The sequence below is a fragment of the Spinacia oleracea genome, chromosome 6, assembly GCF_020520425.1.
Source record: "Spinacia oleracea cultivar Varoflay chromosome 6, BTI_SOV_V1, whole genome shotgun sequence".
Classification (NCBI taxonomy): Eukaryota; Viridiplantae; Streptophyta; class Magnoliopsida; order Caryophyllales; family Amaranthaceae; genus Spinacia; species Spinacia oleracea.
In genome coordinates, this window is record NC_079492.1 from 2,887,207 (window position 1) to 2,959,295 (window position 72,089).

The 72,089-nt window shown below is 36.6% G+C and overlaps 4 protein-coding genes, 1 long non-coding RNA gene and 1 other non-coding gene across 6 annotated transcripts; 2 read left to right on the forward strand and 4 right to left on the reverse strand.

The window, feature by feature from the left end:
* Window positions 1-748: 748 nt before the first annotated feature.
* On the forward strand, window positions 749-4,583 carry LOC130464063 (uncharacterized). Its single transcript, XR_008924357.1, has 5 exons — window positions 749-1,203; window positions 2,005-2,074; window positions 3,027-3,179; window positions 3,674-3,768; window positions 4,232-4,583. It is a non-coding gene; the product is annotated as an uncharacterized lncRNA (long non-coding RNA).
* A 19,834-nt stretch (window positions 4,584-24,417) lies between these two features.
* Window positions 24,418-24,490, forward strand: TRNAF-GAA (transfer RNA phenylalanine (anticodon GAA)). The gene has a single exon. It is a non-coding gene; the product is annotated as a tRNA-Phe (tRNA).
* Window positions 24,491-29,732: 5,242 nt separating this feature from the next.
* On the reverse strand, window positions 29,733-32,894 carry LOC110792532 (WUSCHEL-related homeobox 11-like). Its single transcript, XM_021997353.2, has 3 exons — window positions 32,138-32,894; window positions 31,196-31,371; window positions 29,733-29,933 (listed from the first exon to the last, which is right to left on the reverse strand). The coding sequence occupies exons 1-3, from the start codon at window positions 32,790-32,792 to the stop codon at window positions 29,916-29,918; spliced, it is 849 nt and encodes a 282-aa protein (XP_021853045.1). The 5' UTR covers window positions 32,793-32,894; the 3' UTR covers window positions 29,733-29,915.
* A 2,215-nt stretch (window positions 32,895-35,109) lies between these two features.
* On the reverse strand, window positions 35,110-43,049 carry LOC110792541 (uncharacterized). The gene is made up of 4 exons (XM_021997361.2): window positions 42,383-43,049; window positions 37,845-38,068; window positions 37,647-37,757; window positions 35,110-35,968 (listed from the first exon to the last, which is right to left on the reverse strand). The coding sequence occupies exons 1-4, from the start codon at window positions 42,975-42,977 to the stop codon at window positions 35,381-35,383; spliced, it is 1,518 nt and encodes a 505-aa protein (XP_021853053.1). The 5' UTR covers window positions 42,978-43,049; the 3' UTR covers window positions 35,110-35,380.
* A 5,847-nt stretch (window positions 43,050-48,896) lies between these two features.
* On the reverse strand, window positions 48,897-55,361 carry LOC110792540 (glucan endo-1,3-beta-glucosidase 1). Its single transcript, XM_021997360.2, has 4 exons — window positions 53,214-55,361; window positions 51,341-52,642; window positions 49,562-49,589; window positions 48,897-49,150 (listed from the first exon to the last, which is right to left on the reverse strand). The coding sequence occupies exons 1-4, from the start codon at window positions 53,269-53,271 to the stop codon at window positions 49,003-49,005; spliced, it is 1,536 nt and encodes a 511-aa protein (XP_021853052.1). The 5' UTR covers window positions 53,272-55,361; the 3' UTR covers window positions 48,897-49,002.
* A 3,360-nt stretch (window positions 55,362-58,721) lies between these two features.
* Window positions 58,722-62,710, reverse strand: LOC110792539 (5'-adenylylsulfate reductase 1, chloroplastic). The gene is made up of 5 exons (XM_021997358.2): window positions 62,492-62,710; window positions 62,155-62,328; window positions 61,922-62,066; window positions 59,892-60,690; window positions 58,722-59,325 (listed from the first exon to the last, which is right to left on the reverse strand). The coding sequence occupies exons 1-5, from the start codon at window positions 62,532-62,534 to the stop codon at window positions 59,095-59,097; spliced, it is 1,392 nt and encodes a 463-aa protein (XP_021853050.2). The 5' UTR covers window positions 62,535-62,710; the 3' UTR covers window positions 58,722-59,094.
* Between the last annotated feature and the right edge of the window lie 9,379 nt (window positions 62,711-72,089).

The following is a 72,089-nucleotide window of genomic DNA, read 5'->3' on the forward strand; positions in this document are numbered from 1 at the left end:
TAAACACCACCTCGTATTTAATCACTTTTTAAGAAGGGATGTGTTTTCTTTGTTGTACCTACTTACACTTTGTTCTATTTTTAGTACTTCGTATACATATTTAACCATGTTACTCCTTTTCCCATAATACACATTTCTATCATATATCTTACATTACTCACTATTGTCCATTGTTTTACTAACTCTTTTTATCATTTAAACACGAGACCTCAGTAATTGGGGTACATAAAGAACCTGAAGGGAGTATAAATTTCAAAAGAATTTTTTTTTTTGGGCAGGATTTGTGAGTCAATCAAGACCCTAACACAAAATTCAGAAGGTCTTGCGCGCACAAGGTGTACAATAAATTTATCGTACACCAAAGTAACTTTTACCTAGTTTTTTATAACTTTTACTATGTTTTGGTTAACTTTTATATTATGAAAAAATTGATAAATTAAGTTTTTAAAAGATTAAATGATTAACTTTTATACATTATTAATGATTTTGAAGAAATTTTGTTATTAAAATAAGAAAAATTTAAAAATATAAAATAGATAACTTTTACATATATAAGAGTTACTTTTATGTATTTTGAGTCAACTTTTACTTTAGTGTACAATATTTATTGTACACCCCTTGTAAATAAGAATTTGTGTACAAAATTTACTACTTAAAAGTTCCATAGTAAAACTAACACATTATTATTTCCATTCCATAATAAAACTAACCCAATATTTCCAAAGAGTAAGCACTAAGCACGTGATTTCTATTAAAAAAAGAAAAAAGAAAAGAAAAAAAAAGGGGTAAAACAAGCCAAGTTAATCACATCAACCTCCACGGAAACAAACAGAGCAACCCACCTTCCTCTTGTGGCGCTCATTGCTCAAGCCAGGAAGTAAAAAAAAACCTCCATCATCCCACAAAAATATTTAAAGAGAAAATTCAAAATCTATCAAGAAGAACTTAACATTCAGTTGGAGATCTCCCATATTCTTCTCCACGATTCTGAGATGGAAAACACCAATTTTTTCCCTCCAAAAACCCCGGCATAATTTGTGCATATCAGGTTATGGAAACTGCAATTAGGTTTTATTATTTTCCTTAATTAGTCTGTCTCTCTCGTTCTACGCATCTATTCCCGAAATTATTCAAAGAAAGCACGAACAATCACTCCTAGCAGGCGGCACCGATACGAAGATCAACTCACGCATTGAAATTCAGGTACTATCATCTTTCTTATAATTTTGCTATAGTTATTTGTAAACTGATCAATTGGATGTTAGGATTAATTTCTCTCTGATTTTGACAGTATTCTTGTTGTTATTGTTGGTTGTTATTCGCACTAATTTAATCTGGGTAAGGATATTCATTGATATTATGGGTTTATTCAACTAGGAGAATTAATCAAATTCGGGAGTACAAGGCTTTTTAATTTATTAAGAGGTGGAGTGACCTGACTGGACTCAGTATCACCACCGAGTCAAACTTGTAACTCATCTCTCTCAAAATCGAAGAAATTTGGGAGGATAGAGAAACTGAAGCATTTGGGGTCAAATTTAATTTTCTTAATTTTGGGATGTTTCACGCAGTCTTGTATTTTTGGGAAATTATTTTCAAGAAAAATAAAAATTGGGAGGCAGCTTTGAAATAGGAATGAGATTGCTGGACCTGGTGGTATAGGTCTGGAAATTGATACAGAAAGAATACAACTTTCTTTTATGTCAAAATTTTAAAACTGGACCCAGTGTTTAGTGTTGGATAGTAAATGAATTTTGTTTAATACTTATACATAATGACTATTTACATGAATGATTTCGAAGATGAATTTATTGTTAATAATAATATAATAATTTAGTGTTATTGAATTATTAATTGCGTGTTGAAGAAGCAGGCATCCTTGTTTTTTTTGTTTGAGCTGCTGTCCAACTCTTCTGTTGCATTTTGTAGGTTGAAGTTGATCTAGTGGTAGTGCTCCTGTTTTGTAGTTCTTGTTATGATGTTTTTCAGGTTTATGTTTTGCAGTTGGTGTTATTATGTTCTACAGGTTCTGACATGCTGCACTCCTTTGGTTTGCTAATGGTCGTCAATCCTGGTATGCTTCTATACATCCTTGTTTGTATTTAGTGTGTATCATCCTTGGTTGGTTTTGTGTTGACTCATTAGTTTATTTGATGGTGTTTCACATATATTATTTTGGGCTTGCAAAAGAGGAAAGAAAAAGATGTCAAAGTTAATCGCAATATCTGCGATTTACATGGATGATACGAGGTAACATATGGAAGAGAATTGTGAAAAAAATACCGTTAACGAGATTGATCTTGGTTGCATTACATTACAAGAGATGTCTTAGAAGTCTTTCAATTTGTTTGAGTTCTATACTTAGATGTCTTAGATGAAATTTACGATGGCATCTGAGAAAAACATGTCTGGACTCTCCTGCAGTACAAACAAATCTAGGTTTCGGAGAAGGAGAGTTGTATGCATCTGCAGGCTAATTGAGAACCTGTGGTTTTGCTGAACAGCTATCTTTTTTGCCTGTCACTTATCCCCACTGGATGAATTCAGAATACTTGAATCATTTTATCTTTGTACCTCTTTCTTGGCTGTAAAATAGCTCACTGTGATTTACTGCAGTGCACCATGGTTTGGGAGTATGCTGGGAGCCTAGGTTTCTTTTTTGTGGAAAAGATGTTGGCTATAATTTTATATTTGATGATTTTGGTGTCTAGAATAAAGCTTCACTCTGACGACAGATGCTTAGGCGTTGGATTTATTCGTGTATTCTAAGTTTTAGGTGGAAACTAAATTCATGTCTGCTGAATTCAGGCTGTAGAGACTGATTGTTGTGAATTGTGATTAACCTACACTGTGCTGGAAAGACAACTAAACAGCTCAATGAGTAGTACTCCTATTTTTGTTCTCCGGAGTCTTTGGGTTTGGAGATTTCACTGAGATGTCTCAGATGTCTCAATGCATTTTTACTTTCTTATAACGATTATATTATTGATGCTTTTATTAATTGCTTCGAACATTTTTTGGTACAGAAACGGAGAAAGGGATATTTGATACTATACTGCAAGGACATATTGATTGTGAAAGTAAGCCGTGGCCATCAATCTCAAACGGTGCCAAGGACCTAGTGAAGAAGATGTTGACACCGAATCCTAAAAAAAGAGTAACTGCTGCTCAAGTTCTTGGTATGTAATATTCATAATTAGTGATACGACATGAGTATATGTAATGATCAACGTTTAATGTTCCATGTCCACGGCCAAGTTTGCTGATGAGGAAATTGGGGTCTGTCTTCTCTGCAATAACTATTTCATTTCTGCATCACCCGATACATGAATCCATATTTTCATTGTATATATTTATGAGGAACAAAGAGTTAAATTGGGCTTAGAAATCTTTGAATAGATTATAGTATAAGAGTGGAAGAAAGGAATTTCTAAATGAAATAATTGGGTTTTGCTTTGTACAGTGCCAAGCCAAAATTTCATGCGACTATTCCTGAAATTTTCGCTTGCATTCATCTATGTATTTATAGAGGTGGCAAGCATCCAATGAACTTTTATGTCTTCTCATGGTTCTATAAACTGTTATTGTCTAAAGATTGATGGGCATTAACTGTAGTTTTCTTTTTCTAATACTGTTTTTTACCTGAACTCATAATCGAAATTCAACAATACAGATCATCCATGGCTCAAGGATGGTGAAGCCTCTGACAAGCCAATACAATTTTCCCTGTGAACATGTTGTCTGTTCTTCATTGGCCATAGCCTATAGGTATTTTCTTTCTGCTTGCTTGGCCATTTGTATCTGCTGTACCTGGAATTGAAAGTTATGTTTACTGGGATGCATGTTTTTGTTAGTGTGCTAGTAACTCCATAATATTTGATCAGCCTGTCTGTTTTTGCACTAGTTCATCATTAGTTAGCGAAAACTGCAAAATTTATGAGCCTTTTGCTTGTCAGATAGATTTAGAGCATATTTTCTACTCCGGTGTTTAGATTGTTGTCGCTTTATATAGAGTAAGAGCTAGTAAGTTGCCGGACAAAGGTATAGGCTTAAGACAAAGGTAATGTTGGTTTCCATGGACCATGGTTCTGATATCACTTCAGCTTCAAGCTTAATGTGGTAATACCTTAATAATTATACTGTGTACCCTCATCTATGGTATTTCCTTGGTGGTTATTCATACTCAGGTTACTAGGTTACTAACGAACTACTGTTTTCTGTACTGCTGCAGATGTTGCTACAGTTGTTTGTATCGTACTTTGTTGGTTCTACAGATAGTTGTGTTCTGCTATAAATCTCTACAAGCCTCAAATTCCGTTCTTCTCCGTTTATGCTCAGTTAGCCAGGAGTCAAGATGCAATAGAGATTGTAAGCCAAAGCTGCAGGGAAGTAGGGAATTCGTAGTAGCAGTTGAAGACCTTATCTGTTATAATTGGTTGTTTGAGCTCCTTTTAGGAACTTTTTATCATAATTGACTATGGTTAACTTTTCTAAGGGTTGTCTTACCTTTATGGCTTTCAAAGTGTTGTTTTCCAGGTGTTTGTTTGTTTTAGCTTGTACAAACGCTATTTCCTTTGGGTTACATAAAGTAATATATATTGCAAATAATACCTTAAAATGCTTTGTCACCAATATATTAAGAAAGTGGCTAATTTAAAACAGACTTTTTAGTTGCAACATAGGAAGTAATACATTCAGTACCAACTTAGCGACTAAAATCACTTAGTCACTAAACTACGACGGAATTATCCAGTACCAATTAGTACCAAATTAGCGACTGCTTAAACCTTTGTTGTTAATTTGTCACTATATGATACAGTTACTAAATTGTCACGAGCTGGTTGGTTGTTAACTTGTGTCCACATGATACGGTCACTAAATTGCCACGAAATCGGTGGTCGTTAATTTGTGACCGTGTAATACAGTCACTACATTGTCACGAAATAACCATCACAAATTAGACATTAATACAGTGTCGGTCGCTACATAATAACTAGAAAATCCGGTCACAAAATAGCGATGATTACTAATCAGTCATCAAATAAACACAGATTTAGTGGTTACCATATGGTGATTGATAATATATCGGTCGCAAAACTGAGACAGTTAAAATTTTGCGACCAGGTCTTTAGCGACGGATCAAATCAGTTACAAATCCGTCGCTAAAGACGTTTTGCGACTGAATTTTGATGTTTAGCGACTGATTTTTCCATCACTAAATGCCTCTTTTCTTGTAGTGGATAAAGAAGTTTCGAAGGAAAGAAAACAAGTCAAGCAAATCTTTGAAGCAGCATCAAATGATGTAACAAATCAAGAAGATTCAAGTATGGATGCAAGAACTAAGATTCTATGGAGTCTTAAGAAGTAGTTGATAAATACGCAAGGGTACAAGGCCACGGTCTCAATCATACTGCTAAGTCTGGGAACATTATTTTTACAGAGTCAAGTTATCACCTAAGTTCTTAGGGTCGCAGAATAAACTAAGTTTTAATCCAAATGATTTTCAATATTAAAGAAAGATTTCAATATGTTTAAAATCAGTTAATCATGATTAAAAGATAATCTTTGGAAGAAGTCGAGAAGTAGTTAAAGTCTTTAGGTTTATAAAGATAGAATTCAATCTAGTATTAATACACTCTAGAAGATTAAATCGTTTCTTAGCAGAAACTTATCTTTAGAGAGTCCTAATCTGATTAGAATTTGGGAGTCTAGGTTTACTAGGGTAAATCTCATAATCACTATAAATACACCTAAAGTTCTTCTCGTAAAAACTATCAGACTCATAAGCATTAACCGGAGCTTTCAGGTATCACCTTTAAAGTCTTTATTTTTAAGAGTCTGTTCCTGTTCCCAGTTAGAGCAGTATTGGTTGGTAGGTCTTGTATCTTCGTATTCATCTTAATTTTTATTTATTCTGTATTTCATTAAAGTTGAATTGATGTATGATAAGCCTGAGTCAGGCTTACTAGAGCAAGAGTGAAAGATCTCAAGAGAGATCTGTGAGTTGGAACAATTGAGGGATTGTTTCATGGGGAGAAGGGGACAACGTGGGGTTGTTCCTAGTTATCTGTAATCTGAGGTGATTTACAGATTGTGGCCCGAGTAGATTAGGCTTGTAAAGAAACTGAGTTGTTTTGCCTAATTAGTAGAAGTGTTTAAGTCCCCAAAGGGGCCGTGGTTTTTTCCTCTCTATTGGGCCTAGAGAGTTTTCCACGCTAAATCGTGCTTGCTCTATTTGCTGTTCCTGTTCCTTATCATGAATATTTTATAAAACTGCAAAAAATCAATTCACCCCCCCTCTTGTGGAACTCCACGAAACTAACATTTAGTAAAAGATTTAACTTATTGGAACTAATTTGCATTATCTTTAATAAACTAATGTCTAAAATTATTCTCCGATCATCATCTTTTAATCATAACATTTTGACTTTTATAATTACCAATGCACAACTTCAATCATTAATATATTCAAGCACTCTTATACAGAATACAAAAATTGATAATTTGACAAGTGGAGTAATTAATTGTTAAGACTGATATATGTAGTGGTATTCAACAATTTCGCATCTTTTGTACATATCATTGGAAAATAAATATGCAGAATATTCAAAATAACTTAAAATAAATAGTGTAAGTCAGACGTTTTAACTAAGGGGACGTTCTCTTTGTCGGATGACACCTGAACTTATTTGAACTGAAGTTATTTTAACTTATTGCAACTAATCATACGTGATTGACCTGATAAGACCTGATCAAACCCGATTTAAAATTATTGGACCTAGTCAAACTTGTTTTTAAGAGAGTAAACTTGACTACTTGAGTGAGTCGGCTTATCGGGCCTGATTGGATAAAACGTTATTGGAACTTATTGGATTGATAGGACATAATTGCAATTTATCTGAACTTATTATACCTGAAACTTACTATTTTTTAAGATGGAGAGAGCGCACCCTAAACTGACTTATAAAAGGAATAATTACTTTTAATAATCCAACCTTTAAGCGATTTTCCAAAATTAATCCAACCTTTCGATTATTATTTAATAATCTAACCTTTATATCCCATTAACTTTCGTTACACCCAACCAGTCATCAACCCATACAACAGGTAACATGCACACGTGTTATACAACAATTGGCTATAATTTTATTTTTTAAAAATATGTTTTTTTTCTCTTCCTTCCTTGTTCGTCCTCCTTCATTCCTGCCTTTGTAAATTAGTTCTCTGAACTAATGAAAAACTTAGCCCTCATCCCCACTATCTCTCTCAACCAATACCACTACAAATCACGACCTTCCTCCATCTTTCCACCACCTTCCTTCACCTCACCTACTCACCACCACCGTCGCCCTCATCCCTCCCTAACCCACTATCGCTCTCACTCTCTCTCCTCCAAACCCCTCTTCTCCACCACGAAACCCACCCTTTTACACCTGCCAAATTTTCCTTATAATTTTGGCCTTCATCTTTGAATAAAGATCCAGCCATCAAAAAATTAAAACTATACCCTCTTTAAAAAAAATCTGTTGTTATAATCTTAAACATAATCTCAAATAAATCAATCGATCAAATTTTTGAGCTGAAATCTACTTAGTTCTCCTCCAATCTCACCCGCCAACAGTCTGTAAATCCGTTGTTATAATCTGTAAATTGGGATTGGTGTTAACGGCGGTGGCGGAGTGGTGGGGTGACCCTAAAGTTGGTGGTACTTGAGATTGCCAATTTTAAGCGTATGATTTGTACTCAATTGTCACTAATCTGATCCGCCAAAATGGTCTTCAATGTTTTATGTTTTTGGGAGGAGGCATATGGGGCGGTTTCAGGTGACTCTTCTAAAAAAAAGCAATTAAAATAGAAAGAATACCGGCCTTCATCATCATCATCAATCTCATCACTAAATTAAATTCCCCATTCACATAATATCGTCACTTTTCTAGAAAACCCATTTATCCTAATACTACTTCCATTGAAATTTACTAGAAAAACACAAGCAAATATCCCCAATCCAAACACCCTATTTCTACTACCCCTAATAAGTTTACACTGAGCTGGATGTTCAATGTGCAATATAGTATCAACAATTTCATTCCACCTTGTAGAATGAATTGGGCCGTCAATGAAAATGTTGAAAATTGAATGAAATGAAGAAGACGTAGGTTGTTGAAATTAGTTGGTGAAGGATGACCGTTTAAGGCGGTTCCAAGTCAAAGGGGTGCATCTAAAGTAGATGGGGTATAAATGTTGGATTATTAAATAATAATCGAAAGGTTGGATTAATTTTGGAAAATCGCTTAAAGGTTGGATTATTAAAAGTAATTATTCCCTTATAAAATTATTAGTATAATTTTTTTTTCCCTGTCAAATATGGAAAATTATTGACATGTAATCATGTAAAAAAATCTACAATCTAGAAACATTTGTGGCAATTATTTTGTACCCCCAAATCATATGCTCTTAGATTTCAAGATCCAGATCCATATTTAATGGCCTAAAAAAGAATAAGAAAATGATATTTGGAGAAAATTTTGACCCAAATAAATCACCGTCAAAAGCACATACTCAGAGCTCATACTGTACAGCCTGGCTGGCTATCACATTCACATGTTTAGACTCGGGACAATTTTTTTTTTGTTTCTAATGTATGTTCAATTTAATAATCATTTCCTGTATAAATTTAATTAGAAAGTAAATAACAAAATACAGTATGAGATTTATACAATTACACGCAGATTTTAAAAGGGGAGCGAAACTAAGAACACGCTGAAAATTTCGGCCACACTACTTATACGGAGTGTTAAAGGATGCAACATAGGCCTCCTCATACCCAGCGCAAAATATTCCACTTTGAAAGAAGGGTGGATGAGATTCGAACCCGTGACCTTTGCGTCACGTTGGCTCTGATACCATGTCAAAGGACCAACTCAACCAAAAGATTAAGCTGATGGTTGAAACCCCAATATTAATTTTATACTCTATCACGGAGTAACAAGATTCAGTAGACAATAATCAATGGCGGACCTTCACTATGGCTTCCAAGTACCTCCCCTTCAGGAGGAAAGTTTCATAATGTAATTTTAATCCACCTAAAATTTGAATATAGTTATATAAATCTTATACTACAGACTATCATAATAAATTTTTCTATTGATCCCATCACAAAAAATGTTTAATATCCGTCACTAACAATAGTATACGTAGTACTCCCTCCGTTCTGAAATAATAGGGATGCTTTGACTTTTGACACTGTAGACACCTACTTTTATCCCCATTCCCGAAAGGGAAGGTTCGAGGATGAAAACATAAATCTCCACTTGACAACGCATATCCTATAAAATAACGAATCTCAATCACCCTTCTCATTTCACCCGAAACCTGCTATTTATAGAAACCTACTATTTATGGAAACCTGCTTAAAATGGTAACTGTCGTAAAGGGTAGTTGCTAAAAGTAGTAAGAATAAAAAGATAGAAACCTGTCAGAATTAGGTGTTGCACTCCAACATAAATCCTAAAAGAGATAGAAATTGTAAAAGGAATTCTATTCCTATCGCAGTTCGATAAAAGAGTTAACGTATTAATTAAACTCATAACGAACCTAGAGTTCGTAAAGGGCCCAGACGCATTCCGTCGTAAATTGATACGCACCAAATAACTCGGATTAAGTCTCTTAATGGACTCCGTACTCTAGAGTCCAATCTGACAAAGAATTCTGCCCAGACCCTATTTTCAACGCCCAGCCCTGGGCAACGAAATCTTTGACGCCCAGAGCTGGGCGCCGAAAATACCTGGGACGGATTCTTTTCCTTATCCGTTTCGTATTCAAATTCCTGAAAATCTATCTTTCTACGCCACTCTTTCCTATAAATAGACCCCTAAGTTCGACGTGAAAAGAACAACAACACACAATTATTATTCTGAGTATTGACTCTAAACCCCTGAGCCTAAGCCTCACGCTGCAAAAACTGATCACGCGTTCTGTCGCAATCGATCCATAAATCGAACAGAACGTATCCTGTCGCATAACTTGAGATTCGTTAAATAAAAGGAGAAATAGCAAAGTCAAAGTGGTTAGTTTTCTGAGAACCGTGACGCACCTCTCAAGGGTGCGTCGTAATGTGTCCCTTTTCCATGGTTTAATTGTTTTCCTCGCCCTTTTATGAACTGTTAAACTAATTAAATCTGATTGTTCTATCACGCCTAATAAAGATAATATGTTGGGAAATTGGATTATCATGCTAGGTCCCTTAAAACAATCTAAATCAGATAATCGCGTTCGATCTAATACTATATGTTGCATATTGTTAAAACCAACTCAGATTAGTTTAATAGTTAACGCATGTCCCTTCAATTATTTATGCTGAGCTAGTAAGGATATCCTGCCTCTGGAGTTATCGATGAGCGAGTACTCCTCTCGGTAGTTACAGTCCCCCGAACCCTCAATCTCTACCTTGCGGGTGTATGTTGAGAGATCCCCACATCAGGGATCACAAGGGAACCTACGACCGTCGTGGTCAAACATAATTGCACTCCCTTTATGTCACGATAACCGGGTTTTGTCAGTTTTTCTCATTGTCGTTAAAAACTGAATGACGACTCCTATATTACTAGTCAATTGGGTGTAAACTCACAGGAAATCCAATTACACTTGATTTGACAAAAAGAAACGTCACACCCACGAGGGACAAGGTCACGCATTAGCCTCGTGCTTTTTCGATCCCCTCACAGTGGGGACTCCACTGGGGACAGTGAAGGAAATACTCGTGCTCGTAGGTAATCAAAATAGCCGAAGGGTGAAACAATCCTACCCCGGGTTTATTTCCCCATCAAGTTGGGACGACCTGAAAATCAGCATATTAATGTGAACGGACAGAAGCGCATAACGAATCTTGGCTCCCTTGGTGTTTCATCTCGGGAGTTGGGACTAAGGATACCCATCGCCAACCAGGGGGTGCATACGCTTCGAATGTTGTCCACTCGGCACTTTCGCTAGTAGTACACCCGTCCCAAACCCAATCGCTCGCCCATTAGGTCCCTCTCATTGGTGCATGCCCCCTTGGCTTACATCGTGATTGGCCTCTTGGGCGAAATTCGTCTGTTGAAGGCGCTACCTCGACCGGGGCATGTGTTGGATCTGCAATAGAAGCGGTACCAAGCCGGCGCAAATACTACCCATAGAAGCCTATCATAAACTACATGACATATTATTATTTTGCCTCATGATGTAATGTTAGTTATGTGTAGCGAATTATGTGATTATGTGTGACAAATAATGCTAGAAAACCAACGACCTTAAAAATTGCCCAAACATTCATAAACCAATTGGCCAAAGAGTTAATACCAAAATTCGTGTTCCACAAACCCGAACGGTCGCCACAAAAATAAGCGACGCTCGGGATGGCCTGTAACGAATCCCACAAACGCTGCACAACGCGTAAAGGACGTTATAAGCCAAGCAAACAAAATCGAAGTCGCATAAACAAAAAGTAGACGCAAACGGAAAACGAGAACCAGCCAGGGACGCATTTTCAACGCCCCTGGCTGGGCGCCGAAATTTCTCACGCCCTACGCTGGGCGCTGAAGTTGCTGCCTGGCCTTTTGGTCAGGCACAGCAGCCTCGGTGCCCACTCATGAAGAAAATACGTAGCAAAAAAAAAAACTTTTCGTGAAATTTTTTGCTACGAGGGCGTATGAAAAAGCACTTGATTCCAAAAGCGACTTATATAAAAAAAAAACTCTTTGTGTCGTTGTTAGGCCTCCTACGACGACAATGTCCAGCTCCAAAACCGAGCACGCTAATTGAAATAACCTTGAATGTCACATGGACAAAGTATTCAAAAAATAATGTTCAAATGAAGTTTTCAAGGAAAAATAACGTTCGGATAAAAAATAAATAAATCCGAGTCTAGACTAGGCTATGCCAAAATACAATCTAAATCCTAAGTCTTAGTTGTCTTATCCATAGAATTGGTCCTAATGCTTGGTGTCGTTCTGCAAGTTAAAAGGTTAAACCATATTGAGTCTCCATTCCTAACATTTAAGTCAATAAGCACCCATATGTAATTGTCATCCCTTGATAAGAATCTACGGCCTCAATACTCTCTCTCACCAATAAAAAGAATATATTATAGTATTTGCAAAATGGAAACAGTCACATTCTGAAAATCATTCCCCCATAGTCGCACAACCCCCAAAGTGAACCTAAGGTGTCAATACCATTAGCAAAAAAATTTAATGGCCTCAAGGCTTATGATCACATTGGGTCACGACTATCATAGTCTTCTCGAGTCACTCGCTCCATGAAATACTACTAAGTACGGACTAAAAGATTTTCCATGAATGCAACATGACAAACCATGAAAATACCCAAATCGGCATGCCATAAGGCTACCATTGGGGTAAAGCAATATACACTAAGAGAGAAGCCGCACTAATAATTCTAGTCTTGCAAAAATAAAAATTCGATCTCCCCAAACTAACTACCTTGCCAACATTAAGCAAAATGGCGCATGACAAATGAACACCCAAGGGTTAAAATCTAAAAGTGTCAACCAACGAAAGGTATGGTCCAATTAGCCTAAATCTGAGAGTCGCTTGGTCAAGTGTTATAGGCTTACGCCACGTCATTATTTTGAGTCTAGTCCACCTCCTTGTATTCATACACGGGTTATAATCAGAAAGATTAATGAAAGTTCGAGTCTAAATCACAACTTCCAGAAACTGGAGTCTGAAAAGAAACAAAAAAATTATTTTCGATGTAATTCTTTCGTTAAATTTCAATAAGGTAAAAACAACATTTTGAATCTACGCTATTTGCACATTTTAAGAAACGACTAAATACGCTTGCAAAGTAAGACAATTTAAAGGTCCACCCTACGCCTGCTAAAATTAAAGGTCCACCCTAGGCCCGCTAAAATTAAAGGTCCACTATAGGCCTACCAAACGAGGCTCACTCAGTCTCGCCTCGTGACTCAAAGACCACAACCATCTACCTTTTATCCCAAACAAAAAAATTGATTGAAGGATTTATGTTGGGGGGAAATCCCAAGCAAAAATAAAAAATAGAAAGAGAAAAGGGAGAGCGAAAAGAGCGAGCCATGAAATACTTAGCCCGTATCTCCCAAAGTGCAAAATTTACCCAAGTAAACGAAGGAAAAGAATTGAGCCAACCAATCCAAATCATAAGATTCTACGATGTCTACCCTTTCCAATCCTTATGCTCTTAGACGCCTTCGCTCTGGGGTCCCTGTTCAGCTCATTTAACCCATCCATGTTCTCATCGCCATAACCCAAGAAACCATTACCTCGACTCTTGTTCCTGAACTTGTTGTCAACTGCAAACCATGCACGGCCATTGACACGTGCGTCATACCCATTATTTCCAAAGCCCAAACCTGCTCTTACACCACCATTAGTATAATGACCATATAACTTGTTTGGATACATCCTCGAGCCGTCCCCATGCTACTCATTGGCCTTGGTTGATGTAAACTCATGACACTAGTTTGAAGCCGCAAATTGTGAGTCCTAGCAGATGTAATCCTCATGTTTGACTAATACCTATACAAATTATCCTATCTCATTCAAGCCGTCTTGAGTCACGAATAAAAAAAAACAAATAAAAGTACAAAAAATAATAAAAAATGTAAAAGAAACTTTGCAAAGCGCCTTTAAAAGTTCGTCTAAAAAGAAAAAAAAAAGCACTTAGCGCACCAAAAAAGATCCGCCCAGAAATCATTTTCAGCGTCCACAGCTGGGCGCCGAAATCTTTAACGCCCCAGCCTGGGCGCTGATTCTCTCTGCTCGCCAAATATTGTCCAGAAGTGCTCGTCATTTTATCCGCACATGCACGGAAAAATAACGAACACTTGGAGAGGTACAACACGTATTCAGATATACGTACCACCAAAAAATACATGTACTCAAAATGAGGAAAAACAAATATTTGGCTTACGGCAAGGCAGCAGATTAAAATAATAATAAACTTCACTTATTCCACCGTTTCAAATAATATGTTTCCACCTCAGAACGTACTTGTTTAAAATCGGCATTCTAAGAAACCATTTTCTAGGCTAAGAACTACGCAAGACCTGATTCCAAATTAAATCTATTTAAGGCGGATACGTAGGCAATCCATGATTCGGTCCAACCAATTTGCAAAAAAAAAAAGTTAAAGCCTATAGAATAACAAGAATAAAAAATAGAGTCCCTTATTGAAATTTAATTACTTGCAATCCAAGTCGAAGGAAAATTTAAAGCACGAAGAAGAATCCAAGTCATCAAGATGCCAAAATTAATGAGCACACATCGAAAAATAATAAGGGCACGTACCCTTGCCAGAAGGAGCACTCACACTCCTAGGCACTTAGCCAAGACTCAAAAGATCGCTTTGCCTCAATTGAATGGGGGCTAGCGCAAGTGTCCATGACCTCTAAAGTACTCGACTTGACCCTCCCTAAAGCAAAGTAACTCACTTAAAGACCTTCTTTCACTACTAGACACAGTCATAATCGCCAACAAGTAGTAAAGGCAGTAAAGAGGATTGTTCTACGGCATCGCCCCATCGTTCCTTCGAAATCAGGGCACCCGTTCATGGTCATTCAAATGCTTGCTAATCCCCTTTGAAAAAAAAATAAAAAAATCAGACATTGTCAATAGGATTTGGCACTTAACCAAGGCTCATCCTACTCAGACATATGACAAGGGCATCTAAAATCGAAATCTAAAAGCATCATTAATGGGAAGACATAATAGCAACTGGGGGCTAAAAAAAAATTTTGAAATGAAAAGCTAGGGAAAGAACTAAGTATACCTTGACCTTTTTGTGCAGACGTAACCAAGTAAATCTAGGTCGATTTGAAAACGGTTTATATTCCCGCAATTCTGGAAAATATGGCCCTAAAAGCCTAAAGCATGTGCCGCACGGGAACAAGTAAAATCTTGGCGCCTGCACCCGGGCTTCCAGCAAATCCTTAGACAGTATTTTGATTCACTCGTGTAATTCTGTGCGAACCCTTCTATAAGTCAACTTACTTAGGACACCTCAGATTGTACACAGTAGGACTCGGATTTCAAATGATTTTCAAAGACTTCTTCATAACAAAGTGTCGTTGGTTTAAGCTAAGTATGCATTTATCTCGATGTTGCAAGTGAGTCAAAGATATTTCTAAATATGATTATGGGTAAAGAAAGGCACCTAGCTTTTGGTCAAGGCACACTTCAACATGTGACTACCTTGACCATGGCAATGTCGCACAATACGACATTTACAAGAGAAGGAGCAAATCACTACTCGAACATACCTCGCATTAAACGAGTCTGGTTCAAACTATTCATGATACTTGTCACCATGAATACATAAAAACGTATGCCAAACATTATAACACCAAGCCAATCCCGTAGCTACAATTGGGGGCTTGAGAAAAACACTCTAAAAATGCTCGAAATGACGATTTTATCGCAAATTCTCGACGCTAATGCTATACACACGTCATAGGGGCACAATCCTAAGCTTTAATCGTGTAAAACGAACCTTAGAATGGCTACAACCCCTCCCAAACTCTAAGCACTACTTAGAATACATAAAGTCAACCCACTAACAAGGGTAACTGAAAATTGCGAGTCATCAAAACTCCGATCAAACTACTGCACCTAACGCTCGCCCTATAAGCGCCCGTTACACAGTCTACCTCGTTCCAAAGCAAAAGCGAAAGAAAAAAATCGAGGATAAGAACTGTCAAAATATACCCATAAATCATTTTCAACGCACAGAGCTGGGCGCCGATATCTTTAACGCCCCAGCCTGGGCGCTGAATCTTTCTGCTAGCCAAGTTTTGCCCAGATATAAAAACATGAAAGGAACATCTATGAATCCTCGCATCGAACGAAGTAATAAGCCGTGCACACCCACGCAGAAGGTGCTACACTTGAACGAGGCATGACGAAGTACTCCAAAGCAAAAAATAATAATGATGTCCCAACACCTGGAGGAATGTTCCAAAACACCCTGTTAGGCCACACAAGCCTACGCCGCACCATAAGTTCAACCATCCCATGGTACAAGTCTAAAAAAGAGTAAGGTATATTGCACTAATACGGGCACGACCAAAGAGCATGTGTAAAAGAGGCGAAGACTACTTATCGCCCAAATTCAAAATGCAAGCCACACGACTTCTACATTAAGGATTAAAGGTAGCAAAATATTACCTACCACGAAAGGGATAGCTCACACCTACACGAGCGGGACCCCAAGGCATCTTTCTCGAAAGAACCTACAAAAATCGTACGCCAAAAGGAAGCATCCCAACATGCATACTTGGGGGCTCCAAGCTACGAAACAACCATAGCAAAATAAAAAAAATCTCGAAGCAAATGTTTGAACAATCGAAAGGGCACGATGTTTGAGCCCACTTTATGAATGGGCCTGAACCCTATCAAGCTTCTAAGAAAACTATTCAACATCAGTCATTGCTCAAAAAAAATGATTCAAGCAAACTGATTAATGGACCGCACGCAACAGCCATTCTATGAACGCTCGTTCGCACACACACATCATCATTCTAAGTATCGAACATTCACGAACACGTTCAAAAGAAAAAAAATATAGGGGCGATCAAAGTCTTACACCTCAAGGTATGTTCCTCGGGCCACATAGACTCTCCCGACTATTGCAATAACTGTACGCCTTAAGAGCAACAGTCCCTTTAAATAATCGCCCAAAAAACGACAAACATCGTAGTCCACCAATCGGCTACGGTTTCTCGAGAAATGATTGTTATCTCAAATGAACGGTTCGTTCCAAAAATAGAATCTCTAGAAGAAAAGAAAAAAAGAAAACGAACGAACAAGAGGCCAACTGTGTTATCAAGAACCCTCGCCAGAAATCATTATCAGCGCCCAGCACTGGGCGCCGAAATCTTTAACGCCCAGGCCTGGGCGCCGAAAATGATCCCAGACCCAAAAACAGCTCTGACTTCTATAGGGCCCTGCCGTATCCATTCGACTCAAAATTGCCGATTTCTTTACTGAAAGTCGCACCTTACGGCTTTGTTAAGAGTAGCACACCACTACAAAGATCGCTCGCACTTACGAGCACGATCCCAAACACGATCAAGGACATTACAAAATGCTTATCCCCAAGGAATGGGATGACCGTCAAGCACGAGTGCTTGGGGGATCGAAGGAAAATATATATTATGCAAAGTTAAAACAATATTCCCAGACTACGCTGTACGAAGTCCCATGTTTGGATGTCTCAAAAAAATAAAACCGGATTACGACCTCAAGACAAAGGTCGCCGTTGATACTTTTACATAGTCCCCTAATCAAGGACCCAGGTAATGGCAAAATTGAGCCATAAGGACTAGCTCAAAACCATGAAAGAAGATGACCACAAGACAATGGTCCGTTTAAGCACGTTGTCAATCCACATTCAGGTTACAACTAAGTCCGAGCATCCCTCGAAAGAATTCGCTCCTACAAGAATGAATAAAAAGAAATTCTCAAGAGAAATCACAAGAAAAAAAATGAAATAGGGACTTGTCCACCTCAATCAGGCAAGACCGCGGCACGCGAATCCCAAATCAAAAAGACGAATTCAGGTTCGCTCACCTCCAGCGAGCGGGGCGTCCACCCTTAGCGAACAAGGCTCGCCCACCTTCAGCGGGCGGGGTCTGCGTCACTAGCCGCGCAGGTCCTCAGTTTTCGAAAAATAAAGTCTTCAAATTCAAAATAGGCTCGCCATCTTCAGCCGGCGCGGTCTACGGCGCAAACCACGTAGGTCCTTATTTTCAAAAAATAAACACAAAACAAATTTCAAAACAGATTCGTCCACTTCTATCGGACGGGGTGTCCACCCTTAGCGGACAGGTTCGCCATCTTCAGCCGGCGGGGTCTACGTCATAAACCGCGTAGGTCCTTATTTTCAAATTTCAAAAACAGATTCGTCCACTTGTATCGGACGGGGTATCCACCCTTAGCGGACAGGCTCGCCATCTTTAGCCGGCGGGGTCTGCGTCACTAACCGCGCAGGTCCTTAGTAGCTGCAGCGATAACTTTTTCTGGTTTTCCGTTTTTCCAAAAAAGAATGATGTGAGTAGCTTTCCCTTTTTCCAAAGATTGGTTTTCCGTTTTTTCCAAAAAAGAACGATGTGAGTAGCTTTCCCTTTTTCCAAAATTTAAAAGAATGGTTTTCCGTTTTTTCCACTAGTGGAAAAAGGCTTATTTGCATCCCCGCATTTGCCACGCCATTCTGAACATGTGATGCAAATAACAAATTTTAGCATAGAATTTACTCATTTGCGTCGCAGCTTTGTTAAACTGCGAGGCAAATGACTCTAGGATGCCCCCAGAGTCATTTGCATCGCAGATTAACAAAGCTGCGAGGCAAATGACTCAATCAAGTGCATCGCAGATTTACAAATCTGCGTGGCAAAGTCCACCTAGGAATGTACTTTCTCGCTTTGACCTAGCACACCACACCAACACCGCAAACTTTCCGCCTCTTCTATCTTTCTCTCTCATCTATTCTTTTAGAATCTCCATTGTTGGTACTCCAACACCTCTTCATCTCTCCTCCAACAACACAATATCAACCTTATTTTTCGACATCTCCTCTCACCAAAGCTGTCACAAATATAGTCAATTGGGTTTCTCTGAAAATTCAAGATCTGCGATGTCAAGAAGAGGCAAACCCTAGGTGTCGGCGCCGCGAAGAAGGCTAAGAAACATGCCGAACTTCCGCGAAGAAGGCTAAGAAACGCCGAATACGCCGAACTGCCTCTAAGAAACATGCTAAACTACCGCGAAGAGGCAAACCCTAGGTGTCGGCGCCGCGAAAATGTCAATACGATTGGTTTGCATTTTCCGGCGGGTCATATTGCTTGGTTTTTGAAGGGTAAGAAACACGCTGGGTCATATTGCTTGATTTCCAAATTCAATTAGTTTTGCACATTTTAAAAAAAATCTTATGAATCTAGGGTTTAATTATTTTGGTTAATGTGTGAATTTGAGTATCTTTTTGCCCGATTGTTTGGATTGTTAATTTGAGTATCTTGATTTCCATGTTCAATTAATTTTCTCTGGTTTTTTTCATTTGAATTTAGGGTTTAGTTATGTTGGTTAGTTTGTGAATTCAAGTATTTTTTTTTTCAATTTTTTATGAGTTTCGCTTTGAATTTGATGATAAATTAAGTGACTGATTTGAATTTGATGATAAATTAAGTGTTGAATTGAATTTGATGTAATGTGACCTTTTTTTATTGATGTTGAATTGCTAGATTTGTATCTAATTAGGATTTTTATTGTGACCTTTGGATCTTTTGAAGAGGAATCAGTATCTAATTAGGAATTTAGGATTTATATTCTTGTTTAATATATGCTTAGCAACCTTTTTCTAAGTAGTTTGAGGTGAAGAAAGGAGTTTCGTGGCTGACTTTAGATCAGCACTTTTGAGTTCAACAGGTTGGGAGACTTTCCCTTTGGATGTTTTTGAAGAGGAATCAGATTCCGTCGTCCAATTAAGATTTAGATTCTTATTTGTGGTTATTTTCCTCTTACAACTTGACTATTAGCTTTTTCCTAACAAATATTCTGTAAATTCTCTTTGTTCCAAGTATATATACAGGCCTTTTTAATTGAAAGCTTTGGATAGTGATAGGTAGATGGGAGAGCTTCTGGTGCTGGATTTGTTTTCGTTTTTGGGGGGTATGTTTGACAATGATAAGTGCATACAAATTCTTTGTGTCTTTTTCTGTATTTTCGAGAGTAAGGCTCCGTTTGGTTTGACGGAAAACACAATTTCAAACTACTTTTCCTTCGTTTGTTTCATTACAAGAAAAGTTATAGAGAAAAGGAAAATGGAAATAGAATGGGGTTGATGGGAGGAGGAGGAGATGTAAGGAGGAGGGAGGAAAATGTGTTTCCCCTCCCTTTCAAAAGGAAAATGTTTTCCACCTTGATAGAGTTGTATTCCTCCATTTGGAAACAACTTTCCATCCCTTACAAACCAAACAAAGGAAAGTGGGAATCAAACACTCTCTAAATGTGTTCACATCAATTTTAGGGTATAAGACAGTTAATCAAAGAAGTATTTGTTTTATTTCTTTTGCTAATTCAAAGCACATTTTTTTTAATGTTTGTGTGAGTGTGGGACTGTAGTTTATTTTATTTTTTAATAGGAATGAGCCAAGATTTAAAAGCGTTTTTTTTTTTTTTAATATATTTATCGTACTTCAAGCTTTAACAACTATTTTCATATGTCATTTATTTTCTTGGTGGATTTAATCCTTCTATCTCTATAGTATACCAAGATGTAAGTTGTAAACAGCCTACTTGATTTCCACCTCCCTCTTTTTGTTTGCTTATGCGATATCATTTGTTAAATAGAGCTCACGTATTGTTTGCTAATATCAATAACATGATGATGCTAAGTTGTGATATCTCATGTGTTTCAGATGCGAGCTGATAAATTGAAGACACAAATCGAGCTTACATTCAAACAGATGAACACTGGTGGGACAGAAGCAGAAAGAGGTAGAGAAAACATTGCCGAACTGGAAAGGGTCCAGCAAATCATGGATCAGTACAAACTGCAAGCTCAACAACTGGAAGAATTAGAAGTAAAGAAACGCACAGAAGAGTTGGTTGCGTTTGTAGCTAAAGAGCCTTCTCATCACTTGCTACGACTTGGCCATGATTGTTGGGACGTTGCTCGATACTACACTAGAAGCAAGAGAAACACTAGAATATTCTGGGCAACAACTAATTTTTTTTTTTGTTGGGTGTCAAGAGAAACTGTTAGATGGAATACATTGTTGTAGATATTTCAAGCTTTTGTATTGTAAAATTTATGAAGGTACTGCCTTTACGTATTTAGTCTTATTGATTTGATGTGGTTCTATTTAATAATATGAGTTGTCTATTTTACTATATATATATATAGTAAAATGGAACCTATTTTTTTTACAAAATTCAAAGTCATTTGCATCGCACATTAAGCTATTGTGCGTTGCAAATGACTTTTTTTTTGGGCGCCTGAAAGTCATTTGCCACGCACTTTAAGCTAATGTGCGTGGCAAATGACCTTTCAACATGGTGCCTGAAAAGTCATTTGCCACGCACATTTGCTTAATGTGCGACGAAAATAAGGGTCATTTGCATCGCACTTTTGTGCGATGCAAATGACTTTTAGTCATTTGCATCGAGATCTTTTGCCACGCACAATGTGCGACGCAAATGTGCTTAAAAGTGCGATGCAAATGACCCTTTTTCCACTAGTGTTAGCTAACCCTGAAAATGAGAATCTTTAAAAACATTTTTACCTCGTGATTGGGCTTGGCCAGGCCTAATTGCACTTTATAGCTTTGATTTCGAAAACATCTGTAGCTACTCCCAATGACAAAGTGAGGGAGTTTCTACGCACCTTTAGATCCTTCCAATGACAAAGTGAGGAAGTTTCTATACTATCCGTTGAAAAATACCAATGACACGTGAGGGATATGTCGACACTTCAAGTGATGACCCTTAAGTCAAATGTTATCACTCGGGGGCTCGTGAGACCCTCGCAAAAAAACAGGTCACCATGGCTTGTGTGACGCACTCCGTCTAATACTTTGACCATCGTCTTACTCCAAGACTCAGTCAAAGTGGGGCCTAACTGTAGACACCTACTTTTGTCCCCATTCCCGAAAGGGAAGGTTCGATGATGAAAACATAAATCTCCACTTGGCAACGCATCTCCTATAAAATAACGAATCTCAATCACCCTTCTCATTTCACCCAAAACCTGCTATTTATAGAAACCTGCTATTTATGGAAACCTGCTAAAAATGGTAACTGCCGTAAAGGGTAGTTGCTAAAAGTAGTAAGAATAAAAAGATAGAAACCTGTCAGAATTAGGTGTTGCACTCCAACATAAATCCTAAAAGAGATAGAAATTGTAAAAGGAATTCTATTCCTATCGCAGTTCGATAAAAGAGTTAACGTATTAATTGAACTCATAACGAACCTAGAGTTCGTAAAGGGCCCAGACGCATTCCGTCGTAAATTGATACGCACCAAATAACTCGGATTAAGTCTCTTAATGGACTCCGTACTCTAGAGTCCAATCTGACAAAGAATTCTGCCCAGACCCTATTTTCAACGCCCAGCCCTGGGCGCCGAAATCTTTGACGCCCAGAGCTGGGCGCCGAAAATACCTGGGACGGATTCTTTTCCTCATCCGTTTCGTATTCAAGTTCCTGAAAATCTATCTTTCTACGCCACTCTTTCCTATAAATAGACCCCTAAGTTCGACGTGAAAAGAACAACAACACACAATTATTATTCTGAGTATTGACTCTAAACCCCTGAACCTAAGCCTCACGCTGCAAAAACTGATCACGCGTTCTGTCGCAATCGATCCATAAATCGAACAGAACGTATCCTGTCCCATAACTTGAGATTCGTTAAATAAAAGGAGAAATAGCAAAGTCAAAGTGGTTAGTTTTCTGAGAACCGTGACGCACCTCTCAAGGGTGCGTCGTAATGTGTCCCTTTTCCATGGTTTAATTGCTTTCCTCGCCCTTTTATGAACTGTTAAACTAATTAAATCTGATTGTTCTATCACGCCTAATAAAGATAATATGTTGGGAAATTGGATTATCATGCTAGGTCCCTTAAAACAATCTAAATCAGATAATCGCGTTCGATCTAATATTATATGTTGCATATTGTTAAAACCAACTCAGATTAGTTTAATAGTTAACGCATGTCCCTTCAATTATTTATGCTGAGCTAGTAAGGATATCCTGCCTCTGGAGTTATCGATGAGCGAGTACTCCTCTCGGTAGTTACAGTCCCCCGAACCCTCAATCTCTACCTTGCGGGTGTATGTTGAGAGATCCCCACACCAGGGATCACAAGGGAACCTACGGCCGTCGTGGTCGAACATAATTGCACTCCCTGTATGTCACGATAACCGAGTTTTGTCAGTTTTTCTCATTGTCGTTAAAAACTGAATGGCGACTCCTATATTACTAGTCAATTGGGTGTAAACTCACAGGAAATCCAATTACACTTGATTTGACAAAAAGAAACGTCACACCCACGAGGGACAAGGTCACGTATTAGCCTCGTGCTTTTTCGACCCCCTTACAGTGGCGACTCTACTGGGGACAGTGAAGGAAATACTCGTGCTCGTAGGTAATCAAAATAGCCGAAGGGTGAAACGATCCTACCCCGCGTTTATTTCCCCATCAAGTTGGGACGACCTGAAAATCAGCATATTAATGTGAACGGACTGAACAGCATAACGAATCTTGGCTCCCTTGGTTTCATCTCGGGAGTTGGGACTAAGGATAACCATCGCCAACCGGGGGTGCATACGCTTCGAATGTTGTCCACTCGGCACTTTCGCTAGTAGTACACCCGTCCCAAACCCAATCGCTCGCCCATTAGGTTCCTCTCGATACATGTTCTTAGATTCTTCTATTAGAAGGAGTAGTTATTTTTTTGTATTTTCCTCTATCTACGAGTCTTATGATCTTATCTATATTTTTTTTAAAAATGTTAGTCGTATTTACATTTGTAATGGCTGACAATATGCCATCCATTTTCCAATTTTGCTTTTATTGGTCTCTTGATTGAGATTATGCCCTTGACAAATACTCCATTTTTATGCTTTGTTTAATCCTAACTTAGAAAGTGGGAGATAGTAAAATTTGAACTTTCAACTTATGAGGAGCAAACTATCTCGAAATTATTTGTGCACATCGTAGATTTTAAAAAATAAAATAATCAAGCTTCCACTTTTTCAAAGCCAATATAAAATAAATGTTTGGCTTGGTTTGGTACTCCGATATTTGGTTTAAGTTCACGTTTGGTTCATTAACAAACGATTAAATCTCGAGCAGCTTTAACGTACATGGCCGATCTAAAACAACGTACATGGTTGAGCACCGGTAGTTTTGTTCGCATCCAACTTATTAAACAACAACATTTAGGACGTACAATCTATGTTTTATACTTAGCAACTAATATCGGCAAGACTACGACCTCCCCCCGTGAAAGATTATTGTTAGAATATATGCGAATAATATAAATCCTCATTATGAAATTACGTTAAGCATATATTCTTGCAATATTCTTGTAATTTATTTAGGCTATAATTTAGGTAGTTTACCTAGTTTAGCTCAATCACTTCTCTTTATTTTTTTTGGTGTAATCAATCACTTATCTTTATAAATACAAGTTTATGAGGATTATTTGCATATATTCTAACAACTGTACAAGTAAGTAACCCTATATGGTAGGGGTATTTATCCCGGTCCATTTCAGCACTTATCGAATCGAATTTACGTTTAAAATTAAATTATGAAAGATATGATGCAAAAAAAGAATATATTTGCTATATATAAATAAAATTATACAAAGGACTCAATAAGCGGGGATAGCTCAGTTGGGAGAGCGTCAGACTGAAGATCTGAAGGTCGCGTGTTCGATCCACGCTCACCGCAAGGGGCGGGTCAGTACGTGGGTGTTGTTGGGCTTGGTGTGGTTGCGCGCAATGGCATAAGGTGAAGTGGAAGGCCGAGCTAGCGGAGGTAATAGCTGCCACAAAAACTTGGTTTCCAAAGGGTAGAGGACTAGACTAGTTACGGTGAAGGGGCTAACAATTAAAATGCGCTTTATTTACCTGATTTTCAATTATTTTTACTTAACTTATCTTATCTTTTAAATTTAAAACTTATCAAAAACTTATTTCACTTATAAATTTACTTGTTCAACCCTCATTTTTCTTGAATTTATCTTATCTGAATTTACTTTAATCAGGGAGTTTGGTTGAATTCTTCTTAGACTTTTGTTGAAAATTTAGATGCTGTTACGATTTCTTCGGATTTTATTTCTTCTGTTTGTGGTCATGTTAAAAGGGTTGATAATACAATTGCTCATCTACCTAATAGATTAGACTCCCACAACGTGGTGTTAGCATGTAGGGGTGAGCACAATAGGGTACCCTGCCAAAATTTCAGGAACCGAAACCTGTTGCAACATGTTCCTGAAAATGGGAACCAGAACAAGAACCTGTTGCAACAAGTTTTTGAAAATGAGAATCGGAACTTGTTCCAACAGGTTCCGATTCAGGGTACCATGTCATGTTATAAATTTAAATAAATTACTGCTAATTTATTGATAGAAAAAAAAATATGGTATGGGCTTTGATTGTTTTTATAGATTGGGTTTAAAGTGCAGACTTTTATTTATATTTTCCAAAATTAGCTTGGATTGTTTTATATTTTAGGCGTATGAAGCATTTCTTTCTATAAGGCCCGAACCCTTATTTTCCAATAAATTGAGAACCGAAATCTGTTAAAACAGGTTCTCGATTTTGTTACCCAGAACCGAAACATACACAACAGGTTCCGATTCTGGAACCGCCGATTCCTAATAAGTTCATGTTCCGTTTCAGGGTACCTTGACTCTTTTTTTCCACCCCTATCAGCATGTATGGTTATCGGTTAAACTCTTTCTCCCTAGGAATTTCTTATTCTCATTCACTTTCAATTTTAGCTTGATAACATGAAATACAAAATTATGTAATCCAGCCAATAATTGATAACTAAACCCAGACTTCAATAGGCTTCGAAATGGGCCATCAGCCCAAGATATAGTGGATCTTTGGGCCTGTGGCATAAGAAGCATTTATATGTCACATTCCTCAGTTTGCTTACATCTGACACGGATATCCTCCTGACCTTAAAAGTTACTCTATAGGAATAATTAAGAGACTGATAGAGTACAAGGAATTCTATCTCCGCCTATACTTTTAACCTTGGTCACACTCAGACTTTCATGGTTGAAGTTATTGCTCTTCATAAAAGGCTTCAAGAAGCTCGAATACTCAACATTAATCATATTCAGGTAGAGGGCGACAATCTTCTCATCATTAATGCAGTCAAAGGATTATGGGCGACATGTTGGAAAATTCACAATATCATTACTGACATTAGGCACCTTCCCAGCTTTTTTGACACATGGAAAATCAAGCACGTTATTAGAGAAGCAAACTCGGCAGGAGATTAGATTGCAAATATTGGGCATCTAATTAGTGGAAATATGTATATAGATAGACCTACTACTAGTGAAAGTTTATCCTCTATTATTAGTAACGACTACTTAGAAGTGACTCTCGTGCGGAGAAGCTCTTAAGTATATTCTTCTTACCTTTCAAAAAAAAAAAAAAAAGAGACCGATAGAGTATCGAACACAAGAATGTGATACATAAATGCTCGTAAAGCCACAAGCCACAGGTCATGATCCCTAATTCCCTATTATCATCGTGATTCTCACCTATGTTGTCCGAACTCTTCATTTTACCTCTAATACTCCGTGTTGGATCCTTGACATTCAAACATTGATTTGGACCTTTTGACGCATCATTTTGACCAAAATCCATGCAAGTTTTCACAAAATGGCCAATGTCAGACACTTAAAAACATTACCCGTGTTTAGGCCTGGTTATTGGGCGGGTCGGGCCAGGTCTGTGTGGGTCAGATAATAAAAGGGTCGATTTTAGCGGGTCAATAGCGGACCGATAGTGGGCAGGTCCATAAACGGAAAAGGAAAAATGAAAAAAAGAGCCGTAAGCGAATACAAGTGGCTATCCATATAACTTTTTGTTATAACTATTTTAGCTTTCAAATTAATGGAGTATAAGTTTTGCCATATATTGACTATGTCCAATAAAAGCCCTATCCAATAAGAACCCTATCAACATGACCTAAATTCTATACCCATTGGGCTACTCTGTCCAATAATTATAAGAGTTGGGAACCATAGATTTTCGATCACTATTTAGTTGTATATAAGCCAAAATACATTACTAATCCCTTTCTCCTTGGTTTTTCATGCTTCAGAGTATATCAACATTTGCACAGATCGAAAAGAACATGAACCAACCAGTACTGATCCTGACCAGTACTCTACTACGTACTCCCTCCGTCCCGGAATACTCGACCCGATTTGACCGGCACAGAGTTTAAGAGACTTGAATTGACTTATTTAATTTAATAGGTAGTAGTTGATAGTGGAGTATTATTTTAATGTAGTTAGTGGGAAATGTGTAAAGGGGTGGGGTTGGGGGAGAGTAGGGGTTGAATTTTTAATTATTTTTTGTATGGAGTAGGGGGTAGGTGGGTTAATAGAGGTGGAGTGAGAAATAATATAATATTGTTAGAATATTTCTATTTTTAGAAACAGGTCAAGTATTAAGGGACGGCCCGATAAGGAAAACAGGTCAAGTATTCCGGGACGGAGGGAGTATAAGACATCCACAATCCACAAACATCAACATATTCTCGCAATTACCAACAACACACACTTCAAATCCAAGATCATAACACAACGAATCATCTACTCTCCAACAACAACTATTCAACATCACACTACATTTAAACCTTAGCTTATAATTCAAGATCCTCCAAATGGTAACTAATATTGGTTAGCAAATTAAATAAATTTATTTCCTGGGGCCTTGTACAGTCGCCCACAGGGCTGTTAAAAAATGACCCGATCTGAAAGTGACCCGAAAAAGATACACACATTTATCCGTATGAATTAGAGGTGATCAACATTCGGGTCAGGCCGGGCTTTAACACAAAATATCATGCTCAATCCCATAAATTTGGTTCGGGCCGAAAAGGATTTTTCGGGTCGTCGCGGGTTTTGTCTAAAAATGCATATTTTAGGCTACCAACACCACAAGAATTTGTATCTTTAACGACAACCTAATTACGACGGGTCAAAAATCCCGTCGCAAAAGCCTTTTGCGACGGGGCTAACAACCAAACAATGACGGGAATAACCGTCGCAAATGTCTTTTACGACGGGTTTACGACGGATTTACGATGGGATTTTCTATTAACGACGGCCCCCTTTTATGACGGGTTCGCGACAGGAAATTCCGTCGTTAATCAATGATTATTGACCTTTCGCAACGGGATTTCCCCGTTGTTAATAGTACTATTTCTTGTAGTGCAAAAGTCCAAAAATCGTACTTTCGGTCTGGTCGGGCCAACGGGGAGGGGTATAGTTGATTAGGTCTAGTATGAACACAATAATCCGATAGGGCTGTAAAAAATTGGCCCGATCTGATCGAGATCCAACAAAAATCAAAGTAACTCGAAAAAAATTCACACATTATATCCGTATGAACTAGAGGTGATCAAAACTCGGGTCGGGCCTGACTTTAACACAAAAAATAATGTCCAAATCAATAAATTTTGTGCGGGCTTTGCAGGCCGAAAAGGGCATTTCGGGTCGGGATCGGGTTTTGGTCTAAAGTGCATAGTTTAAACCCGTACCTTTTCGGGTCGGATCAACGGGCTGAGTTATCGTTGATCAGGTCTGGTATGAACACAATAATCACGTACAAAGCATAATCCAATTATACCTGAACCGATTATTCTCGATCCGTAACCTACCGATGACCCGATATGACAGTCCTACTTGTTCTTATTCTGTTACTGGGTATATATGCCAAATCTGGATACCTCAAACGGTGAGAAACCTAGAGATGATGGTTATAGACGACATAGGTTACTTCATATTACAGCAAGCATAAAACAGACACATTGGTCTACCCCATGCAAAGAGAAACATTTTCCAAAGCAAAATGCAAACAATATATGCAAGCTGACACTGTGCCATACTACTAATATTATGATTTTGAGGAATAATACTATATAGTATACACATATTATATGCTCATATATAGTCAAATATGTATGTACAAATTACTAATGCAGTCAACTATTTTGCCACCGTTATTACACGAATTCAAGGGAATTTCACACAACAGAAAATATACTATTATAAAAATATTTCATAATAAAAATATTCAGATTTTTCGCCAACTTGGTTATATTGTATTGTAGTATTGTGGACATAAAATTTATTCGTACGTTTTTTTTGTTTTCATTCATCTTCTTGGTAGCTAGCATATATTTGGAAATTACTCTTTTCTTTAATGAATAAATGCATCACTATTCCAATTGCATGTTGGTTCAATGGTGATTAGAGATGAACTTGATAGGAAGGACTCGTGTTCGGTCACCCGCAACAATAATTGAGAGGAGACTGAAACCTATCCACCCAGAACTAGTCCTGAATCCGGATTAGCCCTAAGGGTGAACCGAGTGCTAACATCGAAAAAAGAAAAAAAATGCATCACTTATATTGAGTGACTAATTTTAATTCAGACAGCAGAAACATTAAGCAATTTAATATGATACTTACACAATTATACTCAGATCAAAATTTAAAGAGGGTCGTAGCTAAAAATAAATTTCAAACCCTCAACCCCTAACAAATTAAGATATGCCACTGCTTTCATTGATCGACGCACTTACCAATACAAACTTTTTACCCCTAAATTTTCCAATTGTCTATTATTAGAAGTTATAAAAAGTTGATATTATGAAAAATACATCGTAACTAAACCAACAACATACTATAAAATAACATATACTTTATTTTTTATATATTAGTAGAAAAAAGTCAAGTCAAAATTAGCACATAAATAATGTAAAAGTCCGAGTAGTGAATTTATTCAGAAACGGAGCAACCTACACAAGTACACACAAGCGAATGTCACCATTTTCAGACTTGAAAACAATAATCTAAATCTAAATGGACGACCTTACTTGAACACGATCTGGTTTATGGGATCATACTTATGTATTCTTGAGCTGTAACAAAAAAAAAATCTGATACATAGAAATAGAATAAACACTAGAAAATAAGAGTTGTTTGTGTAGTAATTAAAAATATAAAAATTAATAATGATGATCTATCTTAGGTAACTAATTAATTATTTTTTCTTGAGTGACGTAGAGATGATGAAAGATCCGAAACTGGTCGGTGCAACCTTTTATTCCCATTTTAAGAGATTCTTGGGACCTGCAAATATTACCCAAACAAAATTATGAAATTAAACTTAAAATTATATTACGAATAATTTATGAAATTAAAATCAAAAATAAAATCAAATTAAAATGATGAATAATTAATCAGCTGTCATTTGGTAGAATCTAAGTCAGCTCATCGTGGCAATGCTTAAATCTTTGTACTCTCCTAGTTTAAAAATATATGATCGAGTACTAACTAAATTGCATTGTTAAATCATACTAGTACAATGTCAAAGAATTCAAATATTCTTATGTTCCGATCCTTGACCGTGAGTACGTATAACATTGACCGTTGTTATTCGTTACATGCGCGTTTTTTGTGACAATGTACTTTCTATCTGTAGATTTGATGGGAGAATATACTTCTTGAATTAAAATTAAAAAATACCTCATGCTAATGTTTAATAAGGTTTATGAATAAGACCAGATCAGACGAAAAGAAAACAAATTGGGTTGAACTCTAAATTCTAAACGCTTTTCCAATGAATTTTAATGATCTTGCTTTTATATAAAGAGGTTTAGGCAACTTCACTATCTAAAAGTAATTAACTAGATATTCCATCTAAAACTAAACTAAAAAAAGTGGCATTTTCCACTCCTTTTTCTTGTTATTGTTAATCATACATTGATTTAATTGCAATGGATTAAAAAACCTTCAAACTAAGCAAGAAGTGTCTTTATAACACATGCAACTATATATTGGTTTTCTATAGGTATACTCATTGGGTCTGAATGAGCTACAAGGGCATTACAGTGACGGGGAAAGAATTATCGGTCATTTTTATATACAAGTATCAATCATTGTCCTTAATCACTTCTTATATACCAAAATTTTGCTAGTTAAATAGACCACTTTTGTTTATTTATATCAATGCTAATTAACAAACTTTGACTATATATCTTTGACATATGTATTAGTTAAGATTATGAAACTTCTCATCATCATTGAGTACCATTATAAAATTATTGGTCAATAAATAACTAATTAGTCACCTACAATATATTAATTAGTTTGAAATGGAGAGTGTGTATGATTTTAATTTAATAAAACTTATGATAGATAATTGACAAACTCAATGTAAATTAATTTTCTAATTAAGAATTATTCCATTCAGCTTACATGTCATATGAATACACAAACTATTATTGCAGCAATTTGCAACCTTTATCACTTTCGTTTAATTATTTATTGATATGATTGATAGAGAAACTTCCTCAAAACAAAAAAAACAAAAACAAAGATTAAGCACATACTAGGAAGTAACTCTCTCCATGTTGTAAGCTTTGAAGAGAAATCCCAAACTCATTGAATGGCACAGGAACACCAGAAGAGTGCACCAATATTACTTCTTCCCCAAACATTGCTTTCATGTCAAACGCGCCGCCCGGGACTTGCGTTGCTACACCATTTAGAAACACCGTTATAATCCCTGCAATTCCAAACCATCCAATTAACTACATTAGCTAACAATATACTACGTAAGAAGATAGAACTAGCTAAGGTAATTACAATACAAAAATATAAAAAAATTGTTTGCCCTAATTCACTTTTCTTTGAAAGAATCAAAAATAAAATTGCATAATAAATGAACAATATGAATTTAGGGCAAACAAAATAGAAGAAAATCAAATATCGACACAGGTTAGTCATCTCAACTAAGCAGGTCTACGCTTAATCCACTCCCAAACATTTTACAGCCGATAGAGTTGGTTCAACTATGTGACCTTCAAGTCAGATTCTCCATCAACTCTATCAACTTGTGTTAGTTGATTCTACTTTATACTTAAGTACGTAGTTAGGTTGAATTAATATAGAATTTTTTAGGGATAAAAAATTATAATAATTCGCACTCCCTCCGTCCCTGAAAGATTTCCACAAGGCTAGCCGGTCTTTCACCTAGGGGCGGAGGGAGTAGCGAATGAGTGAATGAAGTTAAGTTCACAGCCGATGGAATTCAAACTCTGTGACCTTCGAGTCAAAAGGTGAGTTTTCCATATATATATTCTACCAACTTATGTTGGTTGATTCTAGCTACTTTATACTTAACTAGGTTGAATTATTATAGTATTCTCATATTGAAAAACTATAATAATTCGTACTCCCTCCGTCCCTGAAAGTTTTCCCCAGACAGTGTTTTAACCAGGGACGGAGGGAGTAGTGAATGAAGGAATGAAGTTAAGTTAAGTTAAGTTTACCCGATTGAAAGTCGATGTTGGAAGAATTCGAAGAGCGATGATCCATTTGATGATTAGTAGAATTAACTAAATCCATTTGACCAGAATAATTACCAAAAACATCATCAACAACACCACCACCATAATCACAAAAAGTGGTAGAAGAAGAAGTAGAATTACATGGTGCAAAGCATGTAACACCACTAGAAGAAGAAGTTGGTATTGTGCATGTACTAGTAGTACGATGATGCCCTAAATCAAAATAACCCGGGTGAGGCGGTGGTTGTTGTGGTGGTGTCTGAGTTGGGGTGGCGACGGAGGCGGCAAGAGAGGCTTGAAGCTGGCGTTGGCGGCGGCGAGAGCGAGAGCGGCGGTTTTGGAACCAATAAAACACATTAGCATCACCAACAGCACCAAATTTCTCAAGGAGTTTTCGAATTCGGACGGTTTCTTCCTTGGGTGGGTTAACCATACCACTATTGAAAATGGATTCTAAGATGAGGATTTGCTCCGGTTTGGGTGTCCACCGTGACCGAACCGGCTCGCCGCCGCTGGTGGTGGTGCTGGTGCTGGTTCTATCTCCTCCTCCTTTACTAGAAGAAGAAGTAGATGCAGTAGTTGTTGTTGTACTAATGTTGTTGCTAGTAGTTTTAGTAGCTTGATGATGATCTTCCATGAGTAAAGCTTAATTAATTGTATGAGAATATAATTTGGGGAGATTTAGAGAATTTTGGGGGAACAAGTATGAACTATGGAATGAGAATGCACATGATAGTGCACACTACCCTAGCTTCACTTAATAATAACTACTGTTTTAAAAAGGGAATAATGGTGCATGTCCTTGTAATTTTTTTTTTTAATTTATTCACCTTCCACATTGCTATGTATGTTCCCTTTACTTCACATTAAATATTGACACGTGTACATAAGATCTATTTGTTCGCTGCTTAAACTAAACGGTGAACAAGAGTACACAATGAGCATAGAAAAAAAAATATATTTGTGTAAAAGAATATGGTATTACGATAAAATCATAAAAGAATCCGTAACACAATGCCAAAAAAAAAAAAAAAAAATCTCTCATTCTTTTACAAATTTTCACATAGTTCGTGAATTGACAATTGTGTTTTTCTTTTCATCTTCAAATAAAAAAACTTCTTCTAATGAGTTATATTTAAAATAATTAATGTAGTCATTCTTTAACTTACTCGGTAATGTTACAAAACCGACAACACATATTCTTATTTAAAGATGGTGTACATATAATAAATATTGTGTATTCGAGTATAAGTGAAGTGAAAATGTATAAAGTACGTTATTCCAGTATAATATAAAAGGTTATCTATATTTTTAGTGAAAATTTTAAGCTTTAGTAATAATTATCTCTTCAAAATAACTAATACGGAGTAATGTATAAAAGTAACTATGTAACCCTTTAAAATGTTTATCCATAAAATAACAAATTACATCATAAAAAATTAAAAATTACTTCCTCCGTCCCGGAATACTCGACCCGGTTTGGCCGGCACAGAGTTTAAGGGACTTGAATTGACTTATTTAATTTAATAGGTAGTAGTTGATAGTGGGGTATTATTTTAATGTAGTTAGTGGGAGGTGGGTTAAGAGGTGGGGTTGGGGGAGAGTAGGAGGTTGAATTTTTAATTATTTTTTGTATGGAGTAGGGGGTAGGTGGGTTAATAGGGGTGGAGTGAGAAATAATATAATATTGTTAGAATATTTCCATTTTTAGAAACAGGTCAAGTATTAAGAGACGGCCCGATATATAAGGAAAACAGGTCAAGTATTCCGGGACGGAGGGAGTAATCAAACTACGTTAAAAGTTATAAAAAAGGATCAAGTTAAGATCTTTTGAACATACAAATAGTCGCTTTTAAAAGAACATGCATACCATAGTGATTTTAAAGTAAAGAACTTGTAAGTTTGATCCAAAAAGTCACACAGAAATATCTTTTAAAAAAGAAGGGTGTGCGTTTAATTTTTTTTAATCTAAAAATATAAATCTATACTTTATTTATATACTACATATTGCCTTTCAATATTTCTCTAAGAAAAAAACATGTGGCTATCGATAACTAAGGATAGGGTGTATCAACACGTTATCTGGATGATCAGCCACACCATCAACTTGATTGTGTGACGCGCGCGCGCAATTCCCTCGCACGCAACTATTACGAAAAAAATTATTAATTGGTGTTACTTGTCTTTCTATGTTGGAGTTACTTATACATTGTATTTGATGTTACTTTTCTTGTTTTATTGCATTTCCTTGAATTTCATGTTAGAGACTCCCTGTATAAAAAGTACAAAGTTTATAAACTACAAAATTACAAGGTTTATAAACTATTAAAATACTAACCCTGAAACTATAAAACTATAGAAGTACCTTGACTAAAATTATAAAAGTACTTACTCTTAATCTATAAACTATAGAAATACCATGACTAAAACTATAAAACTACATCACCTAAAACTATAAAACTACATCACTAAAACTATAAAAGTACCTTCCATGAAACTATAGAACTATAGAAGTACCTTGACTAAAACTATAAAAGTACTTCCCCTAAATCTATAAAACTATAGAAGTACCTTGACTAACACTATAAAACTACCTCCCAAAAACTATAAAAATATCTTCCATGAAACTATAAAATTATAGAAGTATTTAAAGTAAACTATTAAAATATTTGGCCTAAAAAACTATAAAATTGCTGGTTTATAAGTGTGAACATGTCACACCCATCAAGTTAATGGTGTGACTGGTGACATATAAAACTTTAGGTAGGAGCAAAGTGATACTTGGTACAGTACATACAAAAATATAATAGCGGGAACCTATAACTATTTATGGTAAGTGGCAAATATAAAGAGACAACCAAAAAGGACAATGTGCGAAACTTTAGGGACTGATCAAGTATCTTTTTATTAATAAATTGATTTTAGACATCCCTAACCTTGTTAACACGAAGAAGTCACTACAGCTAATAGATTTTCCTGTCAAAAGAATTTACAATGAAGATTCAAATGAAGTAAGAGTTAAAGAAAACCATTCATTTAAATCTATCTAAAACATCCATATACTAAAACTCAGAGCTCAGTTCTCTGACCAAAAACACATCCATTCCAACACTAATCTAAAAACCTGCATAGCAACTTCAACAAAGTAATTCCAGAGCAGAAGAAAGGAACAGACATCGGCGTATTACCCTGTACAAAAACGGTCATTGCACACATTTGCGCTACTTAAAAATTACTGGTAATGGTCAAAAGCAAACCAAAATGATCACTAGGAAAAACAGGAAGTATCAATTCTTGAATCTTGTTCTTCAGTTTCTTCTGCTTGCTGAATGTTACACCAGGTATTGCATCAGTTCCAATCATATCTATACTGGTAATCTTGAAATCAGTCAGACTGCAAATAAACCTGTCAAGCCGTTTCTGCAACAACCGGTTTCCAGTCAACATTTTGTTTGACTTAGTATCGTAAGTCCATCCTATCTCGGCAGGTCTAAGTCTCTCCCAAGCATCGAACCATCCTTCAACGTACGGGAAATGGCCATCGAGTTTATCATCCCAGTTCATATCACCACAGAATATGACATTTGGGTATCTTTTCAGAATATTTATGGCCTCTTTTGCCTGGTTGACTCTTTCTTTGCTGTTCATTTGATCCCATGTTGGGGGTCCCGGTGTAGGACTCTCGAGATGGCTAGTAGCAATCACGAGCGTCTTGTTCTGATTCACTTGGATTTCACCTACACTCAGTTCTCTGCCCATTGCTGAGTAGCTGAATTTCTCACATCTGAATGATTTTACTGGAAGTTTGGTTAACTGCAGAGAGAATTACTGGATTGTAGATTATAAAATGAAGAGAAAATCATCGGATTATTTATTTTGTAAAGAAATCATTGGCTAGTAGCCGTAACTCTGACCAACCATGTTCATCGGGCAAAAGTGTACAACAAGCAGTCAAGCAGAGACAATGAATTAACAGGTCAAGTGGCAAATTGGCAATAGATAAGCCAGAAAGTTGTAACAGACTACAGAGTAGCAATAAGCAACTAAACGATACAAGATCCAGAAAATGCAGAGAAAATCATCGGATTATTTAGTTTATAACGAAATCATTGGTTAGTAGTCGTAACTCTGACCAACCATGTTCATTGGGCAAAAGTGTACAACATGCAAAGACCATGAATTAACGGTCAAGTGGCAATAGATAAGCCAGGAAGTTGTAACAAACTACAGAGTAGCAATAAGTAACTAAACAAGGCTAAGCATGATTTGAGCTTGGCTTTATCTGGTGATGGTTGGAGAGTAGGGCCTAAGTATAGCATCGGTAGCATATATTCTGATTTTGGTTGGGCAAGGTCGTAAAGTGCACCGGAGTAAAATGGTATGGTGTAGGCTTTCTATGCCTAAAGAATAGGTACATCCTATGGTTAGCTATACAGACAACGCCACGATTGCAACGCCTTCAGATAAGCAATACTGATTTGTGTACCATTTGCAACAAAGAGGTGGAATCTCACAGCCACTTGTTCTTTAACTGTGATTATAGCAAACAGGTTATACAACATACCAAGGAATGGTTGAGATTAGAGCTGAGACCACTGATTTCTTCGCTCTCCTTCGTTGGATAAGTAAGAGATCAAAAAAATCTCGGTTTTGGAAGCAAGTTTGTAGTGCAACAATTGTTGCTGCTGTTTATATGATTGGAATGTCAGGAACAAGGCTGTGTGGGAACATAAGGTGACTAGTGTTGGTGCTGTTACTAAAGACAAGACAGTTAGAATTAGGAGTATGGTCAGCAAGAAAATGTCCGAGTCTGACCAGGCATGGTTTGTATTGTTGGTCATGTGTTAGTTTTGTGTGAAGAGGGTCTTATTGTTGTATTTTGAGACTTGGGGATGGAAGAGTCCCTCCTAGAAGGTTGTTCCCCACAAGTACTCTGTTTTGTGCTTAATGCTAATAAAAATTCATCTTACTTACCAAAGAAAAAAATAAGCTACTAAACGATACAAGATCCAGAAAAGCTTACGAATCAGATGGTTACAATGTCACAACACATGGAAACCGCATAAATTCTACCAGTCAAGACTCAAATCAGTCAATCAGGTCGGTTTTGGGTCGGGCATATTCAGGCACAGTATAAGTCATTTTTCTAATCGTTTAGGGTCAAACCATTAATCAGCGACATTTAACAAGGAATTATAGGTTTCGGGTAGAATTTTGTGCTCTAGACCTTAAATTCTGGGAGGGAGGGGGTCATTAGCAGGTTTTGGACTTTTGGGTCACGAGTATTGAAACAAACAATGCTGAATAAAGGAGCATCAAATAAAAGTTAATGTAAGGTCAATCCAAAGCAGCATGCCAGCATATGGTAAGATAAAAATGGAACTTGTGAAGAAAAAAAGATGGCAAACCATTTCCGAGTTCTATTCTGCTAGCATAACCGTAAACTTGTAACGTAAAACCATTTCTGTTGGAAAGGTGAAAAATAAATCACCTGCATGCAAAAGTACGCCCCAGAGGCTGCCATTTCGTACGAGACAGAACAGCAATATTTCTTCCACCACGTAGATCTCCGGAAAATGTCATAGATACCAGGAGTAACCTCCTAAAAATCCAAAGAGAAACAAATTACAGATGCAAGAAATGAACAACACAGCCTTGTTATGAAATAGTGAAGTGCACAAAATGAAACCTGAAAACAAATAATATCTGGAGAGTGCAGCTTAATTAGGTCACCAATTGCTTGCATCCTCTTATGCACCTCTAAGTCTTCTCTGAACCAGACATTGTAAGAAAGGATCTTTATCACACCTGAAACTTCTTCAAGTTGAGCATCTTCAGTGAATTCCTCGGAAAACGACTCACTATCTATTTTGGCCTTTCCAACCTTCTCTTGGTCTAAGCTATATACAGAATCTGAAACAAAAATCAATATCATATATCAATTTTATACCGAATCCACGCCACAGTTACAGTTGGTATCAAAATGAAGTATATTCGCTAGGATTTGCATGGTTGCATTGTATGAACTGAGGGGAGCATAGGAAAAGCAAGTAAGTGGCCGGTAAGAATTACCCTTGCACCAATGTAAGACAACACACTTTTTAACACCATGACTTCCATCGAAATATTTGTGACTATTGAAATATTCAAATTTCAGATGTAGATAAGAGAAACTGACCGCGATGATTAGAAGTGAAAAGAAGCAATTTTCATGAGTTTTAAGCAACCTACAAAGTTCATACTAACCTACAAATGAAACAGCCTTCCTGAAAGATTTAACCTCGCCAAAGCCATCTATTTTGATGGGTTTCTAAATAAAATCACCTAAGTCACAGAGTTTCCTCTTAAATCACGGAGTTTCCTCTTAAATGTGACACTGTCCTCAACATTATCAGCAATCTTTGCTGATGCTAAACCTTTCAATACTACATCATTTTTCTCTCTCTTCGTAGTAAAACAGCTAACAGCGTCAGCATTCTCACCCAGTATGGTCACAGAACCTAAGTTTAGATAATATAAGGGTAATACTCACATAGTGTACATAACTACATAAGTCATACATTTACCTTGTTTAGTATTGAACTATTGATTACAAAAGGTTCAGTACTTTTACAACGCAGGGGCCTAAAATTTTGTTGTTCAGTCCTTTGTAAATGAAAATTAGTGAGTGAGATGACAGGCTTGGTGGTAATTTGATTAAGAAGAAATGTTTAGTTGACAAAAAATACAGGAAAATCTAATGTGTGGCATGGAAATTTCTTGCCTAATACTGCAGGAAAGAGGAAACATCCAGAAGGAACTACAACTTAAACTTCTACTTCCATCCGAACATCATTACTGCATGAGAACTGAATCAGTGTGCAAATAAGACTTAATTACCTAAAATACATCACAACACAGGCGAGAACTTTCTTTCATGTTCATATGATATTGATTTATCTTTTTTGATTTGGTTTTGGAGACCAAGAGTGGTTTTAATAAAGATGACTTTCCAGCAACTAGCAATTACTTTAGGGTAAGAGGTGTTCAGCAAAGAACAAACTTCCGCCCAGGCAGTCATATCAAAGCAGTTACGTGCAGTATATCTATAAGAATGAAGGTTGCCATACGTGACTGTGTATCGTGCGGGGTTAAAGCTGGACGTTTGCCTAATGCATATGAGTGAAGCCATAAGAGTGACAGTGTACATCATTACATCAAGATGAGATAAGAAACCACGGTCTGTGATCTAACAGTACATGTTAAAGGCCAGTGTGAAATCCAGTGAGTGCATAATTGCAGAAACTTTTTTCTCCTTGTCTATTCAGAAAATAGATTAAACAAATTGTTCAATATACATGTAAATTGAACTCATTTACTAAATTTAAGTAGCACACTTTGCTTGGGTGAAGTAAAATATTTCTTTCAACAAGTAAAACATCAAATACAAGAATAATGCAACTTCAAAATCAACCCATAGTCATTTGCTTGAAACTATGATGTTTGAGAGCCATACAAGACCTTCTGTTGCTAAAATTCATGGCATACAAAGTAAGTAGTCTAAAGTTGCACGATCATGCTAATTGTAGTTTAAAGGTGTTTTATCAAGTCCATAAAGACATTATTGGAACAAAAAGAGGAAAAAAAACGTTTTAGCACATTGAGGTCTCTCTTCCTTTTGAGACTGAGATTCTTTACGCTACTAGATCTTGCCGAGGGAAACAGAGTAGACAGAAGCTACATGGCATGTGTTTTGTTGAGGCTGTCTATGCATTTGAATGCAACAAAATAATAAAAAAAATTAATGGAGACTGTGAAGGAACTGAGTCGTGGTAAATAGCATTATGTTTAAAGTAGCTTGTAGGTGTTATGATAAATTGAGAGACTTTTTGTAGGAGAGGTGTAGAGAGGCAGTTGTGTTTATTGTATACTTGCTTATGATTGTTTGTCTTCAACCCTTCCTAGAATGTGGGGTATTAACTTGAAGCTTTTTTGTGTTTTGGTGTTTTTAAGGTACAGTTCGTTTCTCATCCCTAGGTAATAAATCTCAAGTCTAATTGCCAAAAAAAAAAAAAGTCTTTCTTTCTCTCCACTACTTCAATTGATAGACAATAAACACAACAACCAGCTTTATACCAATCCAGGACCAGTATTAGACCTTCAAAGACATATGAATGAATCACATACATCAGTCAGACAGAGTACTATAACATATCAATTACTAGTTTACTACCTAAGCTACTCAAACTCTCCATTTAAGATAGATTATTATTGACACTCCACAATGGGTATGGAAATATGGACACTTCAACACCCATTTTGACCTAAATCAGGGAATATATTCATCAAATAGCCGAGTTATATCAAAAGTTCTCGAGTACGAGCAATATAGATAAATGCACTTAAGCAACTAGTTATACTATGATTACAACATTATTTTGCAGGCTAAGATTGTGCCTTTCTGTTGAAAATTTGGCCAGAAAACAGAGTTAAGGGAAACATAAAGAAGTCAAAGGAATCCATTTTACAAGTAGTCAAAGGAATCCATTTTACAAGTTTAGTGTAAGTTTAATAGTCAATACTGCAAACTTCAGAGAATTCATATACTTGAAAACTAACATTGCAGGATTGCAGCCGAATCAACCCCTCAATTCCCTTAGACACTATAGTTACTCTAAACACATGTTAGGAGACAATTTGGCAAGAAATCTCGTTTAAAAACTAAGAATTCGCCTCGAAATTAATTCAAATGGTAATACAACTTAATACACATCTTATAACAAGATTAATTACAACATTGGATACGTACATCACATAAATAAATAAAACAGAGATCAATCACATGAAAAAACCATCAAGAAACTACCCAAACATCAAAATCAACCAAAAAGATTTGTACTTTGGCAAATAAATCAAAGAAAAACATATATTCATTCATCTTGTGATTGATTAAACAATAAAAAGTTAATACCTTTGGGAACAATTTAGAAAACAAAACAATAGGAAAAGTCTGGGAAAGGGAAAACCCACAGAAAATGATTGGGATGAGGGGTCTTGGGAAGGAATTCCATTCCAACAACCCTCAAAAAGGGGAATTGGATTCCTCCATAGTCCTTCCCAAACACACCATCCCTACCACTTCCTGTAGACTCATCTCCTTTCCCACCACTTCTCTTTTCTAATCTTCAATCTCTGTAACTATAATGGTGAAAGGAAAAGAAAAAGAAAGATCATCTGGATTTTAGAGAGAGAAAATCAAATATTGAAAGGTTGGATTTATAGAAAAACATGGGGGAGTTAGGGTTTTTACTTTTTAATATTGTACCCACATGAACCGCGTGGAATTGTCTAACTGTTTTCCCCCCTTTTTCTTTGACATTGTTGGCGGTACCAAAGTTTAGGGTTAAAGAATTAGGTTAAATGCTAATACGAAAATAATTTTGCTACCTAAAAGTGATAAACTTGTTCACCTTGTTACCTTACATTAAACCAAAAATACACACAACATTGAGCAATGAGTTATGACTTATGAGTCAATGACAATTTCACGTAGTGACATACTAGTTGCGTTTTATTCACCTAATTTTATCAAACGAGAGCTACGAGCAAATAGAACGCCTTTTAGAAGTATTAGTACCGTCACATGAATTGTAAAAGCAAGAATTTGGTGGACTAATAAATCTGCGGTCCCTAGTGAAATGGGTAACAAAGCTACTTTTCCACCCACTGCTACTAAATCACTACCTCCCCAAGTCAAACTGGTGCTTTTGAAAAACATATCTTGAGGACGCCCTGAAGCACTCATGGTATCATTATGAATATATAAATGTTTTCTAAACTTATCTTATTTGAATTTAACTGAACTTATTAAAATTTATCAAAATTTATTTTAGTTATAAACTGTACTTGATCAACCCTTATTTTAGTTATAAACTGTACTTGATCACCCCTTGTTTTATGTGAACTTATATGAATTTGACTTAACTTATCTGAACTTATTTTTCCTAGGAAATAAGGTGAACAGAACATGAACTGAATAACACTCCACACACCATCTACTCATCTAGCACAAAGATCTTAATCGATAGGTCACACGTTCAAATTCCCTTCCTAATTTTTTTAATTTGTTATTGCTTATGGCTCATTGCACACCAAAAATAACATCCTAATCATAAAATAATTAAAATTAAAATTAAAATTAAAATTAAAATAAGAACGTAACACAAAACTTGGTATTAAGTTACTAACCAGAGAGTAAGTCCTCTATCTTGCGCTTGTTAAAACCAGAATTTTGCAGCCTACTCAATTGAACACCTTGATTAACAAATTGATCAGTGCCCATTTGAGTTTCAACCTTTTCTTTCACACCCAAATCATCCAATTCATGAACCCGACCCGTATTACAGCGGCGCAATGGGAAGAAAACCGAACCCACAGAAGAAGGCCCGGAAAGATCATCATCCGGGTCATTCGAATCCAAGTCTTGAAAATTCGATAGTGAAGCACGAGTGTCGCAAATTTCGCAATTGGAAAGACTATACGAATTGAGAAATGTGCAGGCTTTGCAGGCCCATTTTGGTTGCGAGGAAGGAGACGATGACGTGGAGGAGAGAGAAAATGGGGTTTGGCATACTTGGCAGGTTGATTTTTGAGAACCCGGGTTGAGGAAAGTGCATTTAGAGCAAGACCAAGAAGAAGACATTGTTGTTGTTGTTGAAAATGAGGAGAGAGATTGGAATTGGAAATGAGGGATTTGAAGAATTTTGTTAGGGTTTTTGGTGGGTTTAAGTTGAAGAAGACGAGGGAAGGAAGAAGGGAGTTTGGGTTGAAGGAGAGAGAACATTTGAATTTTGAAAAGTTTTTTTAATTGGAAATCACATTTTTTTTATTGAAAGAAGGAAATGCGACATGGGTGATAATATTGGAAATTTTGTTACAAGAAAGAGGGAAGTTGTCCTTGTATAGTTTTGTATTTTATCACTACTGCTAGGGGTTTTTATCGGTCTAAACTCGGACTGGACCGGATCGATTTGGATCGGATTGAAGACTAAAATTTTGATAATTCAAGACTCGAAAATCGTATCGATTATGCTTGGACAGGACGCGGGCCGGATCGGAAAAATCGGTCCACAATCTGGACGAGACCGGTTGTAGACCTATTACTATATGTTTTTTATTTTTTCTAACAATTATGGTAAAAAAGAAAAATATATACAAAAAATCATTGTTTAAGTCTTTTTTTGGAAGCTAAAATAAAATATATCACAATATAGTAATATGTTCAACATATTAAAGGAGAGAACTAAATTTTTAAATAGTTTATAATATATCTTATTAAAGAAAAATCGACCAGGTCTGGTTCAAAATCGGGTTTTGGACCGGACAGGACCGAAGACCGAAAATTGATATTTCTCGACCCGGAGACCAGATCGATTGCCTTCGATCCAGTCCTGTCTGGACTGGGTCGGTCCAGTCCGGTCCATTTTTTCGGTCCGAACCAATTTTTACACACCCCTAATTGTATGGAGTATTATATGTTATGTTCATTTCACCTTATTTTAACTTAGGGTAACTTAAATTAAATTGGGCATGATAATGCAATTTTTGAACTTATGGAGTTTGGACCCCGAAAGAGTTGTCATTTGACTCCTAAGTGAAATATTTCAATCTCCCTCTTATGCTTCTTCCCCAACAATCACATACTATTCACGAAAGAAAATTGTTGAAGGAGATTAATGTTAAAATATTAATCTAAAAAAATATAGATAATATGCTTATAAAAATCTAGTTTGAAATGTATATTTAGAAAATTCTAAAACTTGCTGTGAATTGTGAAGAAAAACCTAGTAGAAAATGATCTAGAAAAATCTACTACGCAAGTAGCTAGAATTATCTAGTAGAAAAATAAATAAAAAATTGTAAGAGTATGTGTTTTTTTGGTGTTAGCATCCGGTTCACCCTTAGGGCTAATCCGGATTCGGGGCGAGTTCTGGGTGGTTAGGTTTCATTCCCCTCCCAATTGTTGTTGCGGGGGATCGAACACGGGTTCTCCCTACCAAGTTCAGCCTCAATCACCACTGAACCAACAAACAATTGGTAAATTGTAAGAGTATGTAACCGACATACTCAAGTATAAATAGTGACATACAAAGTAATCAGGTGGTATATAAGATATAGTCACTTGATAAAACTCAATAGTTTAGATATATTCTTTTGCTCCACTTTGCTATCATCGTCAACATTACTCTCAAGCCAAAACTCCTAAAGCCTTCACTACTTTAGCCAAAACACACATTCAACCCCAATACAAAACAAATTGGCTAACAACCCAACATTTCCAGTTCTAGATTTTTGGGAGAAAACTTTGAAAATTAAAATTAAAATTGAGACATTATTAAAATTTGAGCATTAGAGGTTCCTAAACTTAGGTCATGTTACTTCTAAATGACAGGAAAGGCAATCCCCAACTAATGATATTAAATAATATACAAGTTACCTCAGATAAATGCACTACCTTAAACATGAAAAGATAAATAAATAAACGGATATTTCATGAAATACCCCCGAGGTTTAAGTTAATTCACCAGGTACCCTCGTTGTTTCAGTAATCTACCAGGTACCCCTCAGGTTTCATTTTCTCGCATGACTTAACCCTGCCGTTAAGTGGCCGTTAGAAAAAAAAATTTCACCAGGTACCCTCGTAATTTATTTCACCAGGTACCCCTGAGGTTTTTTAGATTTTCACCAGGTGCCCTTGTGCTTTATGGTAATTTCACCAGATACCCCTGCTCACCAACGGCTAGTTTTTTTTAAAAAAACTAGCCGTTGGTAAGCCTTCTCTATTTAAAGGGGGAGCCGCTGCAACTCTTCACTACAAGTTTCTGTTCTTCCCCTTAACCAACTCATATTTTCCCTAATTCCCAACTCACCTTCAAATGAGCTTATATTCTCAATCCCAATCTTCTTCTACAACGTATGAATCCTCATACGTTGTAGTTCCAAACAAAACATGCAACATATGTGGGAAAAAATTTGCAATAAGAAGTTCTGAAACAATGAAAAATCCTCAAAGACTATATTACAAGTGTGACTTATGTGACAACTTCAAGTGGTGCAAGGGAAGCATTAAGCAACCACTGCCAATCAGAAACAACAGAGGTAGCACAAAGGAAGGAGAAATTGAAGAAAACAGAAGCTTGGATGAAGAAATTCACCAAATGAAGAAAAAACTCAAGCAGCAAAAGAAATTAATGCATGGAACTATCAATATTGGCATTGTAATGTTTTTTATTCTAGTATTTGTAATGAGAAAGTGAATGATGACATTTCATCAATAATATGATATTTCATTTCCGAATTAAGTAGCTTTACAAAAGTGTGCCCCCGACACGCAAAAACTTTAAGTGTAGCTCTACAAAAACTTGCTCCCATTGGCAAAAGATATACATGATAAGTTTAGCAAAAAGTTATGCATAAATCACAAAATCAAGTACGCTTCCTTTTTCCCTTACTTGATGCATTACGTTGTTGCTGTGAACTGGAAGCACCTTGATCTCCCCCTTGCTGTGAACCAGCTGCACCAGAACCAGCTGCACCAGCAGAACCAGAAGCACCAGCAGCAGCAGCAGCATCCTTCTTTTGCTTTGCTGTGGCCCCACCTCTGCATGTCCTTGCATTGTGTCCCACCTCCTTGCACTTACCACACCTCACAGTGCTATTTCTCTTTCCCCTTTTTGGATCATGTTTACCTATTTTTCTCAGTTTAGGGGGTCTACCTGATGCTCTCTTCATGGGTGGTGGGAGGATAATAGGAAGGTCAAAAGAAGGCCATTGGGTTGGGTCAGGCATGGGGTGTATGTGCTCTGAGTAAGTTAACTTGTATGCTTGCCCTTTGAAGTAGTGAGACACAAAATCAGTAGCCTCAAGTCTTTGGTGGTAAATAACCCTAAGGCCATGTCTGCAAGGTATGCCAGATATTTGCCATACACCACAACCACAAGTCCTTGCATCAAACTTAATAGGGTATTTGACAGCCCCCTCTTTCACTTCATATTCCCCTCCCCCCAGCAACTGTTACAGAACAAAACCTGGTGAAACTAGCCGTTGCTGAGCAGGGGTATCTGGTGAAATTACCATAAAGCACAAGGGCACCTGGTGAAAATCTAAAAAACCTCAGGGGTACCTGGTGAAATAAATTACGAGGGTACCTGGTGAAAAAAAGTTTCTAACGGCCACTTAACGGCAGGGTTAAGTCATGCGAGAAAATGAAACCTGAGGGGTACCTGGTAGATTACTGAAACAACGAGGGTACCTGGTGAATTAACTTAAACCTCGGGGGTATTTCATGAAATTCACATAAACAGTCCCAACTATTAACATCCTTCTTTAAACGGTCCCAACTATCGATTAACTATGATTGGACCGAATTATATATCCTATTTTATAACAACGGGCCTTAATAAAAAATGACCTGCTATAGCAGGTAAAAACTCCTGTGATGTTTAATGAAACAAAAAATTTATTTTTATTTTTATTTTTTCTCCTTCACTTTTCTTTTCCACTTTTTTTTCTCTCCTTCCTTTCCCTTATTATGCTGTTGTTAACTTTTCATTTCTTCGTACCAAATACCAGTGAGTCATTAAAGTCCATTAACACAGAGGTTTTTCTTTTTCTTTTTCAAAATTCGAATTTGTGTGTGTGAAGCTGTGCAAAGGTTCATTTATGCGGGAATTAATTGAAATTTCGGCAAACAATGGTAATTTAGGTAACTCAGTACTCTTGTTTTCTGGGTTAAAGATTGAGAATTCAAAACCAATATTTTAGGATAGATAATTTGTTGTTTTGATTAGATTAGTTTTGTTTGATTACACGATATAGTGGGCAAGCATGGTTTGATTATTTGATTGACCTTTGCAAGGTTGTCACTTGTCAGGACTCACTCAGGTGTTAGACATTGATCTAGTGGGTAAGCTTAATTAGTCTAGTTAATTGGTTTAATTTATTATCACAATTACATAATTGGAATTAAACTTTGAAGCCATAGCCATGGAGGCTATGAATAATTTTGAAGAGAAAAAGACCCAATATATATACCAAAACCAATGAGGTGAAAGAATTAAAGAGGGGGGAGAAAAATAAAATACAGAATGAAAAATGGAAAGGGAAAGGGAAAGAGAAAAGTTAAAAATAAAAAGATATTTTTGTTTCATTAAACATTACGTGCTATGTACGTGTATAGGTTTTTACCTAGGGATGTCAGCGGGGCGGGTTTCGTGGGAGACCCGCCCCGCATCCGCCCCAAGTAGGCGGGGATGGAGGTAGATTTGGTGGGTGGTGGGGCGGGTATGGGTATAAAAGTCGTACCCGCCATGGGTGATGGGGCGGGTGTGGATTTTGTGTTGAATCCGCCCCATCCCCGCCCCGCCCCATCCCCATCCCCATCCGCTCCGCCCTATCCCCACTCGCCCCACTTTATACCCGCCATGGGTGATGGTGCGGATGTGGATTTATTTGTTTGTAAGTGATAATATGAATTTAGATGAGACTTTAAAGTTTTTTTGTTTGAATTTTCTTTGTTATGGCGGATACTTTTTTTCGATTATATATGTTACTTTTAGTATACGGTACTTTTTCTAAAGTTAATTTTTCATTACTCCGTATATATGACAAATATTTGCTAAATGAGAAAAATTAGGAGGGTATTGGCGCGGGTATGGGGCGGGGGTGAGATGGGGATGGATACCCAGGCGGGTGGTGGGGCGGGGATGGATTTTAGTTTGTACCCGTTGGGGCGGGGATGGGGATTAATTTTGTACCCGCCATGGGTGATGGGGCGGGGATGGGGATGAAAAATTTAGGTGGGGATGGGGATGGAGGGACCTACATCCGCATCCGCCCCGCCCCATTGACATCCCTATTTTTACCTGCTATAACAGGTCGTTTATTATTAAGGCCCATTGTTATAAAATAGAATAAATAGTTCAGCCCAGTCACAGTTAACTTGGGAGTGTTTAAAGAAGAATGTTGATAGTTGGGACTGTTTACGTGAATTTTGCCCACAAAAAAAGAACGTGGAACTTAACTTTGCCTATTCTTTATTCATTAATGAATTAATTTTCCTTTAAAAAAAAATGCCTCCTAAAATTGAACACAAACACATAATTAAAATAAAGAATGACGAATTGGAGAAAGATTCAGTTACTAAAATAAAGAATGACGAAAATCATTATATGTTTGCTTTTGCCCACGGCCAGCCATACACGAGTTAAGTATTTCTTCAGTTTCAGTTTCTAGAATTTCAAAAGCTATAGCGTTTTAGTAACGTTGAATCCAATAACAGAGGGAGGTTTTCAACGGTAGAAAAGAAAAGAAAATGTTTTGGTTTTGGAGAGAGAAAGGAAGAATATGCAGAAATTAGGTGGGGCCTTTTCTCAAAGTTAAAGAGAAAGAGAGCTCCCAATCTCAGTTCACTGAATCTGAAGACAGAGATCGATTTTTTTGACACGTGTATATATAGAACATTTTGATTTTAGCACCTCATGGAATGCATAGATTTGAATCGAAAGAACAAGGGATTGGTGGAGTCGAAAAAGATATGTTAGAGATGCCCCTGAAATGGCTATAAGCCTATAAGTCCCCTAAAAATACTCCTATAATCCTCTGATACTGCAATATATAAACATCACATTTATAAATTGGATAAGCCCCCTAACAACACTCCTCTGAAGTCCCGTTGCATCTACGACAGGGTAATGAAAACTCCTTACTAACCAACACCATAATGAATAGATTACAACAAAATAATGCATCTGCCCAAAAAATTACTCGTATCTTCTATCATTATGTACCTACAGATCCTCGGCTACTTACTAAAAATGTAAATTGGAAATGTAACAAAGAAACATAACAGTACACAAAGAAATTAAACTTATTTGGTTGCTTCCATAACTCGAGAATGACCCACTCGTGATTTGAGTTGAATTCACCACCTCCTTCGTGTTTTTTCCTTCTTTCTTACTGCACAAGAATAAAAGAAACAAACTAGTTAATAAAAACTTCCACTAAACAAAAATTATCACCAATAATATAAGAGTGGCGAAAGGGCAAAATTGTGTTCCAATTACTAGCTAAACGGAAATGTTTTCAAAACTTCTTTTCGATAGTTTCTAGTAAAGATCGAAGGGAACATCTTGCTTATAGTATTTTTTTTAAGTAAAGAAAGAAAACTCAAGCGGACTACCTTTCGGATGAATACAATAACTCATTGTGCGATGAGGGTTACACTTTCTACTTTAAGGCGTGAATTTTCACTTGTTAAGGGTCATTTTTTTAAGTTACACAACAAGTTAATAGTGTAAACCATCTCGCCAAAGGCGGCTGATATGCAATTCAATAACAAAGATAGCTAGGGCAGAAGTTTTCGCTCACCTTCCAGGAAAAATGCAGCTCCCATTACCTACAAAATTTCACATAAAAATAAACAAATAAATTGTAAGTTCAATAAATAATGGACTAATTGCACAGGCATTTTTAGGAAGATGCCAACATATAATAAAAACATATTAGGCCATTCCAACAGAACAAAAAGGCAGACATTTTTGCTGTTTTGCATGATGCAGTAGTCAGACTCAGACAAATAATGGTTGGGCTCCATTTGTAAAGTATCTCCATACAAAGCATTAGCAAATGTTTATACTAGTTATGAAAAGGCATCATCTTTAATCTTTTTCAGTCAATTCCCTCTAAAATGGACCTTAATTCTGGGAAAAAGGATGAACTATGATGGTGTTTCTTCCACTTTTTTGGCTTAAAAACTTTGGTCTTTTAAGAAAATCGTACTCTCATCGATTACATAAAAGCCTGTTCAGTTTAGGAGATTATTGTTTGAGAGTTGGAACCCACTTTTAAGGTATGTTAGACTAATGTCTAATGACCATGATCAGGCTAAATGCTCAATAAGTCAATAATAATGTGAAAGACAAGAAGCATCAATGCAGCCTATTATATCTTCCTACAGAGTAACCAATTATCGGATGGTGAAGCCCACTTTTATTCCTTATCTTTCGTAGAATTATTAGGAACCTCTCGAGTCTGGCTAATTGGCTAACAGTTACAAATAACAAGAGGCGAACAACCTATCATGCCCTTACTCACTCACTCCTTAACCAACAGCTAATTGTTGTATGGTAAATGCCTAAATGGTTACTCTCGTTCATCAAGGGCGTATTGGTAAATTCACCTGGTGTTGGTTGCTGAACTTTTTTTCAGGCATAAACTTTTCCTTTTTTCAAATAATGTTTTTATAGAGCCAACAACATTTCTCATTTTCTGCATTTTGTCAATGTGCAGCTTGTCCTTTAAATTGCAACCCCATTTAGTAACCACAGTGTGATCAAGAAAAGCTTCATTTAAAAAAAATATGGCCCTGAGATTCCCGCCAGAAAAAAAGAAACAAAAAGAATTCCCCATTGCGATTACAGAATCACTAATTCACTAATCACTTAAAAGTGCTTTCATTCAATTTTTTAATAACTACAGTATTAGCAACATGAATCATGCTTTAAAAAAAAACTCACTATCTTTAGACTTTACACCAAAACATTTGTTCTGCAAGTGATTTACAGACATTGTTATAATAATTATTTTTTATCTGCAATTAGATGCTCATAACATTTAAGCACTCGGAACGAGTCCGAACCAAAGAATGCATTCAATTCTTTACCAAGAAGTTATACATTGTGTCTTTATTATGTTCACTTAACTTTACACTTAAGAACTCCTTGCCTTTTGCTGTAGAGAAGAGTGAACTAGTGGCTAAACCAAATTCCTACCTTCCCTATATGCCATTTTGACTTAAGACAGCAAGCTCAATAATTCCGGATTAAGGTTGAGTTTTATTCACCTGGTTTTTACTTATCTTATCTGAACTTAACTGAACTTATCAAAACTTATTTTAGTTATAAATTATACTTGGTTAACCCTTATTTTTCATGAACTCATCTTATCTGAACTTAACTGAACTTAATTTTACTGAAATAAGTGGAAATAAGGTGAACAGAACAGAGCCTAACAGTCGAACTTTATTTTATTTTAATTCGGAAAAAATCATGATTAAAGCCTAAATAACTTGTAACATGTACCTAAATATAACATTCCTGAATAAAACTTATGAAAACAAGTTGCTGAAATATGGTGGAAAATACTTACTAGGATCGGAGGTGGTGATCATGGCTACACCTTTGAAATCACAGGACCCGGCAGACTTCCCCTCCATCTGGTAGTAGCTATCAAAAGCATAAGAAGCATGGTTCTGGACATTGTTGGGCTGATAACAAGGTTCTCCGGGCTGAATTTTGCTACAATTAGCCCTTCCTGGCCCGCAAGCCCAGTCCAATGCTGTCTGCAAAGTCTTCGTATCTACCCCTTCCGTGGCAATGCAATAAGTCCGGTTTGTTGTGTCATTAGCCAAGAAAGTCCCACTCCCCGAAACATGTAACAAATACACCGGCGTTGTATTACCATAAAACAACCCCCAATTGGCCTCAGATATTGGAGGAGACCTCAAATCCTCGTTGAACAACTCGTATAAATACACGCTAGATGTGATCTCTGGATGAAACGGGGAGCCTGTCTTGTCGAAAACATGCTTAATGAGATTTGAATTGTATGTATCCGCGTTATCCACGGTAGCGTAAGGCTCTTTGGAATCCCCCTTGGAAGGCCACCCCGTCTCACTCACAAGCACCACAACATCGGTTACATTAAGGTTTTTCATAGAAAAATAAGCCGAATCAACCATTGCATCATACACATTGGTGTAATGAAGCAACGTATTAGGGTCAACCATTTCCTTGGAAGGTGTCAAGGGCTTAAACAAAGAGTTCTCCAACGGCACTACACCCTTATTCTCCATATAAACATAGTAAGGGTACAAGTTCATCATCAAAGGAGATTGAGTCCTAGACAAAAACTTAACAATTGGCAACAAATACTGAGTCATTGAGGTGTTGAAAAATGCTTGAGAAGGTGGAAAAGGATCCAAAATTAGGGAGGCCGATTGTGGGGTTGAAACTTTTATTTGAGTATGAAGATTGGAGGCCACAAGTGCATTATAAATTGACTGAATAGCAGGCAAAAGCAAAGGGGCAGTTGAAGGCATTGTGGTCAATACCTCATCACCCACAGCAACGGCGATGATGGTGGTTTCCGGGTAGAAAGCGACAACATTCCGGTCCACCCAAGCCGCGGCAGTGGCATTGGAGGATCCAATTGCAATTAGTTGGTTATTAGGTACACCAATTATAACCCTAATCTTTGTATGAGCAAGTGCTTTCAACAAATCAGGTTCAGCATCATAGAGCCTCACATGGTTAATCTTCTGTACTTGTAAGAATGAAACCAAATCTGAAGGAGATAAAAGTTTTGATACATCTGTTCCAATGTTTACTCCAACATAGGGTTCATCTTTCCCTTGTGTTTGCTTAATTTCTGCTACAATTTTCCCTTGAGCTGAAAATTCATACAGAACATAATAATACTGTATATAAGTACAATTCCAAACTGGGTTTCACTCAATTTTGTAAATTATTACATGGGTTTGCCTCAAATTAAACAAACAATCACCAATTTACAATCAAAATTCAAAACTTCCATCTTCAAAATGTGTGGATTTTTAATATTTTATTAATCTGGGGTTCACATAACAGAAAAATTTATCAAGAACCAAACCTTCACCTGCAAATGTGTGACAATACTAGGTTCCAATTAACCAGATTAAACAATTGAAAACTGAAAAAGATGAAATCACCAAAAATCACCAGTTTCCATCTTCAAAATGGGTGGATTTTAATATTTTATTTATCTGGGGTTCATATAATTATAAACAGAAAAAAAAAGAACAGATTTTTTTATCAAAAATCAGAACTTCACCTGCAAATGTGTGACAAAAACTAGGTTCCTATAAGCTACATTAAACAATTGAAAACTGAAAAAGATGAAATCTTTCCACAAATTGGTGAAAAGGGTATGCATAAATTGAAGAAAAAAGAACTGGGTAAGTTCTAAAATGTGAGAAAATTACCTGGAAATGGAGAGAAGAGGAAGAAGAGTGAAAGAAAGAAACAAAAAGCAGCCGCCATGAAAGCAAAAGCTTGAGCTCTAGAGCATCATCATCCTCAGTCTCAAGCTTGGCTGCAGAAGAAGCGTGCATATTAATTCTCTCTCATCATTTTTGGTTTTGTTTCTCTCTTTTGTGTTGCTACTTTTGGGCAACTAGTGAAGCTACAAGACATTTGATTGACAGTGATATCTCAGAAATTAAAAATGGCAGTTTATAAGATTTTATTAACTGCTAATTTTATTGGTAATCTGTCACTTTTTCTTGCTAAATTTACAATATTTGAGAGATTTTGATGTAAAACTGCTACTTTTGTTAGTGTACCAGATTGGATTTGCTAAGGGGCAGTAAAAGAAAAGAAGTAGTAATATCACTTTCTAAGTTAACATCATGGTTGGTGAGGAAAGGTTGTGAATAAATAAGTTGAATTTTGAAACTTGAAAAATTAGCACATCTTTGCCATTTGGAATGCATGTGGTCAACTTGTTTGATGATGAATGATGATAATTAATTCAATTATGGTCAACTCAATTCAAAAAATATTTGGGTTCAACTAGATTGAATCATGGACTTATCGTTACATATCTACTAAAGATGAGTAGCTTTATCAAATCAGATTAATTTAACTTTGACGGTCGTTTAAGATACCATCATGCCTTGAAGGTAGACATTATTTTAGCAAAAGCGTGGTCATAACTCATAGTTATATCATCTACGAAACAATAGGGTAAATAAGGTCATGTCTTATACGGAGTACAACTTATTTTACATGTGTAGTGCAAAATGTTAAAACAAATAGGAATGTAGGTCGGTTATTTTGACGTGTGTACGTATTGTTACGACATATTAGTAACAACGTCTAAGAAACAAAATTGCACCAATTTTGGTGCAATCGAGATTGGCGGTGTCCCTTATACAAATGCTCCTCTCATCCTCTTAATCCACTCGCTTATTTACTTACTCAAAAAGGTAATCATACCTCTATCGCGCAAATTATAAAACACATTTTAATTTATCTCTCATTCATTTGCATATTTCCAACAAAAAAACTCATATGATAGCATCCAAAAGTAGATTTTGAAATTTTATTTTGATAATCCTAAAACAAGCTGAGAAAATTATTAGAGGAATTGATTTGTCACAACCAAAAGTAGATTTTGGCATCTCCGTGACTCCACTATGAGAATACTCCGTAATTGTATGCGTTATACTAAAAAAGAAGTGTGACAATATCAGCTAGTGTGACAAAATCAGTTTTCGAGTAGATGTCGTGGATTAAAATAAATAAATAAATAATAATAATAAGAAAAGCCAGCTGGCAAATGACAAATCACTAATCTAAATAGTAGTGTGCTCAGGCATTGGTTCATGGGGGTACAGGCTGGTGAAATCAGGGAATATTCAAAATTTCTATGGCACTTGAATTTCCTAAATTGACCCTAAATATTATTTACTGTATTTATTTTTGTGGTTCTTGTGATCTTTGAAATAGAAAAGCCAAGAGAGGTGGGAGAAAGTGTTGGTGTTTTTATAGGCAACATTAACAGACGAAATGTGTACTGGAATTTGGTTTCTTATGTAGTTTTGTACTCTCAGTTTGTAGGAATAGATTGGCGTTACTTAAGACAAACCACAATTGCACAAAATGCTTACTTCTGCCAAACGCAAAAGAGTCACGAGATGCTCGAGATCATTCACCATACGGATCGTAGGGGTGTTCAAAACCGGGTAAAGATGGCCCGAGGCCCGACCCGATCAGGTACGGAAAAAGCACGGCCCGACACGAGCACAAAGTCGTATGTCAGGCTTGGGCCGCATTGTTTTTGGAAAAAGCACGACAAGGCATGGCACGACAAAACACGCTAAATTTAGTAAAATTCGGCTTGGGCACGATGGGCCGACCCGACACGAAGCCTGTGGGTCTGGGCCTTGTTTTGAACTTTCGTCCCGGCACAACACGATACAATGTGGACTTGACGCCCGGCTCGGCCCAACCAACGACCATCTTTATAACTGGGTACCTGACTTTCCACCTCTGCTAATGTGAGTGATAAAGAGGATACTGATTTCATCCACCAATAAATTACTTTCTCCATTCCTAAATACCTACAAAACTTAATTAATCAGACACTTTTTAACAACATTCTAAAGCTTTTTGGGCTGAAAAACTGTTCCTAACAACACTTGACCAGAACAACCATTTAGTTGTTTAAAATGACCAACCAACTAATTTGCATCAAGAAATGGTTCAACTCTTTTAACCAAACATGACCTTTTTTAATAAAGAAGTAAATTTGTTTCATCCATTAAAGCTATGTTACTTTATAAACATTTTAGGAGTGCACGGTGCACCACGGTACACCTAGTAACAGAGAATATTTTTATGTCCATTGATAGATCATTGTATATTTTCTCTTCACATGCAGGATGAAATAGTACGGGATGCAAGGTGTACCACAGTATATTTTATTTTCGCTTATTCATAACTAATAAGTTTAAATTAGAATTGATAAGTATATATATGGACGGATAAGGTTATAAAACTCAAACCGTTGCATGCTACGATTGGTGGGCAGTGGGCTACTCCACGTCTCTACCTATCACCAATTAGTTTTATGATAGAATCCCGTCAGATTTATGTACGGGCTCGTGTATAGCCGATAAATTTATCAAATGTAATTTGAAATGATCCAAAGTCCAAATGGATCCCTTCATGCTGCATTTTGATCAGAAAATATTTATTTTGGGTTACATATGGAGTTTCCTTTATGTAACAATTATTATGATTTTAATTTAATTTCTTCTTAGAATTTATACAAGTGTTGAGTGCCTTTCAGAATTTATGATAATTTCTGCTACTGCGCGGTGGTCCAATTAACTAATATAATAATGTCCATTTACTTTTAAATACAAAAGTGATCATTGATAAAGAAGATAAACAAATGGTCCAAAGAATAAATTCTTTCTCAACATTTATAAAGTACTCGTAGATTAGTTTTATCTAATCACAATGAAATTAAAGGATTACACTTCATGATTAACTAATCAACTAAAGTCGGAATATTGGTGAGATTGTAAGAAATAAAACTTCGATTAAGTCAAAGTTCAATTGAACGATCGTAATTTTGACCACTGATGTATTGACCTGATGGTTAAGATTGGGACATGTGTATAATAGGTATTAGGTTCGTATTCCCCTTTTAAATTTGTAAGTTGTATTGCCCCTTGTACTTGATTCACACAAAATAATAATAATAATCATCTAATTTTCTAAGGCCATATTCTGTTTATTTTATTTCCACTTATTTTAGGAAAAAGTTTAGATAAGTTCAGTTAAGTTCAGATAAATTCAGATAAGATAAGTTCAGGAAAAATAAGGGTTGACCAAGTACAATTTATAACTAAAATAAGTTTTGATACGTTTAGATAAATTCAGTTAAGTTTAGATAAGTTCAGATAAAATAAATTCAGGAAAAATAAATGAAAAACAGGTGAATAGAACGCAGCCTTATACCTTTAATAAATTTGTGTCACGACATTAACATTGCCTTTCTCAAGTTCTAAATACCTTCAAACCAAAGTACGGAATAGTACATTTTTTTTACAATTCCTTGAAAGAGAATTTGTACTCCCTCCATTTTCTTTTACTTGCTACTCACCTCGTGGAACATGCATTTGAAGGCAGGAATTAGAGAAGGTAAACATATAATTGATTAAAAAAAATAAAAAAATTACCACCAATAAGAGGAATGTGTTAGGTTATTACAATGTTATTTGTTTAAATTAATTTGGTTGTTTACCTTTTCTAATCACTTTGTTCAGTAATCCTAAAAACTTCAAATCTACGTAGTATACTATTATTAAAACTCTAAGGCAAAGAATGTTATTTCGCCATATGTCGCTTTCTATATAAGGATGACATGGCACATTGTCATCTCATATAATTTTTTGATCATGGAAAAATATTAGCCATACTTTTCGAACATGTGAAATCTCATTTGTTAGTTACATATTTTAACCACTATGCCACAACTCAAATGTTCTTATACGTTTAAAATATATTAAGTCAATATAATTAGAAAAATTATCTGAATCATTTCTTAATAGTCTCATATCACTAACTAGTCATTACTTTTACGAGTTACTAATCCTTATATTATAAAATATATTCAAGCATACTCAAATCAAGATATATTATAATGTATCAAATTAAATTAGCCTCAAAACAAGATATATAATAATTTAATTAATCTGTTTTTCTACCATCCGGTACATCGCTGGGACACTTCTAATTCATGCTAAAAAAATTAAGCCCAAGTAAAGTTAAATCCAAGCTTAGCTGATCCATTACTATATCAAGGGGAATATGGGCCTGCTAGAGAGAGAAGGGAAAAAAAGATTACCAGTTTGTTACCCTACAGGCCAGAACAAAGGTGGCCCATCTAAACAACCATATTCAATATTTTTTATTGATCCATAAGAAACTTATGTGATGGAATCGGAATCTTCTATCCAACAATTTGAGTTTCATTTGCGTGTCACTTGTTTGGTAGAAGTGTAGAACGTAGAAATTACGGAGTACTCATTTTCAAGAACGTACAATATCAAGAAGGATGTTTTTAAATTTGTACTAATATAAAATAAAATATACCAATATAATTATGTTTTCCATAAAAAACAATTACTTAATCAATTAAATTTTGAAATGATTCAATTGAAAGTAGTTTTTTATAACTCCGAAAAAATTGCACTGATATTATCTCGGAAAACAAGAGTGACATCACGAAGAGGACACTATAGCTCAAGTAAGAAATTAAGTAGCCAACAAGCCCTGCAGACAACCTTAGCGGCACCTCGATTATTATGCTTCTGCACTTAATTTAGACAAAGTATGTTGAAGCTTCAACGACCAAGAAATAAGATTATCACCCCAATAACAACAAAAAAACCGAAAGTTGAACGACAAGTGTGTGGACAACCCGCCAATTTGCGCCAGTATAAGTAATCAATCGTGTAGTACCTGAAACGAAGTCGTTTAAGCAAAGATTTTGGGAGTTAGATTGCGTAGAGCCTTTACCAAAGATGATGTTACGGCGGTTTGATATTGATGATCATAAAGCTCCAAGTCCAGATGAATTTTCAAACAAGTTCTATAAAAGCTCAAGAAATAGTGGGAGAGGATTGTAATGCAGTGCTTCATTTCACCAACCCTATTCGGCTGGTTGGAGCCCAAATCCATTATGGCCTAACAAAAGGTGATTACAAATCATCTACTAGAACTATGGCTCGTAACCCGTTCAAACTCGAGTCCTCAACTGAAAATCAAGCTTGGCCCGTCGCTTGAACAAGTCGAGCCGAGGAAAGCTCGGCTCAAACTTCTCACGAGCAATTGCGAACATCACAGACTAGACGACCATCACAGTTTAGTTAATACGGAGTATAGTAGTTATTAAGCATTTTGCACATAAACTATTTCGAGAAAACTCCGATTTTATTAGTCGATTTTCCGATACACGAGATGAGGTCCTAACACAACCCTTCACAATGTACATGCCCTCACCACTCACCAGTCACCAGTACCACCCACTTGAACACCAAAAATTTATACCCTCTCCCATCAAAACTCAAAAAAAAAAAAAAAGGAAAATAAGCTAAATATAAAACATGACATCTCCAACTTACAACAAAAGGCAAGACATCACGTAGCTCCCTATTGACTACAAAAGAACCTCCCTTAGAATCATTAAGGGACGGTGGGATTTATGTCCAGTAAAACTGAACTTTGGTTCAGTCAACTTCCTTCCTTCTTCTGTGAAATGTATGAACTGTTAATGTCGGGTTATCATCATCTGAGAGCTTGGACGAAAGCCAAGAGTGAATCGGCATCCCTGTTTTCGGAAGGGTACTTGATGGGCTGAGACGAGTGTTTCGGGAAGAGAAGGATGGTTGGGAAGCTTCCCAACTGCAATTCGCTCTTGGCAAACGCCTTCTGATCACCGTCTGCCCTGAATTTCCCTACCTTGACGCCGCTTCCGGCCAGTTTATCGGCCAGCTCTAGGTATGAACCTTCCATTGCCTGTTCAAACAACAACAAAAAAAACAGTTAGTATAACCTTAGAAATGAACAACTTGTGGGTCGGGTCGGGTTCGGGCCAGCTACACCTTAAAACCCACTATTTCGGGCCAAATGTATCGGGCTTTTTATCAATACAAAAATGCAGTTTTTAAGTTGCCAAAACCATACAAAAAAATTTAAAATTGACTGGGTCGGGTTTGGTCGGGCTACACCTTAGATATCTGTCCAGTGGGCCGGGACGGGCCAACCTCCTGGCTTATGTTTTCTGCCCAAAACCGCTATTCGGGCCAATACTAAAATTGCATTATTGAGTTACCCAAAACCCACCAAAAATTTACAAAAACGGGTCTAAAAATCTGCCCACTCCCGTTATTTCGGGCCAATACCAAAAATTGGATTTTTTTTGTGCCCAAAACCCACCCAAAATTTTTAAACGGGTCTAAAAACTGCCCACTCCTACTATTTCGGGACAACGGACCGGGCTCATGATGATCAGGTCTATATATCCTACATTCGGCTCAGTTCAGACTAATACAAATGTAAGCAAGAGAAAACGGGTATCTCACCTGGCAGAATTGGCACCACGGTGCATAGAGGACGACAATCCACGGGTCTCTCCTATCCTCCAACTTCATCAAGTTCTCAATTCCAGCCCTGCTCAAAGTCACCAAGTTTTCCGACTCGAAAATATCAGCAACCTCACCATTCGCTTGTGCACTCCCACCATTCTGATTCTCTGAACTTTCTTCCTTAAGATTACCCTTGTGAAGGCCACACTCCTTAGCCTTGGCATCTTCCCACCACCACCTCCCTTCTCTCTCGTGCTGTCCAGGCAAAACAGCCCTGGTGCACGGCTCACACCCGATGGAAACGTATCCCTGCGCGTGCAACGAGTTGATAGGCACGTTCATAGTCCGAAGAAAGTTCCAAACATTGTTACCCTCAACATTTGCAACAGGGTTCCACTTCACAAGGCTACCAACACCGCCATCCAAGCCCTCGAAAACGGGGTCCACTTGGACAACCGGGACTTCGGATCGGGTCCCAGGAGACTGGTCCTTCCTTTGCCCGGTAATCCAGGCTCTTAAACCCTTCAAGGCCCTCCTAAGTGGCCTCACCTTCCTCACACGGCAGCACTCTTGGTGACCATCCTCGTAGAAAGAGAACAAACCCTTGTTCCTAACTAGACCCTGAACTTCTACAGAATCAGGGAACATGTACTCAATGCGGATGCCGTAGTGTTTTTCGACCTCGTCGAAAAAGCGGTATGTTTCCGGGTTTAGCCTTCCTGTGTCTAAGCTAAAGACTCTGAAGGGTCTGCCGGTTAGTTTGGCATACTCGATCAAAGCAACATCTTCTGCACCACTGTGAATCAAGAAGAATACTACATGTCAGGAATTAATCCAACCATATTATACTAGTCAAGAAAACAAATCACCCATCCTAAAATCAAGACAATATTTAAGGGCATGCATAAATGATTAATTTGAAGTGTTCAAGATCATATACATGTATGGATCAGAAAATCAAAGATAAAGTTCCAAGTTCTTGCCTAATTTGAATCATTCTTTAGATTCTTTAGTGTATGTAAAACTTATACAATTAAAGGTACTCCAACATGCAATCATTCTTTAGTCAAACAAATCATAAAAATTAATCCAACCATATAATCATATATATATATACTAGTCAAACAAATCACCCATTCTAAAATTTAGATAATGTTCATGGACATGCATAAATGATTAATTTGAAAACTTCAAGATCATATACATGTATGGATCAGAAAATCAAAGATAAAGATCCATAGTTCTTGCCTAATTTGAATCATCCAAACATTGCAAGTAGTAATATCTCCAATCAAAGGGACTCCAATATGCAATCAATTTGTGTGTGTGTGATCAACTTATACAAATTTACCATTATGAAATTCTTCAAAGAAAGTATGATGTAAAAGAAATCTTGATAGCTCCTGTCATCTTATTAATTTCGGCTCAATTTCAGCCAGCGTTGTTAAACCACCTTTAATGTCTAAAAGGTATTAAAAGGGGTTAAGGAGAGATCCTTTCAATAAGTTGGTTAAAACCCAAAATCAAATCTCATTTTGTCCGTATATAATCATCTTTTTCAAATACTTAGATGGAACATGGGTGTATCTAAAAGGTAAATCAAGTCAAAGAAATTGCCGTTTTAAAAGGAGTACTTTTATTTCAATTTAATGAAAATCACATGATTCATAATTTCATATCCACCACAAATCCACTTGGAGACTTGGAGTGTAGGACCACAAAACAAAACTTTGAACCTCCCAGCAATTCAGTCTGTATTCATTCTAGGGGCAAAACAGTAATTACACCTCAAATAAAATTCATTATTTTATTATATTTCCTGATTATTTTACTAAAAGTTCATTATTTTTATTATATTTTCCTGATTATTTTACTAATTTATCAGATGAACTAGTACTTTCTTACAAATTTACAATCAAAATTGCAAATTAACCAATAACAACTAAGCTAATTACAAATTGACAATCAAAATCGCAAATTAACCAAAAATTAGACCATCAAATTTAACAAAAATTAAATAATTATACCTGAAAGCAATGGCGATATCATCTCCAAATTTTTCAAGTGCCCTGTCCATAATCTCAAGAGGAGAAGCATTTGCAAGCTCTTTAGCCAAATCCTCAAAATTCTCTTCTTCTTCCACTAATGTCACTTCCTCTTTCACGCCTTCCTCTGCAAAAATTCAAAAACATCCAGGGTCATTTCCGTCTATTCACATCCAACAATTTTGCAATTTCATTTTGAAAAATAAGAAGCATACCAGTTTTGGGAGCGGCGAAAGTGGTGGCAGCGAGTGGCACAACCGAGTCACTCCTCCGCGACTCGGCGGTGGCTCGTAGCGGCTTCACGGCTGAACCAGCGCGCCGCGTTGTTAGACTGATCGTAGCCGTAAGGTTCTGGTATTGTCGATCTTGGAATACTCCGATGCTTGGAGCTGTAGGACCCACACACATTCAAACCATTAACATCAACAAAGTATACAAAATCAAGCATCAAAAAAAACATTAACATCAACAAATACAAGTAAAAAGCTATAATTATACAGAATCAAGCGTCGATCAGTGTAATTTACGATGATTAATTGATGATAAACTGACCTTTGAGCTCGGAGGAGAGAGAAGATGTAACAGCCAATGCCATGTTTAACAATCTGTTTCTTTGTGTAGGATTGAATTTGAAATTGTTGAGGAGAAATGGAGGTTTATGAGTTTGGTGGTATGAATATTTTTTCCTGGTAAATGTTGATTTGTTGAGGGGAATGGAGGGGAGAAATAAATGGGGGGCGAGAAAAGAAGGGGGTGATCAAGGTTCATTGAACCTAGACGTTATTTGGGAGGAGGGAGAATTTTTAGATGTTTGCTTACGTGGGAAGAGATGATTGGTTAATGGGTTTTGAGGTATTGTCTCAGCGCTGTCGTCATATGGTGTTGGCGCGTGGCCTCCTCTCTTCTTCGTACTAGATCCTTTCCTTTTTTTTTAAGGATTTTCTTTTTATTTTTTTACTCTGTAATTTTTTGGGTTTGTTCTTGTGTACTTAGCCCTAAGCCCTAACGGGTCCGTGTATAAAGATGGCATTGAGCCTTGCCTAGCGCGAAAAAAACACAGCACGACAAAAGCATGAACACGAAGGTGTGGGTTGGGTTCAGACTTCATTGTTTTGGACCGCATTGTTTTTAGAAAAAGTACGACATGGTCCAACTCTGCACGACAAAACACGTTAAATTGATTGAAGCAACATCTTAGACGCGACGTGTGGGCCAGGGTCGCCTTTAGAAATGTTTAGCCCAATAAGGAAAATAGTGAGTATGGCGTGGGTCGGACCAGTTTAGGCCTAAGGCACACGGATAAGGCATAAAACAAAGCCCACAACCATCTTTATACGTGTAATATTGTGTAGAGGGGGAAATGGGCCATCCGATACGGGCCAAGTTATTTGGGGTTTGTTTGAATTAGTGTTTAGACTTCTTGTTGATTATAACTAGATTTTATTGATCAAATTTTGATTTTGACTAATCAATAAAATAATGATTAATACTATTCCGTACTAGTTTTATATACACACAATGTGTGTCTCATTTACATAAAAATTAATTTTTTAAATCATATTCATATTAAAAGAGTTGTATATAAAAACATTAATTATTGAAAAGTTGTAGCAAATAAATTATACTTGCATAATACACATAAGATATAGTCATAAATATAAATGTGTATAAATTTAATATCCCCCTTTTAATAAAGAAAAAAACATTCAATATGCAAACTATTTTTTCTCCTACAATTTTTTTCATTATACATCGGGTATTATTAATAGAAATATAAGAACGGTAATAAATGAACTTTTAATTTTTGACGCCACTTTAAAAGTTCACAAATTCTTATTTACAAAGGGTGTACAATATTTATTGTACACTGGAGTAAAAGTTAACTCAAAATGCTTAAAAGTTAAGCTTATATGGTAAAAATTATCTATTTTTTAGTGATAATTTTTTTCATTTTAGTAAAACTTATTTCTTCAAAATCAATAAAAATGTATAAAATTAATCATTTAACCATTTTAAATATTTATCTATCAACTTTTTTTTACTAATATAAAAGTTAATCAAAACTAGGTTAAAGTTATAAAAAAAATGGGTAAAAGTTATCTTGGTGTACAATAAATTTATTGTACACCTTGTGCGCGCAAGACCTTTTATTAAAAGTTCCTTTATATAATGGAGATGAGACATAGGAATAATTAGAATTGCTGCTATTAGTTACTCTGTAATAATGTTTTACGGAGTAACAATTACACTTAGTTTTTTGTGAAAATTACGATATTTTGTGGGACAAGTTTCCGAGACCGTATTTACCAATATAATAAATAAAAAAAGAATAAAAGTATTTTTTATGAAGTTCAACTTAAAATTTGAGATCAAAGTATACACTTGTGAAATTTAAGCCTTCACCAATTTTAAGAATCGTTTCAAATGAAGTCAAAAGGGAGGGCGGGGAATGGTTGCATAAGCACCAAAATATGTTGGAAGAAAGATGTCTTGCTTAAATTAGAATCTCATTTAAAGTTATTATTTGGAAAGTAAATTAGAATCTTATCTTTCGGGTTCCTATCCGATAAATCAAAGCCTACAAGATTCTGACTAGTCCAGAATCGAGTCGAGTTAAACTTCATCGGTAGGGAAGTTTTCCCAACAAATGGTGTTACATTCTCGAACCAATTATCGGCCTTAGTTAAGCTGGATTAACTCCCTTACTAGCTAATCCAAACACTTATCGATAACGTAGAATCTTATCGAATAATATTATTGTTGCAATGTTTTCTTTTTTTCTTTCCCTACCTTTTTAAAGGAGTTTTTCTTACCTTGTGTTTAATATAAGTATATGGAATATATGCAAAGAAAGTTCGATATGCAACGATCGTATATATCTTTGTTGAAATGAAGTTGTTATTTGATTTATTTTATACGTATATGTTAGATGTTTATATCTAAATCAATTTGAAAATATCGAATGACTTTTTATCAATAAATTAAGTTGTTATATAAAAAATATTACTTCCTCCATTTTTTTATAATTGCACCATCTTAGATTTCACGCTTGCCAATGCACTATTTTAACCATTAATATCTCTCATTATACAATTGAAAAAATTATAAAAATTTGATAATTTGAAAGTATATCTCGAGACGAATCTAACAAGATCCCACATGAATATATTTTTCTTTACATATAAATCACAAAAAATAACTATATAAGAATATGTGAATAGTGTCAAAACCTAAGATGGTGCAATTATAAAAAAATGGAGGAAGTATGTTTTTTATTTTGTTTGTTTGAAGTAGCACTTGGCCACAATCAACAAACCCATCATTATCATATTAGGGCCTCTAGGCAGGCTAATGGCTAAAGAGATCGTGTGTTCGACATAAGTTGCAAGTTGCAATTTATTTGAAGTGTACGTACTAAGAACTAAGCAATATATGGATGTTATTTGTTTGGCCCCTCTTCAAAGTACAATTATTATTTGTTTCATTATTTCTGCTAACTATATTTGAAACTTGAAAGCTATAGATGTTGAAAGAAAATAACACCCCACATTTGTAAGCCACAAACTTATCGATAAAGTTAATGTACGGTTAACTAACCTTTAGTTTGGTCTAGCCTAGGTCGTTTCATTTTCCTATATCGTTTCATGTGTTGCTCGATTGGTTGTAATATGCCTAGGCTTAGTTAGCCAAAAAGTGTCCAACTACTAGATTTATCGAGAAAATACATTAGTTAATAGGCGCCATATAATTTATATTTTTTTGGACACCAAGAAGATATATAAAATAGAGAAAAGACACAAAGTAGTAGTAAAGTTAACAACACCACGACTTGTTGTTTGACTCATACTACGTACATATTTATTTAACATTAGATCGACATATATGCTCCTTATCTTTGTCTTGCAAGTTCCAATGTGTATTTTTTTAAGTTATAACAAATGCAAAATCATCCATTGTTGCACGATTGTATAATGTTAGATACATAGATACTGAGATACATCATACATGTTCAAACTTTTCCCAAAAAAGACTCATACTTTTATGGCGCATTTACTTGAATTAGTTGATACAATATACTTGTAGACCTCTTTAATTAATTTAAACAAAAAGAATTACAATGTATACCAGTTTAAAATGGTTGGTGAATGGTGATGATTCGGGTTAAAATATACCTAGAGCAGTGTACATTTTTGAAGGAATCCAAAAGGAAAAGCTAGGTAGCACAATGCAAGAATATGGTTTTTAAAGAGTATTTAAGAAATTTCGTCCAGAATAAAGTGTACTGAATTTAAAACTTTAAAACAATGTGTCCTGAAAACTTACATAGTAAAAGTTAAAATAGTGCCGATGGTTGATTATACTTCCTCCGTCTTTTAATACTCGCAACGTTTGTTAGTTTCACGCATGCCAATGCACAACTTTGATCATTTATATCTTAAATTCTCTTTATGCAAAAATTATAAAAAGTTGATATTTTGAAAATACATATTGAGACGAATCTAACAAGATATCACATGACTATGTTTTATCTAATATAAAAAACACTAAGAATAGTCAAAGTAGATTATATGAATAGTGACAAAAGTCCAAACGTTGCGAGTATTAAAAGACGGAGGAAGTACTTATTATCAGGCACTAGTACAAGTTAAAATTATTCCAATATGGATAGAGTATAAAACTAATTCCGGGGTTTCAACCATCTATTTAATCTTTTTGTGGAGTTGGTTATTTGATATGATATCAGAGTCAGCGTGACACAAATGTCATGGGATTACATCTCATCCACCGACCTCTCCTTTCAAAGTGGAATGTTGGATATGAGCATACTCATGTTGCATCCACACTTCAAGCCCTATAAGCTTTTATGTGAGGGAGCGTGATAAAGTATAAAGTAAGGGTTAAACATCAGCTTAAAGTTTTGGTTGAGTTGACTCTGTCAAAAAAAAAATGGTAAATACAAAACGCCAACCTACCAGGCCCAAGTAATTTTAAAGTATGTCACGACTATATTGTTTACATAAAAATGATAAACCATAAAGCATTAGACTCGATCAACTCTCTTCACCTTGTCTGATTTTAATAACCTAGTTTCTGGTCTGGTATGGTTTGATTCTGGTCTGATCTGGTTTGAATGTTTTTTGTTTTTTTAGTATGGCCTGATTCATCATAGTCTGGTTTGATTTGAGCTAAATATTTTTTGTGAGTGTCTTTTACTTTTGCTGATCGGATTGGATTTAAAATTTTCTTATCTTGTCTGACTTTAAGAAAAAATAAATCATAAGCAATAAGAATAAGGGTAAGAAAACAAACTCCATGGAGTAAATACGAAAGTTTTAAATATGAATCCACAAATCCATGTCTTTTAAGATACAAATAATACACCTTTTAGAGAGGATCTAATCAAGTTGTTATTTGAAAAATCAAAGGTTTGGCCTTTGGATTTGGTTAAGGGTCAAAGCGTTAACATACCACTTATATGTATTGAGAGAATATACCCACACTTGACGCTTTATTTTGTGGATTTTTACGTCGCCATTTTTAACAACTATGGACCATTCACCATTAGTAGGACTACTATTGCATGGTGTGTGCAATTACAGGCAGATTCAGAAATACGTCCATTTCTTGGATGTTTCCTTTGGCATTTTTATTTCTACAAAATTAAAAAATAAGACCACCAATTTATACTTTTGAGTAATAAACGACAAAAGTCGACGCATATTTTGAATTCAATATTTCACCCCACTTGTACACCAAAGAGTTCCTTTTGATTAGTTTTTTAAATCATGCTTTGTTACTGTTAATCACATACTCACACGGATGGCGTTTTAACTGTTAACAGCCAACAATAACACAGTAAAATTAGTTAAATAAAAAAATCATCGAATATTTGCCACGACAAGATTGAAATTGTGGATTTGGAGCTGCAATTATTAGGGATGTCAGTGGGGCGGGTTTCGCGGGAGACCCGCCCCGCATCCGCCCCAAGTAGGCGGGGATGGAGGTAGGTTTGGCGGGTGATGGGGCGGGAATGGGTAAAAAAATCGTACCCACCATGGGTGATGGGGCGGGTGTGGATTTTGTGTTGAACCCGCTCCATCCCCGCCCCATCCCCACTCGCCCCTCCCCATCCCCACTCGCCCCGCTTCATACCCGCCATGGGTAATGAGGTGAGTTTGGATTTATTTGTATCTTTAGGTGATAATATAAATTTAGGTGAGATTTTTATGTTTTTTGTTTGGATTTTTTTGTTATGACGAGTATTTTTTAAAATTATATAGGTTACTTTAGTCATAAGGTTTTTTTTTTTTTTTCTATAGTTAACTTTGATTACTCCGTATATATGGCAAATGTTGCTAAATAAGCGCGGGTATTAGCGCGGGTATGAAGCGGGGATAAGACGGGGATGGATACCCAGTTGGGTGGCGGGGCGGGGATGGATTTTAGCTTACACCCGTTGGGGCGGGGATGGGGATGAATTTTGTACCCGCCATGGGTGATGGGGCGGGGATGGGGATGAAAATTTTAGGTGGGGATGGGGATGGGGATGGAAGGACCTACATCCGCATCCGCCCCGCCCCATTGACATCTGTCAAATATTGTGTAATCTCATATCATTCTCATTAATCACACACGTATATATAGTACAACTCAGTTACCTAAACCCTAGGTACACATTAGGTAACATACCATAGTTAGGACTCTACAGAATATTCACAGAATAATATCTAATATCTTAACATATCTTAACATCCCCCCTCAAGGTGGAGCATGTAGATCTCGAATGCCCATCTTGTTCAAAAAAAACTCAACTTGCGCCTTCCCCAACGCTTTGGTGAAGATATCTGCTAACTGAACCTTCGTCGACACGTACGACGGACTGATGATCCCTTCCTTGATTGCATCTCGAATGAAATGACAATCTGACTCGATGTGTTTTGTCCTTTCATGGAACACCGGATTCTGTGCAATATGCAACGCAGACTGACTGTCGCAATACATCCTCATGCCTTGGTCGTGTGTCACCCCCAAGTCGCGTAGTAGTTGTTTCAACCACTTCAACTCACACGTCAGAGCTGCCATCGATCGATATTCTGCCTCAGCAGACGACCGAGAAACAGTATGTTGTTTCTGTTAGGTTATGATACATATGATATTACATAAATCATGCGGAAACAACCATTAACCCAGGATTACATATTATTTACACATAATCATATAGCATAATTTAGATGCATACTCTTTGTTGCGTGCCCTCCCTAGCTGCGCCCGAACCGAACAAGAACAAGTCTTTAGGACTCCAAGTGTTGTCCCTCCGTAGATAGTCCACAGCACGTCCGGATCCGCCTTAAGATTGACCAACTAGAATCGCCCTTAAGGTACTAGAATTTTCGGCACTTTTGAGCAAGATGTGTGGCTGAATTTTTTCTCTCAAAAACTCACTTTGAATACTTTGAAACTCGTTATAAATTGTGAACCCAGGCCACATATTTATAGGGTTATGGAAAGGGAATTGGAATCCTATTCAGATACAAATTAATTAAACCTAGAATCCTACAAGAACTCTAATTTAATTAATTTATCAAATAGAATTAGGAATTTAATCATTAACCGAACTCTGCACGTTTTAGGAAACGTGCACGAACACAAACACTTACGCACACACACACGGCAGCCACGATGGGCCGCCCATGCGTGCATGCGAGCAGCAGCCCACGCAGCGAGGCCTGCGCGAGCCACAAGCCCACGCAAGCACCCGCGCGCGCTGCCACGGCCTGCTGGGCCTGGCCTTGCGCTGGGCCTGGCGTGGCTGTTTGTGTGGCGCGCTTGGCTTGCTGGGCGATGGCCTGGCTTCGTGCTGGGCCCTCGTCCGGCAGGCCTCGTCCGATGCTTATTCGTACGATACGCTTCCGATTAAATTTCCGATTCCGGAATTCATTTCCGATACAAACAATATTTAACATTTCCGATTCCGGAATTAATTTCCGTTTCGAACAAATATTTAATATTTCCGTTTCCGGAATTATTTTCCGATTCCGGTAATATTTCCGATTCTGACAATATTTCCGTTTCCGGCAATATTTCCGATTCTGGTAATATTTCCATTTCCGATAATATTTTCCGATACGTACCATGTTTCCGTTTCCGGCAACATCTACGACTTGGATAATATTTATATTTCCGATACGATCCATATTTCCGTTTCCGGTAATATCATCGTTTCCGGAGTATTCATTTCTTGCCTGTGACGACCTTAGCTCCCACTGAAACCAAGATCCGTCGATTCCGAATATCCATAGATAGAGTATTTAATGCCATTAAATACTTGATCCGTTTACGTACTATTTGTGTGACCCTACGGGTTCAGTCAAGAGTAAGCTGTGGATTAATATCATTAATTCCACTTGAACTGAAGCGGCCTCTAGCTAGGCATTCAGCTCACTTGATCTCACTGAATTATTAACTTGTTAATTAATACTGAACCGCATTTATTAGACTTATCATAGAATGCATACTTGGACCAAGGGCATTATTTCCTTCAGTCTCCCACTTGTCCTTAGGGACAAGTGTGCATTTCCTAATTCCTTTGTCGCTCGATGCTTGCTCGTGAACATAAGGTAAGAGTTGTCATCCTTATTATGTCCAGAGGTGTTCCTCGGTTTCAGAGTTCAACTGATCAAATAAACAGATAATCATAGCCTATGATTCATGACAACACAATAATATACGCATTTTATATGTCATATTAGTCCGTTGTTTGTCATATTTCTTTCATATTTTGATCTTTAAGTGCTATTATTCGTTATTTTCGATATTTCTCTCCTCGTGTTTGTTTTATTTTTGTTTTGTAGGAAATATCTCAAGTTGGTAGACCTCGGAGAAGATGTTGGTAGAGTGAGTACGAATGTACGATGTCTAGGAGCCACCCACGTTTACAAGGTGTTTACACTGTGATACAAACAAGAGTTTAAGACAAATACAAGATCACCGGGCAGCCAATATCACGGCGTACCCGTGGCCTACTTTACATCCCACACCCGAGCCGTGGCACTCTTCTTTCGATCCCGTATTAAACATTTAATGAGCTAATTATTAGAGTTTAATAGCTAGTATATTTCCTATTGTATCGAGGTATAAATACAAGTAGTATAATAAACCTAAAATCTTCTTCCGTCACTTTTATTGTTTTGACGAGGGACGCTGCTTGTTTTGCGTTTGGAGACTGATCATTATTCACGTTTGATTGAAAGTTTTGGTTTTTGGAGATTGTTGGCCATTATTGGGAACAAAAGTGCCGTAATCCCTCACATAATCAATTCAAGTATTATTCTTTACTATTTTCCTCTTTCCACTTTAGTTATTAATTATGTGTTCTTCATTAGTTTATCTTATTTGTTTAATTAATATGTATGAGTAGTTTTCTAATCTAGGGTTAAGTAAACCCTAGTAATGATTAATGTATGATCTATTCTTTTAATTCCCCAATTTAATTATTTAATTGTTCTTGCTTAATTGATTGTACAATCTCCAATACTAGATTAGGGATAATTAGTATTGTTATTATTCCGTTGTCTTTACCGTAACGGGAGTTGGGTTCTGACGGATTTGAATATTTCAATTAAGGACATGAAATTCTCCACGGGAGTAGGTAGAACGGATTGTTAGGAATTTATGGTATTGAATTTAATGTCTCTAATATGCATGATTCCACGGGAGTAGGTCTTGATTGTACATTAGGGAAGCCATTGATACTCGGGAGAGGTTCATGGTATTATTTAAGGTTTACCTTTACTCGTGAACATTTATTTAATTAGTTTGGGGTAGGAATTTATCTTTACATTGATTATGCTAGTGGTGATGCTTAACTCTAGGTGTTTTTAATCCTTGATTTTAGTCTTATTATTAATTACGTTCTTAGCTAGAATTAGTTTAATTATCCATTCTAAATCGTTGTTTGGTTACTCACTTAGTATTAATTCAAGTCAGTTTAGCTAGTTTTTAATACATTAGTCTCTTGGGATTCGACCCTTACTTACCCGACTACATAGTTAGGAGGTTTAGTTAGGTTATTTTTGATAGGCACGCGACAGCCTTGTCAAATTTTGGCGCCGTTGCCGGGGACTAACGGTATTAAATTAGTTATTTTTGA

Bases quoted from the DNA above. Each gene is read 5' to 3' on its own strand.
- LOC110792532 (XM_021997353.2), bottom strand. From the start codon at position 32,792: ATGGAAGATCATCATCAAGCTACTAAAACTACTAGCAACAACATTAGT. The intron at 31,372-32,137 runs GTAAACTTAACT...TTGGAATTGCAG, and splicing joins CAACATCGACTTTCAATCGG to GGATTATAACGGTGTTTCTA.
- LOC110792541 (XM_021997361.2), bottom strand. From the start codon at position 42,977: ATGTTCTCTCTCCTTCAACCCAAACTCCCTTCTTCCTTCCCTCGTCTT. The intron at 37,758-37,844 runs GTTTCATTTTGT...TTGGATTTTTAG, and splicing joins CAGATATTATTTGTTTTCAG to GAGGTTACTCCTGGTATCTA. The intron at 35,969-37,646 runs GTGATTTATTTT...TTCTCTCTGCAG, and splicing joins GGGCGTACTTTTGCATGCAG to TTAACCAAACTTCCAGTAAA.
- LOC110792540 (XM_021997360.2), bottom strand. From the start codon at position 53,271: ATGGCGGCTGCTTTTTGTTTCTTTCTTTCACTCTTCTTCCTCTTCTCT. The intron at 49,590-51,340 runs GTAAGTATTTTC...GAAATTTTGTAG, and splicing joins GATCACCACCTCCGATCCTA to GTAATGGGAGCTGCATTTTT. The intron at 49,151-49,561 runs GTGAGCGAAAAC...ATTCTTGTGCAG, and splicing joins AGCTGCATTTTTCCTGGAAG to TAAGAAAGAAGGAAAAAACA.
- LOC110792539 (XM_021997358.2), bottom strand. From the start codon at position 62,534: ATGGCATTGGCTGTTACATCTTCTCTCTCCTCCGAGCTCAAAG. The intron at 62,329-62,491 runs GTCAGTTTATCA...TGGGTCCTACAG, and splicing joins TCTCTCCTCCGAGCTCAAAG to CTCCAAGCATCGGAGTATTC. The intron at 59,326-59,891 runs GTGAGATACCCG...TTGTTTGAACAG, and splicing joins CGTGGTGCCAATTCTGCCAG to GCAATGGAAGGTTCATACCT.